The 71,051-nt window shown below is 46.1% G+C and overlaps 1 protein-coding gene and 1 long non-coding RNA gene across 6 annotated transcripts; one reads left to right on the top strand and one right to left on the bottom strand.

The window, feature by feature from the left end:
• Positions 1 to 15,497: 15,497 nt before the first annotated feature.
• PARM1 (prostate androgen-regulated mucin-like protein 1) lies at positions 15,498 to 56,868 on the bottom strand. Of its 3 annotated transcripts, none has more exons than XM_083709830.1 (5): positions 56,355 to 56,868; positions 52,974 to 53,398; positions 22,773 to 23,474; positions 19,656 to 19,734; positions 15,498 to 17,356 (listed from the first exon to the last, which is right to left on the bottom strand). In XM_083709830.1, the coding sequence occupies exons 2-5, from the start codon at positions 53,029 to 53,031 to the stop codon at positions 17,272 to 17,274; spliced, it is 924 nt and encodes a 307-aa protein (XP_083565956.1). In that variant the 5' UTR covers positions 53,032 to 53,398; positions 56,355 to 56,868; the 3' UTR covers positions 15,498 to 17,271. The 3 variants fall into 3 exon arrangements, with proteins under 3 accessions (XP_083565956.1, XP_083565954.1, XP_083565955.1); XM_083709828.1 differs by having other exon boundaries at positions 52,974 to 53,420; positions 56,355 to 56,494; XM_083709829.1 differs by lacking the exon at positions 56,355 to 56,868 and having other exon boundaries at positions 52,974 to 53,518.
• Positions 56,869 to 62,155: 5,287 nt separating this feature from the next.
• On the top strand, positions 62,156 to 64,271 carry LOC310830263. Of its 3 annotated transcripts, none has more exons than XR_014557510.1 (3): positions 62,156 to 62,238; positions 62,963 to 63,024; positions 63,751 to 64,271. It is a non-coding gene; the product is annotated as an uncharacterized lncRNA (long non-coding RNA). The 3 variants fall into 3 exon arrangements; XR_014557511.1 differs by lacking the exon at positions 62,156 to 62,238 and adding an exon at positions 62,246 to 62,633; XR_014557512.1 differs by lacking the exons at positions 62,156 to 62,238; positions 63,751 to 64,271 and adding an exon at positions 62,246 to 62,633 and having other exon boundaries at positions 62,963 to 63,143.
• The last annotated feature ends 6,780 nt before the right edge of the window (positions 64,272 to 71,051 follow it).

Below are 71,051 nucleotides of genomic sequence, written 5' to 3'. Positions count from 1 at the left end.
ATCCTGCATCCTGTGGTAAAATACTATGCATCTCCCCCAAAACCAATTTCAATCTGAATTGAGAAAAAGAATGGCCTAGCCAGCGATCTCTATCAGACAACATCTACACTTAACCAGATCCTTTGAAGGAAGCCATGCCAGTTAGTAGTTTAAAAACAGTATCTGTTCTTAATATAAACAGGATCACGGTGTCGTGGTAGGACAAATTGCCCCTAGTGGATTTTGTCCCTCTAAAGGTAAAGGGACCCCTGACCATTAGGTCCAGTTGTGGCCGACTCTGGGGTTGCAGTGCTCATCTCGCTCTATAGGCCAAGGGAGCTGGCGTACAGCTTCCGGCTCATGTGGCCAGCATGACTAAGCCGCTTCTGGCAAACCAGAGCAGTGCAGGGAAACGCCATTTACCTTCCCGCCAGAGCGGTACCTATTTATCTACTTGCACTCTGAAGTGCTTTCGAACTGTTAGGTTGGCAGGAGCAGGGACCGAGCAACAAGAGCTCACCCTGTCGCAGGGATTTGAACCGCCGACCTTCTGATCAGCAAGTCCTAGGCTCTGTGGTTTAACCCACAGCGCCACCCGCGTCTGTTAAAACCTACTCGATGAGCTGAGTAAATGCTGCAGTTTTGCAGTTGTCCTGGGCTTCCATGGGCTCCACCTGCCGCAGAGACATTCTTTGTACCAGAAATGTAACTGCCTCTGGGGCAGTTAGAATCTCTTTCGGGGGCCTCCCAGTATTTTAATAGTTTGCTCTCCGGAGTTCAATGGGAGGGCTGTAACCTGACATGGAAACAGCTGAAAAGCCATGTGCGCTATGTGCTATTTTCTAATGGCAGTTGTTGAGTTGTTCTGGCCCGTCCATGGAATCCTATTCCAAGGATGCTGCAATCTCTCGCAGATCATATTAGATCCAGTTCACCTGCTGCCATAAGGAGTGTGTGTGTATATTATGAACAATTTCAAGTTTCTTCCATGTGGAAGCACAGTGTTGAAAATTGCTTGCAGCTGAGCAGTACCAGGCCTTGAGAGTGGTTTCTTCCATAGGTAAACTTCACAGAACATTTGTTATTAGAATCACAGAATTGTAGCGTTGGAAGGGACCCTGAAGATCATCTCACCTACCTCCCTGTAATGCAGGAATATGCAGCTGACCGATACAGGAGTTGAATCGGCAACCTTGGCGTTCTCCGCATCATGCTCTAACCAACTGAGCTATCCAAGGTATTACTGATTAACAGAATGAGTTCCGTATAGTTTATGTAAGGATGTAGACTAGCAGTGGGACGCGGGTGGCACTGTGGTCTAAACCACTGAGCTTAGGACTTGCTGATCAGAAGGTCGGTGGTTCGAATCCCCGCGACGGGGTGAGCTCCCATTGCTCGGTCCCTGCTCCTGCCAACCTAGCAGTTCGAAAGCACGTCAAAGTGCAAGTAGATAAATAGGTACCGCTCTGGTGGGAAGGTAAACGGTGTTTCCGTGCGCTGCTCTGGTTCGCCGGAAGTGGCTTAGTCATGGTGGCCACATGACCCGGAAGCTGTACGCTGGCTCCCTCGGCCAATAAAGCGAGATGAGCGCCGCATCCCCAGAGTCGGTCCCGACTGGACCTATTGGTCAGGGGTCCCTTTACCTTTAGACTAGCAATAAGAAATAGTCCACATTCAGGTGGTAATTCAGTACGCACTGAAGAGAACAGTAACGTTGCCTTTTCTCAACAGCTTTATGCAAGTAAGGTGTATATTGGAGAGGGGCAGTAACCTCTGGTGGGGGACTCCTCCTCCTCCTTCTGGGCTAGTTTGTCCACTTTTGGTCTCTATCCTGCACCCTCACCTGTGGCTCCTAGAAGCTATTAGCATGTGATGGCGGCCACACCCTGGGAACGTCTTCAACTGGCCGCCTAAACCAGGTGAGGGCAGCTGATGGGTCTCAAACCCTTGGTGAGTTCAGGCAAAGACAGGCTCCGGTGGATTGAGCGGACGAGACCAATAGCAGGCCCAAAGGTCAAGAAGGTGGTTTCTGCACATGCTGTAGAGGGAAGTGAGGGGCAGATGGGGCTCGTTAACCAAGCAGCAGGAAGATTCTATTGCCTTGTGCAGTGGTACCTTGGTTCTCAAACTTAATCCATTCTGGAAGTCCGTTCCAAAACCAAAGCGTTCCAAAATCAAGGCGTGCTTTCCCATAGAAAGTAATGCAAAACGGATTAATCCATTTCAGACTTTTAAAAACAACCCCTAAAACAGCAATTTAACATGAATTTTACTATCTAACAAGACCATTGATTCATAAAATGAAAGCAATAACCAATGTACTGTATTACAAAATAATTAAAAGAGGATTGTAGATGATAAAAATTAAAATTAACATTTTTTCTTACCTGCACTGATGATAGTCATTGTTTGGATGGGGGTCTTTTTTCCTTTTTTCGCAGTCACACAATCAATCAATCAATCAATCAATCAGTAGCTGAACTGGGATCCACACAGTCACAAAAACAAATTGACTGAAAAAGCCGCAAAACAAAAAACTCAAAATAAATAGCAAAAACAAAAGCACCAAATATAAGCTCCAAATATCACCTCAGAACACTGCAATCGGAAAAGGAAGGCTTGAATTACAATGGGGGGATGCAAATTAGCAGCGCAACAGGAAACACAAGGAGACTCAAAATGGAGCACGTTCGGCTTCTGAAAAACGTTCAAAAACTGGAACACCTACTTCTGGTTTTGCAGCATTGGGGTTCCAAGTTGTTCGTGAACTAAGCTGTTTGCTTTCCTTTGGATCCCATCAGTAAGGCTGAGAGGGGGATCTTGTTGTTTGGGCAGCCCAGGACCTCCACACCCACTGCCCAAGCTTGCACCCTGGGGAGGTCACTTTGGTGCTGCTAACACAGCAGTTTGACTTCACCCCTGAAGGCGCACTCCATTGTCTCTTGAGACAAACGGATGCCGACAACAAATACGCTAGCAATTAAATGTGCCTTTGTGCATCTGTGTAGTCAGTCATAGCAAATTTATTTATATACTGCGTATTCCACAAATAAATCTGTGCTCAAAGGGGGTCACTTAGATTTTGTTCTGAGAAAGAGGTGCTCTTCAATTCCTCGTCCCACCTTTGGGTGAAGCTGCTTCTGTCTGATACTTAAAGGTAAAGGTAAAGGGACCCCTGACCTTTAGGTCCAGTCGTGGACGACTCTGGGGTTGCGGCGCTCATCTCGCTTTACTGGCTGAGGGAGCTGGCGCACAGCTTCCGGGTCATGTGGCCAGCATGACTAAGCCGCTTCTGGCGAACCAGAGCAGTGCACAGAAACGCCGTTTACCTTCCTGCCGGAGCAGTACCTATTTATCTACTTGCACTTTGACGTGCTTTCGAACTGCTAGGTGGGCAGGAGCAGGGACCGAGCAACGGGAGCTCACCCTGTTGCGGGGATTCGAACCGCCGACCTTCTGATTGGCAAGTCCTAGGCTCTGTGGTTTAACCCACAGCGCCACCCGCGTCCCTGATACTTATCAACATATTAAAATGTAAACCACACACTTCAAAATTCTTGCCCAGCCCTTTTACAGCAAAGTTGGAGAAACCAACTGTTGTTGGACTCCCAACGCCCCTCAGCCCTCACTGGTTTGGTGGTGTGTCTACTGCTCTATAACAAGTCCACTCATTCCAGGTTCCAATGGGATGGGCTGTTTTATTTTTCAGGGTATTCCAAAGCACTGTGGTAGTCTTTACATTGCAAATACGTCCGTCAAAAGATAAACCACTACCAGAATGTTGGTCCTCTATATCTGGCTCCCAGTACATTTCCAAGCACAATTCAAAGTGTTGGTGCTGACCTTTAAAGCCCTAAATGGCCTTGGTCCAATATATTTGAAGGAGTGTCTCCACCCCCATCGTTCTACCCGGAAACTGAGGTCCAGCACCGAGGGCCTTCTGGCAGTCCCCTCACTGCGAGAAGCCAAGTTACAGGGAACCAGGCAGAGGGGCTTCTCGGTAGTGGCGCCCTCCCTGTGGAACGTCCTCCCACCAGATGTCAAAGAGAACAACAACTACCAGACTTTTAGAAGACATCTGAAGGCAGCCCTGTTTAGGGAATCTTTTAATGTTTAATAGGTTATTGTATTTTAGTGTTTTGTTGGAAGCCGCCCAGAGTGGCTGGGGAAGCCCAGCCACATGGGCAGGGTATAAATAAATAATAATAATAATAATTATTATTATTATTATTATTATTATTATTATTATTACTACTACTGTTATTATTATTATTGGCAAATATATCACCTAAAGTATGTTAAAGGCAGGCAAATGCTGCTTTTCACTGAACATCAATAATTAAAACAAGCTTTTAAAAAGTAGGAAAAGCCCAGCCTGTTTCACCGTTGCTGTTTTCAGAGCTTGTTGTTGGAGTCGCTATCTTGACCCATTCTTGTTTTTAGATTGATGGCAGTTGAAATGTAAATTCCTGAAATGCTCTGCACAGTTTGGCGGCTATACAAACTTAAAATATCCTTACAGGGCAACCTTATGCATGTCTACTCGGAAGTAAATCTTGTCAAGTTCAATGGGCCTTACTCACTGGAAGTGAGTGTAGATTTGCAGCCTAGAATGTGTCTGGATAACTTGAACACCACCCATGCACAAAAGCAAAGTATCCATTGGCTTAGGGCAGTTCAAAAGATACAATAAAATACATTTTTAGAAGGGGGGAAAAACCCTAAGTGGGCAAAACCCTAAAACAGCCCAATGAGTCCTAAGTATGCTGCATGACCTGTGTGTGTGTGTGTTTGTGTGTTTTGGATTAAAGACTGGAGGTGGAGCTGGAATTCTGAACAGAAGGACTCCATATTGCAAGTCTCACTTGTAGGGCTCAATAACAGCCTCTATAGATTTGATGAAAAAAGCAGGACAAAAAATTTTAAATTAAATTTCACTAAAGTATTTTTGTCAGAAGAATGAAAATCATGCTGCTTTGCAAATATGGAGCACCAAGGGAAACAGCCCTTCTTCCTAAACCTGCAGCACCTGCCCCATGTTGAATCCAGACCCCTTTTTGCATTGCTGACGTAAGCAACAAATAGACATGGGTCAACTCATAGAATTCCTCTAAGCAACACAGTATAGCCCAGATGCTTCATAAGGTGAAACAGTTTTGCTGATCCCAGGTACTCTGTCCTCCTCATCTGGATCTGGGCCTGAAAGACCAAGTAAAAATATGGGTGTATAGAGGGTAAGTAATACACAGATTGCTTTGGGCAGGTGGAGGTGGTCAACATTACTTTTTCCAATAGCAACAGTGATTAAGTGATTAAGCTTCCTTAGCAATGGTACTGCCTGTCCAGTGCTGAAGCCTTAGATTTGTCTCCACAGTTTGTTTTATAACTTTCCTTAGAAATATTTGATTGAGTTACTTTTTTTTAATAAAAAAAAAAGCTTAGAGTTTGGAGATGTTCTGGTTTGGGGCCTGGTATATGTATACCTCCATTGGTGACCCCACGAAAAAGACATTTATCTAGTCCCTTTTGAAGAGCTTCTTGCCCATTTGACTAGGAACTGGCAGCTTCTCACCAATAATATTGTAGGTCATGTTTATCAGGTAGTCTGTAAACTCCTTTTTTGTGGTGGAATGGGAGGGCTGACACTGTTTGCAATCTGGGGAAGTGGCCAGGTAAAGGGACCCCTGACCGTTAGGTCTAGTTGTGGCCGACTCTGGGGTTGCGGTGCTCATCTCACTTTATTGGCCGAGGGAGCCGGTGTACAGTTTCCGGGTCATGTGGCCAGCATGACTAAGCCACTTCTGGTGAACCAGAGCAGCGCACGGAAACACCGTTTACCTTCCCGCTGGAGTGGTACCTATTTATCTACTTGCACTTTGACGTGCTTTCGAACTTCTAGGTTGGCAGGAGCAGGGACCGAGGAACGGGAGCTCACCCTGTCATGGGGATTTGAACCGCCAACCTTCTGATCAGCAAGCCCTAGGCTCTGTGGTTTAGATCCCCAGGATTGCTTGTTTGCTGCCAGACAGAACCTATCCTGTGCATTTTGGGAACTTGGTGAGAAGGACTTGCCTGGTTGGCTCAGGAGAAATGGAGGACAAGAGATTAGGGGTTTTTTCACTACAGCTTGTACCCTTGCAGCATGACCCTTGTCTGAGATTGTTCCTGCTTCAAGTCAAATTCCTTTCTCCCTTCACATAGAGTCAATTAGCACATTCCACATCTGGGTTTGGGAAAGTAAGTCTCTTCTGAGGGGCAAAAAAACGAAGTAGAGAATCATCTCCACAATAGGGAAAGGTACTTGGACATTTTACCAGGCCATCAAGGTAATCACCATGAGTTCCAGTGATTTTCTTAACTTTTTGCTGTCCAAAACTACTACTACTACTACTACTGATATATTTATACCCTGCCCATCTGGCTGGGTTTCCCCAGCCACCCTGGGGGGCTCCCAACAGACTATTAAAAACACATTAAAACATCAAACATTAAAAACTTCCCTAAACAGGGCTGTCTTCAGATATCTTCTGAAAGTCAGATAGTTGTTTATTTCCTTGACATCTGGTAGGAGGGCATTCCACAGGGCGAGCACCACCACCGAGAAGACCCTCTGCCTGTTTCCCTGTAACCTCACTTCTCACAGTGAGGGAACTACCAGAAGGCCCTTGGCACTGGACCTCAGTGTCTGGGCTGAACGATGGAGGTGGAGACGCTCCTTCAGGTGTACTGGACCGAGCCTGTTTAGGGCTTTAAAGGTCAGCACTAACATTATGAATTGTGCTGGGAAACATGCCTGTAACAATCAGTCAATGGGTTGAAGGTGATGCGAAGAGCATCTTCCAGCTCAAGCCCACCTAACCACTGACATACAGAAAGGAGAACTGAATATACCACCCCTCTCTTCCAACACTAGTAATTTAATTCATGAAAGTGTGTTGTGCTGCGGTTGTGCAAATCCTGAGTACGGCAACTAAAAACTGAACACCAGTCCGCTCCCAAGTGTCACAGGGCTCATTTCTCCTTTGGTTCAAGCTGTATCTAGAGGCACCAACTCTCTTGGCTGTGCTACACACAAGTCACAATAGTCTCTCCACTCTCATTTTTAAGAGCAAGGGACCAGCTGGACTTGCCCTTAAAAGGTACTATGTTGGTGTGATATTTTTAGATGCTGAATTAGCTTTCAGATAGGAGCTGCAGACTAGGAGAGGGAGTGACGTGACCCAGCTAAGATTCTAAATCTATTGCCTCTGTCCCCATGGTTACAGTTTCCTCTCCTTGCCTGGGATAAAGCATAACAAGACACCACAAACATAATCTTGGCGAGAATGTGGACTGCCTTGCTTAACACAGAAGGAAGATGAGCAACAAAGAGAATAAAATGGGAAATGATGTAATGTGAGATAAATAATTGCTAGGAAGTGCGCGTGTATGCATGTGTATGTGCATTTTAAGATGGAAGCAAACTATTTGCTACGCAAAAATTAAAAAATCCAATCCACAAGGGGGTAGTTCACAGCCTGTCATAATTAACTGTACTGTAATACATATTGGTGGCGCTGTGGGTTAAACCAACAGAGCCTAGGACTTGCCGATCAGAAGGTTGGTGGTTCAAATCCCCGCGAATATCTTTCCCCAGTTTTCTTGCCCATTTCCCCAATTTTCAAGGAATCTTTTTGCAGCTTTTCACAGTCCACTTGGGCTTTCGCCATCCTAAATAATTTGATGCCAACGTTCAAACTTGGTGTACTTTGCTGCTGATTTCTGATCATTTATGAAAAAGTTGAATGGCTAGGAGAGCCTTTTACCAGCTCTGTCTAGTTTGCCAGCTATGGCCGTACCTGGAGGGGAATAGCCTGTCCCACTGTAGTGCCTGCATTGGCAATATTGGGGCTGGATTGCTGCAACATGCTTGATGTGGGGCTGCACTTGGTTCTAGTTTGGAAGCTCCAGCTGGTGCAGAATGCAGCAGCCAGTCTGCTGGTGGGGGCATATGGATGAGAACATATGACTCTATTGTAAAGACATATGCCCTGAGTGCCCATCTATTATGGAGCAAGGTCTAAGGTCCTCGTATTCATTTCCTCATATGAAATTGCCTGGGTTCTGGGATCCTTGGAGGAAGTCCTTCTCACAGTTCTACCACCCTCAGAGGCACACTTGGTAGGGATGCAGGAGAGGGCCTTCTTGTGGGATGTGACATCACTGAAGCAGTCAAATACAACATTTCTTGTTTGCCCAGAGTGGATGCACAGGGGAATGTTGCTCCAGCCAGGAGGACTTCCTGTCACACCTGGTCTGGAGCATCGTTCCCCTGTGTGTGACCAAGTAGATGGGCATGACCCTAGCAGACCCTACAAAAGGGCTGGTCACACAGCCATCTTCCCTTTTTGCCTTTTTGCATTTCCCCTTTGCTGTCTGCTGGGTCTCAGCCAGCAGCACATGGTCTCATTCCTCACACTCTTCTCTGTACATTTCCGAGCACAATTCAAAGTGTTGGTGCTGACCTTTAAAGCCCTAAACGGCCTCGGCCCAGTATATCTGAAGGAGCGTCTCCACCCCCATCGTTCTGCCCGGACACTGAGGTCCAGTGCCGACGGCCTTCTGACAGTTCCCTCATTGCGAGAAGCAAAGCTACAAGGAACCTAGCAGAGGGCCTTCTCGGTAGTGGCGCCCGCCCTGTGGAATGCCCTTCCATCAGATGTCAAAGAGATAAACATGACATTCAGAAGACATCTGAAGGCAGCCCTGTTCAGGGAAGTTTTTAATGTGTAACATTTTATTGTATTTTTGGTCTTTGCTGGAAGCCACCCAGAGTGCAGGGTACAAATTAATAATAATAATAATAATAATAGTAATAGTAATAATAATAATAATCTGTAACTTTAACTACAAGATAAAACCTGCCTTCAGGACCATACTGTGAACTGAATGTAAGTAAACCTTATCATTGTTGTCTCATTATTGTTTTTAAGAGGGAACTAAAAGGGATTTACCAGGAACAATCCAATCTGGAGAAGCCAGACTGGGTTGCTTAACTCAAATGATTCTCACAAATCCATCAACCAGCTTCCTGCAATGTGCAAGGGAATGTGCTCTGCTACTAGCTCACTAGCGTGAGGAAGGATAATATTTAATCAAAATATCCTCTCCTACTATCCTCAACGTTCCCACACTCCTCAGTGGTGGCTTCTCCTAGTCTTTGAAACTCCCTCCCTAGAGAAGGCAGCCTGTCTCCCTCCTTGTTGTCCTTCTTGTATCAACAGGCTTTTGGGAACTGACTGCTTCTAATGAAAGGGCTGGTGCTGTGCTGCATTTATCATAATTGTTGTATGTTTTAATAGATCTCTCTCCTGGCAATACAGTGGTACCTCGGGTTAAGTACTTAATTCGTTCCGGAGGTCCGTTCTTAACCTGAAACTGTTCTTAACCTGAAGCACCACTTTAGCTAATGGGGTCTCCTGCTGCTGCCACACGATTTCTGTCCTCATCCTGAAGCAAAGTTCTTAACCTGAGGTACTATTTCTGGGTTGGCGGAGTCTGTAACCTGAAGCAACTGTAACCTGAAGCGAATGTCACCCGAGGTACCACTGTAGCTTTGTCCTTCCAGTTGACACACTTGTTGTCAATGGTAGGGGTAGTCAACCTTTTTATACCTACCGCCCACTAATGCATCTTTCTCGATGGTGAAATTTCCTTACCACCCACCAGTGCTCGATGGAAGGACTCAGCTTGTGCCGTAGAACCCCCTTCCACCCACCTAGAATCCTGAAACGCCCAGTAGTAGGGTGTAGGGGCCAGGTTGACAACCTCTGGTATAGTCAATCAAATATACAGTATGCATATACAGTGGTAAGGACCCCTGACCATTAGGTCCAGTTGTGACCGACTCTGGGGTTGCGGCGCTCATCTCGCTTTACTGGCCGAGGGAGCCGGTGTACAGCTTCCAGGTCATGTGGCCAGCAGGACTAAGCTGCTTCTGGTGAACCAGAGCAGCGCACGGAAATGCTGTTTACCTTCCTGCCGGAGCAGTACCTATTTATCTACTTGCACTTTGATGTTCTTTTGAACTGCTAGGTTAGCAGGAGCAGGGACCGAGCAACGGGAGCTCACCGCATTGCGGGGATTCGAACCGCCGACCTTCTGATCAGCAAGTCCTAGGCTCTGTGGTTTAACCCACAGAGCCACCCGCGTCCCTAATATACAGTGGTACCTCGGGTTAAGTACTTAATTCATTCCGGAGGTCTGTACTTAACCTGAAACTGTTCTTAACCTGAAGCACCACTTTAGCTAATGGAGCCTCCTGCTGCTGCCGTGCCACCGGAGCACGATTTCTGTTCTCATCCTGAAGCAAAGTTCTTAACCTGAAGCACTATTTCTGGGTTAGCGGAGTCTGTAACCTGAAGCGTATGTAACCCGAGGTACCACTGTATACCATATACCCGGTAGTTTGCATATTTTTTTAGATGTGGTTGTGAATGTAGGAAAAGCTGTTTGTGGCTGCCGCAGCAGGAAAGAGGCTGATTGCATCTGGTTTTAAGGTGTATGTTGCCTGGCCTAGTTGCCTTTGGAGATAAGATCATTGGACCTGGATAGTTCTCCACGACTTGGCTCTTGACGGTTTCTGACATGGAGATGTCTATGCAGTTAAGTGCCTGGCTGTCCTACTTCCTGTCAGCCTTCATGAAACAGAGCTGCCACTCAGCATCCATTAACAGACAAGTAACCAATTACTTATGTTACATCTAGACACTAACACTTCACGGCTATAATAAGAGCCTGAGGTGAGTCAATCAGATGTTGTCATCAGTGATGACACCTCAGCATACCTGTTCCCTTTCAAACGTAAAGGTAAAGGAGCCCTGACAGTTAAGTCCAGTCGCAAAAGACTCTGGGGTTGCGGCGCTCATCTCGCTTTACTGGCCGAGGGAGCCAACGTTTGTCTGCAGACAGTTTTTCCGGGTCATGTGGCCAGCATGACTAAGCCGCTTCTGGCGGAACCAGAGCAGCGCACGGAAACGCCGTTTACCTTCCCGCCAGAGCGGTTACCTATTTATCTATTTGCACTTTGACGTGCTTTCGAACTGCTAGGTGGGCAGGTGCTGGGACCGAACGAGAGCTCACTCTGTCATGGAGATTTGAACTGCCGACCTTCTGATCAGCAAGCCCTAGGCTCAGTGGTTTACACCACAGCGCCACCCTACCTGTCCCCTTATCTGAGGGATATATGCAGGACTGCAAAGTGGCAAACTTGGAGGCAGTCTTCCATATAACGTCGTCTGATTTGACATCCTGCCCACAACAGATCCTCATTGGAACAGATGCAAGACTCGCCAGAATTCAGCGGCTTCTGTTACGACTCCAAAAGTTTTAATGGATACAGTAGGCCTGCTTATGTTTTTCAGAACAGCCTTGCCAACTTTGCAATTAAAACGCTGGCACGGGGTCAGGGACTGGGATTCCCACAGCAACAGGGCTATTAGCAATGAGTGTACTTCTTCGCCCTACATTTTTGTGGCCCTGAAGCTTGAATAGTCACGGGGCCCCCTTCGCAACCAGAAATGAGGTCTGTGCAACCACAGTTATCTTCTTGAATGGGATTGTTCCAGGACAGATCATCACACCTTTACAAGAGCTGACTCTCAAAAACTTTGGGATTGAAATATATAAATAAAATAATAAAAAATTATTATTTATACCCCGCCCATCTGGCTGGGTTTCCCCAGCCAAATTAATCAATTTGAGTTGTGGAACTCAAATTGGGTCTACTAGACCCAATTCTTTTAATCTATGTCTTTTGGGCCAAAGGAATCTGTTGGGGGTGACTTTGGAGGATGTACACCAAGGTGGAAAGGGGAGTCGAGGCAGAGCTCAACCACCCGGCTTCGAAAATGGGTGCTAAGCAGCTCAAGCATGTGCTGAAAATGCTGCTGCGTGTCTGTGTGCATGTCTGAACTCCAACCAAACATGACCCTTGGTGTTAAAGAGGTTGCCTGACCTTGGGATGCAGGCCTAGGGCTTGCCGATCAGAAGGTCAGCGGTTCGAATCCCCACAACGGGGTGAGCTCCCGTTGCTCGGTCCCAGCTCCTGCCTAATGGACCTAATGGTCGTTTACCTTTACCTCCCTGACCTAGATGATTCATCTAATTATTGGCTGGCCATGAATCTTTTTCTTGGGCATGCTGCTTGAGTTGATGATGGCAGCTCAGCTCTGTGCTATTGGCCCTTAGTAAAGGTAAAGGGACCCCTGACCATTAGGACTAGTCGTGGACGACTCTGGGGTTGCGGTGCTCATCTCGCTTTATTGGCCGAGGGAGTCGGTGTACAGCTTCCGGGTCATGTGGCCAGCATGACTAAGCCGCTTCTGGCGAACCAGAGCAGGGCTTGGAAACGCCGTTTACCTTCCCGCCGGAGCGGTACCTATTTATCTACTTGCACTTTGACATGCTTTTGAACTGCTAGATTGGCAGGAGCAGGGACCGAGCAACGGGAGCTCACTCCGTCATGGGGATTCGAACCGCCGACCTTCTGATCGGCAAGCCCTAGGCTCTGTGATTTAACTCACAGCGCCACCCGCGTCCCTATTGGCCCTTAGTAGATGATGCTAATTATCTGGGCCCATTTCAATCTAGATTCTGGCACACACATGTCATCTAGTTGTAACCCTCACAACTATAGCATGATTATTACCCCAGATACAGGAGAGGTTTGCTCAAGGCTGCCTATTGGTTTCACGGCACAGGCACCCGTTCATAACTCAAGTCTCCTCACCACAATGTTCTGCCACCTCTATGCTGCTACCTGCCTAGGTGTAACCTCCTTTATAGTATAAAAACATGACACACATTATGGGAGTTCCTACCTAGAATTAGGAAAGGGCAAGTGTCCTGCAGCTACATCCAATGAACTACTTTGGGATTACTGTTGGGTGTTAAAATATTTTTCACACGCTTGTTTTTTTGATTTGTTAAAGTTAACACAGTGAATGCTGTTCATATCTGAACTGATTGGGTGAGAGGTGATTCATACTAGACTTAGATTATAAAAAACCCCCTGAGGTAATCCAAATTCACCCCCAACAGATTCCTTTGGCCCAAAAGACATGGCTTAAAAGAATTGGGTCCAGTAGACCCAATTTGAGTTGTACAACTCAAATTGATTATTTTACTGTATATATTTCAACAATCCCAAAGTTTTTGAGAGTCAGCAGCACAGATGTTGTAAAGGTGTGGTGATCTGTCATGGAACAATCCCATTCAAGAAGATTTGTGGTTGCATCGTTCTGCCCAGACACTGAGGTTGCATCGTTCTGCCCGGACACTGAGGTCCAGCTCCGAGGGCCTTCTGGCGGTTCCCTCACTGCGAGAGGCCAAGTTACAGGGAACCAGGCAGAGGGCCTTCTTGGTAGTGGCACCCGCCCTGTGGAACGCCCTCCCATCAGATGTCAAAGCGATAAACATCTACCTGACATTCAGAAGACATCTGAAGGCAGCCCTGTTCAGGGAAGTTCTTAATATGTGACATTTTAGTGTATCCTTCATCTTTGTTGGAAGCCGCCCAGAGTGGCTGGGGAAACCCAGCCAGATGGGTGGGGTACAAATAATAAATTATTATTATTATTATTATTATTATTATTATTATTATTATTATTGCACAAACCTCACTGCTGGTTGCGAAGGGGCCCCAAAAAAGTAGGGGGAAGAAGTACACTCATTGCTAATAGCCCTGTTGCTGCGGGAATCCCAGACCCTGACCCCGTGCCAACATTTTAATGCATGCTATCGATTGTGAATGGCAGAAGCACACTTAATGGCTGGGTTATCCTCTAGCAAGCATGGAAGCAAAAGACAGTATAGAACGCTTAATAAATGCCCAGTGCTAGTTCCCAGATTTCCCTCTTCCCGCTTTTAGCCATGTGCTCTCTAGCTCCCTCCCTCAAACCATTCCCATAGTTCCTGCGGGCAGTATTTCTTTTTGAGGTTTCCCATCACCTCCTAATTATTGCATTCAGGCTTGCTTTCTTGGATGTGCTTAAGACTGTGCCCTTCATACTCTGTGGATGATGACAGCAGTGTCTGAAATTTGCCAGGTGAAATTTTGCACCAGGCTACTAGCCACTTAGGGACGCAGGTGGTGCTGTGAGTTAAACCACAGAGCCTAGGACTTGCCGATCAGAAGGTCGGCGGTTCGAATCCCTGCAATGGGGTGAGCTCTCGTTGCTCGGTCCCAGCTCCTGCCAACCTAGCAGTTCAAAAGCACGTCAAAGTGCAAGTAGATAAATAGGTACTGCTCCGGCAGGAAGGTAAACGGCATTTCCGTGCGCTGCTCTGGTTCACCAGAAGCGGCTTAGTCATGCTGGCCACATGACCCGGAAGCTGTACGCCGGCTCCCTCAGCCAATAAAGCGAGATGAGCGCCGGAACCCCACAGTCGGCCACGACTGGACCTAACGGTCAGGGTCCTTTTTTATTGGCCACTTGCGACCAAATGAAGATGCCAGGATGTCTTCATCATCTGGGGATCACTGGATCTTGGCTGTTTTCACACACTAATAACACTTTAGAATTCTATCAGTGATATTTTATCTGCACAATCAGAATGAATTTCAGGAACCAAAAAGCCGTATTGAAAATTACGACTTTGGAGCCATCTGGTCCTCAAATGGCAAACTAGATGTTTTGGCGACTGTAACCCTGGTTTAAGGAGTTATATACAGTGGTGCCTCGCAAGACGAAAAGAATCCGTTCCGCGATTCTCTTCGTCTAGCGGTTTTTTCGTCTTGCGAAGCAAGCCCATTGACAGCTTAGCGGATTAGCGTCATTAGCGGTCTAGCGGCTTTTAGCGATCAGCTGTTAAGCGGCTTATCAGCGGAACAGCTGATAAGCGGCTTAGCGGCTTAGGAAAGGGGGAGGAAAAGCAAAAAAACCCCGCGGGAACTCGCAAGATTTTTTCGTCTTGCGAAGCAACCCCATAGAGAAATTCGTTTAGCGAAGCGCCTCCAAAACGGAAAACCCTTTCGTCTAGCGGGTTTTCCGTCTTGCGAGGCGTTCGTCTTGCGGGGCACCACTGTATCTGAGTTTCTAATACTGACATGGTATTACTGTGAAGGTTTTGCTACAGAAGAGAGCTAAAGTGGGGGGGAAGACCTACTCCTAGCCCCAAAAGGCCTTGCACTTAGACGTGGCCAACAGCTTTGCAAAGCAAAAATGGGGAAGCAATTTTTTAAAGGTTAGTAAGAAAGCAAGACTGTGCACACAATCCAGTTATTCTGCATTCAATGTGCTCCCAAACTGGTTTGGGAAGTGGCACACGACATTGGCCACAATCCATCTTTATCCCGTCCTTTCTTTTGAAAGACTGTGTTTTGATGCATTTCCCCCCAAATCCAGCTTCGAGCCAGACTGAGAAAAGCAATGGCCCAGCTGTGCTTTAAGCTGGCAGTGTGTATGCACCCCCATACTCTGTGCTAACTTCTGTTTAACAGGTTTACTTCTATAGAAAAAAAGCGTGAAAGAGAGATCTTTATTATTGTCAAAGTTTATTTGTAGTGCAAACAAGTAGCTGTTTAGCCTCTGGGAGGGGGGAATCAATTCCCCCCCTTACACTGTGCACTAAAGAGTTTAGCACAAGAGTCTTCCTCCATCCAGGTTTTAATGCAAAAAAGTTGCAGAGACAAGAGTGCTACGAAACAGAAAAACGAAAAAACAGAGAAACACAGGTGTTTTGCTGAAGGTTCATATGGTGTCTCTGCCATCCAGCACAGGTGCAACTTTTTAAATGTGCGAGAATCATTCCTTCCTTCCTCACTTGCCCTGCTTCTAGCCACAAACATGCTGCCCTATCTTTTTGGGGGGGTTGATATAAAAATAAAAGGAGGGGAATCCCCCCCAACTCTGCATAATATGTTGTTCAAACCTCATTGTGACAGCAACTTGCTTGCAAAATCAATTCAACGTACCAATGTGACTTTGTGCCCTTAAAAATGGAAGGGAAGGAGATAAAAAAACCAACAACTGGTAGACTTTGCATACTGAGAAGGCAGAAAGCAACACTGTAGTACTGAAAATGTCTTTTCTGAAATGGAATCCTTCTTTCTGTAATGGAAAAGACATCAAAGGATTGTGTCTAGGGTTCAGCTTAACATTAGCCGCCATCGGCTGGAACTCAATAATGCAGAATGAGGTGTTTTATTTCTATTTGGCTTGAGAAGTTTTGATTCATAATGCAAATTATCCACTGGCCTTCGCTACCTTTGCATTACAAACCTGCTTTTTCCTAAGCTATAGGCACAGAGAGGCTCAAAAGGCGAGGACCCCCTTATCTAACACACTTCTGAAAACATGTCTGAACTGACAAGGAACAAACTTGGGGTGTGGAAAAATAGCCCTTGAGAGTTTGCTTTTCCAAATGGTCCCCACCAAACAAACTTTATTGGAGACAATTCCATGGAGAGCCTCTGTATTTGGGAAGTAACAATAACTTTACCATGAGCTGGTGGGCTCATGACTTAACACTGGGCTTCAATAAATTTCCAAAAACAATTGCCCAAACTGTAATAGATTTTTGTGAAAGGAGGCCCCAATGAACTGGACACTATAGAAGGCTGGGCAGGAGAGCAGGACACCAGACTGCCATTTGTGGCTCTAGCCGCCCCTATTACTGTTAGCGTTACATTCTGCCTTTCTCTAGCGAAACATTTAACAAGAACTTCAGTGCTGAATCAGGTCGCTCCAACCTTCAGCTGAATTCTAATCAGAACGCTTTCTTAAGGAGACAAACTGGAAAAGGCAATCAAAGCAAGAATCAAGATCTGCCATTTAATTCTGGGAGACCCCTGAGCAACCTCTACCACGAATTTTTGCTATCTGACAACTCTAAAAGGTTACATTCTTCATTGCAGGTCTCCTGTTACAACCGAGTTGCTGGGAGCCCAAACGGCCACAGCAGAACTGGTGGCGAAACTTTCCACGGACTTCGTTCCTTTTTTGCAGGAATCCTAATCACTTTGCAGAACGTTAGGGTTTGGAGGCAACGGCACCTGCGAGCAAGTATTCTCGTAGCTACGGATTCCAACTCTTGCCCAATTTGTTGCTGAATGCTCCACTCTGGTTGGCTCGTTTTCCGTTTGGGGCCTGCGTTGCAAAAAGGTATGGTGACAACGCATCAGCAAAACAGCAGGAGGAGCAACAACACGGACATTGTATGCAGAAGGATTATCGGACCATGGCGCTTTTAGTGAAATAAGTGCTTCATAAATACACAAGCAGTTTTTGGCTTTGATGGATTCTCCTCCATTTAAGAGTCGTCATAGAGAGGGTTGTTGTAGTTTCCCCAGGATCCATAGTCGTGGTCATCCAAGAGTCTCCCATACGAAGAATGCCTGAGGGCAAAACAGAAACAGCACCGTATTCTGGTCAGCCTATGCTTATCACAGAAATGTAAGGTTCTGGAGTAAAAAGTATAACAATAACAATCCCTCTTTCACCTGCCTCCTCCCTCTGTACTTTTGGGGACTGTACTTCCATTACTTAAAACATCCAGGCTGATCAGACATTAAAAAGTGCTTGTGAAAGGACTGCTATCTTAGAAGATCAAATTGTGATTACATTGGTACCTCGGTTTACGAACTTAATCTGTTCCAGAAGTCCGTTCTTAAACCGAAACTGTTATTAAAGAGAGGTGCGCTTTCCTTAATGAGGCCTCCCGCTGCCAATGCCTTTCCACCGTTTGGATTCCGTTCTTAGGTAAAGGTAAAGGGACCCCTGACCATTAGGTCCAGTCGTGGCCAACTCTGGGGTTGCGGCGCTCATCTCGAGATGACTAATCCGCTTCTGGCGAACCAGAGCAGCGCACGGAAATGCCGTTTACCTTCCCGCCGGAGCACTACCTATTTATCTACTTGCACTTTGACGTGCTTTCGAACTGACTGAGGTAAAGTTCTCAAACCGGGAGACTACTTCCGGTTTTGCAGAGTCCGTAAACCGAATAGTTCGTAAACAGGACTGTTTTTAGAAACTGAGGTACCACTGTAATTTAAAAAGTAGATCTAAGGATTTTAGCAGACCACAACCTTAACATGAGTCAACAGTGTGATGCAGCAGCTGTTCTAGGGTACATCAACAGGAGTCTAGTGTCCACATCAAGGGAAGTAATAGTCCCACTCTATTCTGCTTTGGTCAGACCCCATTTGGAGCACCGTGTCCCGTTCTACGCAGCAGAAGAATATTGACAAATTGGAGTGTTTGCAGAGGAAGGTGACCAAGATGACCAAGGGTCTGGACACCAAGCCAAGGAATGGTTGAGGGAGTTAATATGTTCAGCCTGGATAAGAGGAGACCAAATGGAGGTATGATAAAAAGGTAAAGGACCCCTGACAGTTAAGTCCAGTCACGAACGACTCTGGGGTTGCAGCGCTCATCTCGCTTTACTGGGCGAGGGAGCTGATGTTTGTCCGCAGTTTTTCTGGGTCATGTGGCCAGCATGACTAAGCCACTTCTGGTGAACCAGAGCAGTGCATGGAAACACTGTTTACCTTCCCCCCAGAGCAGTACCTATTTATCTACTCGTGCTTTCGAACTGCTAGGTTGGCAGGAGCAGGGACCGAGCAACGGGAGCTCACCCCATTGCGGGGATTCGAACCGCAACCTTCTGATCGGCAAACCCAAGGCTCTGTGGTTTAACCCACAGCGCCACCCGCGTCCCTTCTTAAGGTATGATAGCCATCTTCAAATATCTAAAGGCCTATAACACATAGAGGATGGAGCAAGCTTGTTTTCTCCTGCTCCAGAGGGTGGGTCTCAAACCAATGGCTTCAGGTTATAAGAAAGGAGCTATTGACTAAAGATCAGAGAAGGACTTTCTGACAGTTAGAGCTGTTCGACAGTGGAGCTGATGGACTCTCCTTCCTTGGAGCTGTTAAAGCAGAGGTTGAGTGGCCATCTCTCATGGACGCTTTAGTTGAGATTCCTGCGTTGTAGGAGGTTGAAGACCCTCAAGGTCCCTTCCAATTCTAGCATTCTAAGTTTCTCACCTGTGGTGGCCTGTTGTCAGTTTGCTGTTGCGTTTGGTTATTGGTTGACACTCCTATCGTTGTTGGGTTTTGGCACCACTTCTGTATGCCTCCCTGGGAATAATTTGGGATTGGGTACTCCTCATCAGTGGGACACGGGTGGCGCTGTGGGTTAAACCACAGAGCCCAGGACTTGCCAATCAGAAGGTCGGCGGTTCGAATCCCCGCAACGGGGTGAGCTCCCATTGCTCGGTCCCTGCTCCTGCCCACCTAGCAGTTTGAAAGCACGTCAAAGTGCAAGTAGATAAATAGATACCGCTCCGGCGGGAAGATAAACAACATTTCCATGCACTGCTCTGGTTCGCCAGAAGTGGCTTAGTCCTGCTGGCCACATGACCCGGAAGCTGTACGCCGGCTCCCTCGGCCAATAAAGTGAGATGAGCACCGCAACCCCACAGTTGGCCACAACTGGACCTAATGGTCAGGGGTCCCTTTACCTTTACCTTACTCCTCACCAGGTGTCTATATGCTATCTGGATAAGAAGTGAATTTTATAGGGGCTCTTTCCACTTTCAGCTGTGGAGGAGTGACTGTAAGAACCATAGTTAAGAAGCCAGCCTCTCCCCAAGGAACTATTGCCTCTCCTCTAAGTAAAGGCACCAATTCTTACCTGATCTTCAGGAATGCGGCTATGCCAAACACCAACAGAACCAATGCAATCACTGTGATGGTAATAGCTGCAATGCTACCTGCACAACAAAGGAGATGTCTCAGAGATCACAGTTTCACCTTCAACCATCCAGATTATTTTTCATCCTACAATTCAGTCTGCAGGCACACTGCCCTCTAATGTAGAAAACGTGGCAAACCAAGGAAGCTTTCAGCACGGAGTGCTCAAAGCATATTAAGAGTCGACTCCAAATCCTGCGATTTGAAAATCTGCACGCACGCAGACAGACAGTGTGGCGTAATTATAATAGCCACTAGGACCTAAATAGCGCCTTTCTTCTCTGAGATCAGTCCTATCATCCTCCGATTTAAGCAGCAGAGGTGAGGGGGAGAGAATGGTTGCTTGCTTAAGGCCATCAAGTGACGTTATGGCTATGAGATTTAATCTCTGGGGCTTTGAACTTCTGCGTTCAAAGCCTGTGCGCTCTTATTAAGTGGCTAACTGCTATTCCAGCTTTTTTTATACTAGCTTGTAAAAGCAAGGAGAGGGATTGGGGGGACGATATTAATCTTTGTAGTGGGGGAAAAACAGCCAATGACTGCCAGAGTACTAGAGGCCCTCCATCTGCTCTCTCTATCTCCTTGTCTCATTCACAAAAGACAGCCTAGCAGGTTCCATGTCTTTCAAAGTCAAGACTGGCGAACCTGTGGCTTTCCAGTTGCTGGTGCTCCAGTTCCCATCAGCCCCAGTCAATGGTCAGAGAGGATGGGAGTTGCAGTCCAACAATATCTGAACCGAGGGTCCTGGCTCGGTAGCCAGGTTCTGTGCCCAGATTTGTAGGCACAGATCATCCTCTAGAATAAAATAGCTTACTAGGGAAATGCTGAAGTCGCTCTTTGGGGTCCCTCAGGGTCAATTTTTATGGTAGCCCAAATCTCAGTTGTACAGGTATATGTATATATCTACCCCTGAGCTATTGCTGCAATCTGCTCTGATTGTATATTTTATCTTTATGAACTCTGTTTTTATTGTGTTAGGCGAGCTGTCTTTGACCGTAAGAAATTATCTATCTATCTGTGAACTGAGGATCACAGGTCCCATTCCGGTCCAATAAACATGGAAGCCCACCATCTTAGCTTTGTGTCCTGTGACCTGCTAGATTTTTTCCACCTGACTGAGTGACAAAAACTGAAGCTGCTGAACAGATGCTTGGGCTGGGGTATTGTTCGGGTTTCTTTTTCTTGCTCTTATTGATATTAATTTGGTGGATCTTTATTTTTCGATCTTATGGTTTATGTGGAAACTGTTCAGTTTGGTTGTGTACTTTTCTATGTGCTTTATTTATTGCTTGTGCCTATTTTGTTATACTTGTAATTATGTAAATCTTTTCACGTAGTAAGTTGCCTCGAGCGTGGTTTTAATTATGGAAAGGTGGCATACAAATGAAATCATAATGATATTAAGGATTTATTTACAGCTTTCAAGAATGATCTCTGCAACTTCCACTATTATGATTTAAACTCTACAGACGAATTTAGACATCATTCTAAACCATGGCTAAGTTTAATTTTGCTCTGGCCTGTTGTGTGAATTGACAAGACATGGTTTGCAATTGGCTGGCAAACCGGAATTGGGAACTACAGGGAGAAACCACCTCTCTCTTTAGAATCTGTTAATAATTTATATTTTATTCTTGGCTTCTTCCCCTGCCAGATAAATTTAGAGATATATTTTTGCAGTGACTGAGGGCCAGACAGAAGCATTATAACTCTGGTTTATTCTAATTATGATCTGGCATGATGCATCCATGGAGTGATGGGAGAAACACAATAGTTGTGGCCATCGCTCTACAAGTTGCTGTATCACAGACAGAACGTAAGAGACAGGAATGCACCTTCAAAGTTGAGGGCTGAGAGGACGACTAAAGAAAGCAGAAAAACAGCTCTAAACCACGGCTTGCCTATTATATATCGTAGTATGGCTTCTATGCTATGGTGAATAACAAACCATGGGCTGGTACAAGGTCTGCACTGGGTCCATTTTTCAGAAGATAAGCGAGAACATTAAAATGTACAGTGGTGCCCCGCAAGACGAATGCCTCGCAAGACGGAAAACCCGCTAGACGAAAGGGTTTTCCGTTTTGGAGGTGCTTCGCAAAACGAATTTCCTATGGGCTTGCTTCGCAAGATGAAAATGTCTTGCGAGTTCCTGCGGATTTTTTTCCTTTCCCCCCCTTTTTCCCAAGCCGCTAAGCCGCTTATCAGCTGATCCGCTAAGCCGCTTATCAGCTGATCCGCTAAGCCCGCTAATCCGCTAATAGCGCTAATCCGCTAATGGGCTTGCTTCGCAAGACGAAAAAACCGCAAGACGAAGAGACTCGCGGAACGGATTCTTTTCGTCTTGCGAGGCACCACTGCATCAGGGTGGACAGAAATATTTTAGTAGGTGTGTACTGTTGTGTATTATTATTAATTAAATTTGCTGGTTGCTTTTGCTTGCCAAAGGCAACTCAAAGTGACTTACAAACAAAACAAGCAAAAATATATTATATATTAACACACCCAATTAAAACAATACATTAAAAACGCCCCATCCACTCTTTAGAGGGCACAGGCCTGGTTAAAGAGGAAAATGGATGCATCCTTTTCTATTTTGACATTTATTTATTTTTGGGGGGGAAATACCGTATTTTTCGCTCTATAAGACGCACCAGACCACAAGACGCACCTAGTTTTTGGAGGAGGAAAACAAGAAAAAAAATATTCTGAATCTCAGAAGCCAGAACAGCAAGAGGGATGGCTACGCAGTGAAAGCAGCAATCCCTCTTGCTGTTCTGGCTTCTGGGATAGCTGCGCAGCCTGCTTTCGCTCCATAAGACGCACACACATTTCCCCTTACTTTTTAGGAGGGAAAGAGTGAGTCTTATAGAGCAAAAAACACGGTATTTATTTTTTAGGGGGGAAATAATCTGTCTTGAGTCTTTCCAATTATTTAATAAAGAATAATAATTTAAAATAATAATTTAGGGAGCCTTTTGAACTCCCTAAAACAGACAACCATAAGCTGCAAGGTTGACAAAACCATTACCGTGCAAAGCGCGGAAACAGACCAACTCACCCGAACTCAAAGCCCGTTGAACTTCTTGTATGGTTACCCCCACAGAGAACGTGGTACTGCCAGTAGGGGAGGTCGCTGGAGTAGCCTTACTTGACACAGCCGCTTGTGAAGAAATAGTAACCCCTTGCGTGGAGCCCGGGGAGGATGCTGTCACAGATGTCTCTCCAGATGTTGCCTCTGCGGTAGGGAGTTTGCTGGAGGACACAGCTGCTGGAGATGTTCCTGCACTCGGCCCTTGGGTGGTGCTTAGATAGGTGGCGTTAGTAGGGCTGGTGGACGATCCATTTAGAGTAGGCGAAGAGCTGACTGGTGTGGTTTCCGAGTGAGGAGTGGCGCCTGTGACCAGGCCGGCAACTGATGTCGCAGGGGCTGATGTGTTTTCCGTGGTTTGTAATCCAGTGTTTGGCTGCAGTGATGAATGGGCTGCTGCTGAGCTATCCGGGGCCGTTGCTGTTGAAAGGGGCGTTACAGCTGAAACAGGGATTGCAGTCAAAGCTTCCACTGTGGTGTTAGGAGCAGTGGTGCTATCGTGCGTCAAAAGTCTCCATGGGAGCGAAATTGTCGTGGAAGCTCCCTTCTGGGTGCTCAAAGGAGTGCCAACACTGGTTGTAGGAGCGGAATCATTCAATTCTGTTGTTCCTGAGGGAACCGTGCTTGAGGGAGGAGGTGGACCAGGTGAAGAGGCACAGGAGACATTTAAGCCTGCACAGGTGAAGCACACACACAAATATGAAGTGAAGCACACAGGTGAAGCACACACACCTTCTAGATTTATAACCAGTTGTCCATATTATTAGCGTGACTGGGAAACAGAACCTAGAGGGGATGGGTGGGCGATGCAGGTGGATTGGAAAGGCTGTGAAGGAAGGAAGGAGGCTGGATTCTCAATGACCAAAGCAGGGATATTGCAGGTTGAGTTTCCCAACCCAACAGTGCCTCTGAATCACCCCTATACTTTCTCCCATCTAAATGAATGGTTTACCTGAGGCCCTTCACCAGGTGTTGCCAGGTATCAGAAGGCTACATAACTGACTACTGGAGAGAAGATCTTTTCTGTGGTGGCACCTCAGTTGTGAAGTTGCTTCTCCAGGCAAATTCACTTGGCACTATCAATGCATTTTGAATGTCAGGCAAAATTTGCCCGGTTAATAAAAACAGTGTTCTTTTATTGCTGTTTGAAAGGTCCATATAGTTAAAGCTATGGTTTTCCCAGTAGTGATGTATGGAAGTGAGAGCTGGACCATAAAAAAGGCTGATCACCGAAGAATTGATGCTTTTGAATTATGGTGCTGGAGGAGACTCTTGAGAGTCCCATGGACTGCAAGAAGATCAATCCTATCCATTCTTAAGGAACTCAGCCCTGAGTGCTCACTGGAAGGACAGATCCTGAAGTTGAGGCTCCAATACTTTGGCCACCTCATGAGAAGAGAAGACTCCCTGGAAAAGACCCTGATGTTGGGAAAGATGGAGGGCACAAGGAGAAGGGGATGACAGAGGACGAGATGGTTGGACAGTGTTCTCGAAGCTACAAACATGAGTCTGACCAAACTGCAGGAGGCAGTGGAAGACAGGAGTGCCTGGTGTGCTCTGGTCCATGGGGTCACGAAGAGTCGGACACGACTAAACGACTAAACAACAACAACAAAGAGGATCCCACCGCCGTATACCAACTGTGGCAGATCCCACCTACATACGCACTCAGTAGTAACTACCACAGGTTATCTTTTGGATTTTGTGTGAGGAAATACTTACTCAGGCAAAAGTTGAATGAATAAGAAATATTTATTATATAGAACAAAGTGAATAAAACAAAGGATGTTATCAGGAGATAATGTCCTTTCAGGAAACAGTTAACCAAGTACTAAATTATACTAATTATACTAAATCTAACAGATGTTACAGGCTTCTAATCTAGCACAGCTTCCTTTAAACTTCAGTTGCTTAAGTTGCGTTACAGTGGTACCTCGGGTTACAGATGCTTCAGGTTACAGACTCCACTAACCCAGAAATAGTACCTCGGGTTAAGAGCTTTGCTTCAGGATGAGAACAGAAATCACGCAGCGGCAGTGGGAGGCCCCATTAGCTAAAGTGGTACCTTAGGTTAAGAACAGTTTCAGGTTAAGAACGGCCCTCCGGAACAAATTAAGTTCTTAACCCGAGGTACCACTGTATTGCGCTTCAGGTAGACTTTACAGGTTTCTAGACTTGAAGGTAAAAGCTCAGCTTATTTCCAGTTATTCCACTTCAGTTCCATAACTCGATTGTTGCAACACATCTCACTACTTTGGTTCTTAAACAAGGTGGCCCTTTCTGTCAGTGACCCAACCTTTTATCAACCACACTCCTGAGGTTCTTCCAGCAGTATAACGGACATAGAGGGTCACCACACCCCTCTTAACTGGTTTGGGCTCTTCTCCATCTAGGAAGAACACTCCCTTCGTGACTGGGATGAGACCCAAGTAGGCTGTATCCTCACAACGTCTAGTTCTCCTGGCTCCAACTCAGCCCTCTGTGGATCAAGCATTCAGTTGTCAGGGGCTAGACGGAGCCGCCATAATTCCTAGCTTCTCCCCACACTCCACCCCGACTCGCATTAGCAGAGTCAATTGTGAAAAAATAAGAGACACAGGCAAATCTAATCATCAGCCCATCCATGCTGCAAAATCCAACTGGTGGAAAATTTAAGACTCCCGGCTTAAAGCACTCACTGAACCCTGCTTAGTATCTGCTTGCCCAAACGTCGCATTTGTCCCATCGAGCTGAACCTTAGCTCATTCATTCTGGAGCGAGCAGAGTCTGCGTCGCTAAATCAAGCCCAATTAACTTCCTGTTTTCAAAGGGTGAAGACAGGCGTAACATTGCAACGGGGACCGCGTGTTTTCCGCCCAAAGGGCAAGAACAGAGCTCAGTATGACTTTGCAATTTGTCCCCCACGCAGCTGCACGCCAGCAAGGTGAATGCCGGCTCCTCCCTCGATCTTGGCTTCTCCCCTCAGGCCTCAAGGAAGGCTATCTTTAAATAAAACTAAAGCGAAAGCAGCCCACCCATCCTGGCTTTATTTGCTCGCCCTTAATTAGATGAAAAAGTGAAAACTTTCCGAACTGGCCAAACTACTCCAGCGATTGACAGGGAAGCTGTGCCAGCCAACTGGTGTCAGCCACAGCTGTGGTTTCCTCCAGTTGAGTGGAGCAGATTCTAAAAAGCCACAGGACGCTTTTATAGCTCATCTTGAAAAATTTATAACGAATACAATTCCAGCTCCCTTTTGCCTATTGCTCTGCGAATGGGAAATCTGTTTGCACCCGGGTTTTCATTTCCCCAGCAAGCGGGGCAGCACAAGACGTTTTGGCACCTGAGGCAAACCGCAAAATGGTACTTCTTTCTCCCACCCCCCCAGTGTACCCCTAGCCAGGAAAGAAAAAGTGAAGATCTACATCAGGACGTGGGTGGCACTATGGGTTAAACCAGAGAGCCTGGGACTTGCCGATCAGAAGGTCAGCGGTTCGAATCCCTGCGACGGGGTGAGCTCCCGTTGCTCGGTCCCTGCTTCTGCCAACCTAGCAGGTCGAAAGCACGTCAAAGTGCAAGTAGATAAATAGGTACCACTCCAGCGGGAAGGTAAATGGAGTTTCCATGCACTGCTCTGGTTCGCCAGAAGCGGCTTAGTCATGCTGGCCACATGACTTGGAATCTGTACGCCGGCTCCCTCAGCCTGTAAAGCGAGATGAGCACCGCAACCCCAGAGTCGGTCACTACTGGACCTAATGGTCAGGGGTCCCTTTATCTTTACCTTTACATCAGGAACAAGGGGCGAAAAGGATGTACATCAGCAGTGCTCAGTGTTAGAAACTCAGATATAGAGGCTAGGTGCCAAACGGAACCTTAAACCAGGGTTGCAGTCTCCAAAACAGAACCTCTAGTTGCAGTTTGGGGGGCAAGACGGCTCTAGAATCTTATTTTTCAAATGAAGGACTGATTGTATTGATTATTAGTTAAGCATACGGCTAATTTAGAAGACAACCTTGAACTAGGTTGAGAACTGTGAGAACTTAAGGAAGAAGTCACTTGATTCAGGGACATATATTATCCCTACCTCTTTTTCTTAACGGTCCATTCATAACGTAAGAATATTATTCACAACTGTGGGGAGGGCATTGGGGGTTTTTAAGTAAGTAAAAATAAGCTACAACAACTGTTCGCCGCTCCTGCTCAGGCTGCACAGAGGCAGCATTTTGCTTCATGAAATTCACTCCGATTGTGCAGATAAAACACAACTGCTAGAATTTTACAGGGTGGGGTATTAGTGTGTGGAAGCAGTGCCGATCCGATGATCCATCTTCACTTGGTCGCAAGTGGCTGATAGCCCGGTCCAAAATGTGCCAGGCGCCTGGCTAATTTCGAACAATGGCAGTGCCACCTATTTGCCAAGAGATGGCTGTACAGGTGGCATTGTGGGGTCAGCTGAGAAGGTGACAGATCCAGCAGAAAGAGGCGATGCGTTCCTTGGAGGCCGGCTGCCCCGTGGATCCTGAGGCCTGAGAGTCACCTCACTTTGCCAAAGAAGGATAGAACATTCTTTATGTACGCTACAACAGCAGCAAGAATACTCATCGCAAAGTATTGTGAAGACACAAGATCTACCCACCTTGGAAGAATGGCAGATGAAGGTTATAGACTACATGGGACTGGCAGAAATGACTGGCAGAATCCGAGACCAGGGAAGAGAGACGGCGGAAGAAGATTGGAAGAAATTTAAGGACTATCTTAGGAAACATTGCAAAATTAATGAATGTTAGAATGATGTTGGTTTAGAAATTAAGTGGTTTTCAGCTGTAATGATTAAGTAAAAAGAAAAGAAAGGTTAAAAATTAAATGAAAATTAAGGGAGAGGTTTTGTTGAATTAATAACTAGAAATTGGAATACAGAAAGGGGAGGTATGAGGAGGTCGGGGAAGTAAGTTATAAGAAAATAAGGGAATGAAACTTTACTTGTTTTTAAATGGTTTTTAGTTTTGTATTTTGTTTTTTATATTTGTTATTTTTTGTGTTGGTGTTTTGTTTTTATCACTGTTTTTTTTGTATAATTTTTGAAACTTCAAAACTTCAATAAATATCTTTTTTTAAAATAAAGAGAGTCACCTCACTTTGCCTCATGGGTGCGCCAGCTCTGCCAGAAAGCCTCTCTCCTCACCCACTGTTACACCGATTTCAATCATGGAAAATGAAACCCAACATAACAGTATGGTTAAAGGCAAAGGAACCCCTGACCGTTAGGTCCAGTCGTGACCGACTCTGGGGTTGCGGTGCTCATCTTGCTTTATTGGCCAAGAGAGCCGGCGTACAGCTTCCGGGTCATGTGGGCAGCATGACTAAGCCGCTTCTGGCGAAACAGAGCAGCGCACGGAAACGCCGTTTACCTTCCCGCCGGAGTGGTACCTATTTATCTACTTGCACTTATGTGCTTTCAAACTGCTAGGTTGACAGGAGCAGGGACCGAGCAACGGGAGCTCACCCCGTCGTGGGGATTTGAACCGCCAACCTTCTGATCAGCAAGTCCTAGGGTCAGTGGTTTAACCCACAGCGCCACTGCGTCCCAACAGTACAGTTAGGCAATAATAATAATAATAATAATAAATTTATTATTTATACCCTGCCCAGGGCTTCCCCAGCCACGCTGGGCGGCTTCCAACAAAATATTAAAATACCATAATACATCAAACATTAAAAGCTTCCCTAAACAGGGCTGCCTTCAGATGTCTTCTAAAAGTCTGGTAGTTGTTGTTCTCTTTGACATCTGGTGGGAGGGTGTTCCACAGGGCGGGTGCCACTACCGAGAAGGCTCTCTGCCTGGTTCCCTGTAGCTTTGCTTCTTGCAGTGAGGGAACTGCCAGAAGGCCATCAGAGCTGGACCTCAGTGTCCGGGCAGAACAATGGGCGTGGAGACGCTCCTTCAGGTATACTGGACCGAGGCAGTTTAGGGCTTTAAAGGTCAGCACCAACACTTTGAATTGTGCTTGGAAACGTACTGGGAGCCAATGTAGGTCTTTCAAGACCAGAGTTATGTGGTCTCGGCGGCCGCTCCCAGTCACCAGTCTAGCTGCCGCATTCTGGATTAGTTGTAGTTTCCGGGTCTCCTTCAAAGGTAGCCCCACGTAGAGCGCATTGCAGTAGTCCAAGCAGGAGAGCACCCCACTCATAAAATCAAACAACGTAATTATTATTTATTTGGACCTGGGTGGTAGTCAAGCATGTCATATGCGTCTGTCTTTGGACAGAACTAGATCCTGAAATTATGCCAATTGTTTCTCTGTCCACTTGCTTGACAGGAATTGTACTGTCAGGAACTGTCGCTGAAAAATGCAGAACTGCCCTGTGGGGTTAATAATACACGCACTCAAGAACAATTTATTTTGTCCCTGTGGAAGCGTATCTATTAAAAGTCATTATCGCTTTTGTGCTAGGAGGACTACATGTTCATGAATGAAATTCCTGAACCTTCTGTACTTCTCTTTGGTGGCAATGAAAAATAGCGAGTATCAAAACTTTCCAGTCCTTCTGAGACGGTTAATACGTCTGTTTCCTCCCTCACACTTAACCATTTGGGGACCAGAAGATACTGATCTGAGCATTTCAGATAATCCGCAAATTTCTCCCACCCCCAAGAGTTGTGTTATTTTTAAGCTTCAAATGAACTGGTCATGGCAGGTGTTTTCCATTTAAGAGTGAATATAGATGCAATATTTACCAAGGGAGCACAGCAGGTTCATCATCCATGGTGTTAATTCTGGCTTTGCAACTTGTAGAAAGTCAAACACAGGCTCAGCTGCCAATCACGGCTTCCCCCACCAGTCATGTATTAGATAGCCAGTCCTGCTTTTTCCCCAAAGTGCCATATTTACCAATAACTGTATAAATACATCCACACCCAATGTTACTTTAAAAGATCCACAGATACGGTGGCAAAATTACTGTGAGAATTGAGGTGGCTTCCTTTTGAGTCAGTCATACTGCAAGCGTGCAAAAGGTAAAGGTAAAGGGAGCCCTGACCATTAGGTCCAGTCGTGACCGACTTTGGGGTTGCGGCACTCATCTGCTTGATTGGCAAGGGAGCTGGCGTACAGCTTCCAGGTCATGTGGCCAGCATGACTAAGCCGCTTCTGGCTAACCAGAGAAGCACACGGACACGCCGTTTAGCTTCCCGCAGGAGCGGTACCTATTTATCTACTTGCACTTTGACGTGCTTTCGAACTGCTAGGTGGGCAGGAGCAGGGACCGAGCAACGGGAGCTCACCCCGTCGTGGGGATTCGAACTGCCGACCTTCTGATCGGCAAGCCCTAGGCTCTGTGGTTTAACCCACAGTGCCACCCGCATCCCAGGTCTGGAAGGTAAGGAAGGGCAAAAGGGAAGAGGGAGACTTTGAATGACAGAGGGAGGCATTCCCTTCCCATCCCTTCTGACGCGCCACCCGCGTCCCTTTAAGCGTGCAAAAACCACCCCTCAAAAACATGACCCCCAAGGCAGAGGAGCATATGATTGCACTGATAGTGATGAGGGTATTTCGACAAGGGACCCACTGGTCTTAAAATGTCATGTCGGTCTCTTTCCTTAATAGGTTATTTTCTAAAAGGAGATGCAATGTATGGTGGAGAGCTCAGAATGGGGAATCTCTTTCTGGAACAGATCAGGAATACACACCAAGGATACAGTCAATGATGAATTCTTTATCGTGTGGATTTAGTAAGACTTCCTTTGCTTTTGTTTGAGTGAGGCGTCATTATTTTGATACCAGTAAAAAGGCAAAGGTAAAGGGACCCCTGACAGTTAAGTCCAGCCATGAAAGACTCTGGGGTTGCGGTGCTCATCTCGCTTTACAGGCCGAGGGAGCAGGCGTTTGTCCGCAGACAGTTTTCCCGAGTCACGTGGCCGGCAAGACTAAGCCACTTCTGGCGAAACCAGAGCAGCGCACGGAAACGCCATTTACCTTCCCACCAGAGTGGTACCTATTTATCTACCTGCACTGCCATGCTTTCGAACTGCTAGGTTGGCAGGAGCAGGGACTGAACGGGAGCTCACCCCGTCGCGGGGATTCGAACTTTTGATTGGAAGCCCTGGGCTCAGTGGTTTAGACTACAACACCCCTCGCGTCCCTTTAATACCAGTACAGTATATTAAAAATGTCTGGGGATGTGGCTGGAGTACAGTGGTAAGACATCTCCGGGTAGCGCTGAGACCAAATGCAGCGCTTGCTTGCCAGTCCAAGTAGGGAAACCTGGAATAGCAGAGTCCAACTCTATCGAAAGTAGCTTCCTATGTTCCTACAGCATAAAACCTAGACAGCATCTTAAAAAGCAGAGACATCACCTTGCCGACAAAGGTCCGTATAGTTAAAGCTATGATTTTCCCAGTAGTGATGTATGGAAGTGAGAGCTGGACCATAAAGAAGGCTGATCGCCGAAGAATGGATGCTTTTGAATTCTGGTGCTGGAGGAGACTCTGGAGAGTCCCATGGACTGCAAGAAGATCAAACCTATCCATTCTTAAGGAAATCAGCCCTGGGTGCTCACTGGAAGGACAGATCCTGAAGCTGAGACTCCAATACTCTGGCCACCTCATGAGAAGAGAAAAGACCCTGATGTTGGGAAAGATGGAGGGCACAAGGAGAAGGGGATGACAGAGGACGAGATGGTTGGACAGTGTTCTCGAAGCTACCAGCATGAGTTTGACCAAACTGTGGGAGGCAGTGGAAGACAGGAGTGCCTGGCGTGCTCTGGTCCATGGGGTCACGAAGAGTCGGACACGACTAAACAACAACAACAATGTTCCTACAGTCTGATTAATGCATTGCCTTGGTTTAATTATTTTCAAATGCAAACACAATAATTAAAAAAAAGGGCCTGGCTAACTCCAGCCAGTGATCAGCATCCAACAACGAAATAAGTAGCTGATGGAAAATAACCCAGCCCGACTTTTTAAAAAGCATGTGTAATGGTCTATATATAAACAGACAGCATATGCAATTAACCTGCCTTCTATGTTGCCTCCAGCAGATAAACAGCTTGGCTTAAAAAATTCTACAACAGGATACATTTGCCCTGAGAACTGGGAAGGTTTAAAACCTTTTGGTTTTAGCATTTACTATAATCTTCAGGTCAAGTTACTGAAACTGCATTTGGGAGTTGGGTGTGGGATAACTTTTGACACACTATAGTGGCTTGTCAGCTTCCTTACTCCCAACCCGCAGAAGGCTGAATAGTTGTTTTAATTGAAACATCAGCTGCTTTTTAATGTTTGTTACTGCTGATCAAAATTTAACTAGGTTTTGGGGCTATTTGTTATTACATTTCTTATCAGTGGTTTAGGTTTTTGGGCTGCCTGGTGGACAGGAATATGGGCAAGAAGTAGAACGGAGTAATTTTCTTTTCTTTTCAAACTGCCCTTCAAGAAATAATAAGTTTCGGATCTCTCTGGCTGGTGAAAAGCCTGTTTGCTCCATCTGTCTTCCAGCATTAGCTGGTTGGCGCTTGATAAGGGTTTTGGGTTGCCAAAGATTCCCTGGAAAAACAGCAACAGAGGAGGAGTTATGAGGGCCACTCCAAACTGTGACAATGAACAGATAAAAGACGTTGACTTCTCCACCCTACCCGTGCTTATTTGGTCCCCTTCAGAGAAATACAGAAGCAGCCCTAGTAGCTTTAGCAATGCAAGAGTCTTGTAGCAAATTGCTTTGTATAATCATATTCATTATCTGGTCGCCAGATTCTGTGTTCAAATCTATAGGCGCAGACCATCGCCCAACTCAGAATAGTCCAGCATGAAAATCCCCAAACTCGGTTCCATGGGTGACTCGTGAGTCAACTCCCTGGGATAGTTTATTGTTGTACATTGTTCTTAAATTTATTGTTGCACATTGTTTTAATTGTCTGTTTTAACCATATTTGCCCATCAGTTTCTAATGTTGTGAGTGTCCTCTATTTCAGAGACTTTCACTCTGCAGCCTCTTATACTTGTTTTAACTGGAAGTCTTTTAGTTCTTATGCTCTTACAGTTGTTTTAACTGTGCACTTTTGTTTTTAGTTCTTATCTGTTTTAATTATCAGTTTTTATCCATCCATTATCTGTGTTTAATCTTGTATTTTATTCCGATGTTTTATCCTATGCTTGTTTCTTTGTCCTTATTTGCTCTAACAATTATTGGTTTAAAAAAAATTCCTAACTGCTATTTTATTTATATTTTTTGTTTGTTTGTTTTGTTTGTTTGTTTTTAATCCTGGTCTGTGACCGTAATAAAGTTCATTCATATTCATTTTATATTGGTCATTCCGTTTGCTGTAATTCCACCAGGGGTGCTAAAGATGGGAGGGTGTTTTGCACACAAAATGTCCTCTCCCCAGTCCCCAGTAGCTGCATGCAGGGCTGGAAAAGTTCCCAGTCTGACTGGCAATTGGATGAGCCAATGGTCTCACTTGGTACAAGGCCCTATAGTGGTGGGATTATACTATTCCTCATGTCTGCAATGGAATTTTTCCTCCAGTGAAAAATCTCCCCTATCCTCGCCTTTCCCGCTTTGCAGAGCTAGCAGTTGAGTTTATGGCAGGCATAGGCAAACTCGGCCCTCCAGATGTTTTTGGGACTACAACTCCCATCATCCCTAGCTAACAGGACCAGTGGTCAGGGATGATGGGAATTGTAGTCTCAACACATCTGGAGGGCCGAGTTTGCCTAGGCCTGGTTTAGGGGTTTGGTGGGGTGGATCACAGAAGGAAAAGGGTCAAAACCATATCCCAGAGCTTCGTCTCTCTATAGGGTTGTGAATGAGTAAAAAAACCCAAACAGCCAGATATCCTTATCAAGCTTATAATGTTTCTGTCTGGAACTCAGCCTGAGTGGGACTGAATTCAGAAACAGAACGCTGGTAGAGCCATTATATTCTGAATGATTTCCTGCACCAATTAAGGTTTGATGTAGGGACAAAACGGGGGTGGGGAGAGAGAGAGGGGGGGGGGAGGGAAGCATATTGTTATGTTTCAAGCCACGGAAATACAGTAGCCGCTGTAATTTTCTGTGAAGTCTGTAACTTGAGACGTTGCCTTGCTGCGGCGACGAGCCGCGATAGCAGACCCACAGGGATGTCTGAACTGGTTTTCAAACCTAGGCATTGCCAAAATACAATCAAGATTTGCTTGATGACAAGCCTGTAACATTCCGTAATTGACAGAACACATGCAAAGAGCAAGGTTGTCAAAGAAAACAGAGACAAGGCAGATATGTCTGCTTCGAGGGTGGAAAGACCTTGCAAGAAGCTGCCACGAACTGGCCGTTACCAAAATGCGCTGTAACTTATTGTTATCGGGACACTTACCGTATTTTTTGCTCTATAAGACTCACTTTTTCCCTCCCAAAAATTAAGGGGAAATGTGTGTGTGTCTTATGGGGCGAATGCAGGCTGCGCAACTATCGCTGAAGCCAGAACAGCAAGAGGGATTGCTGCTTTCACTGTGCAGCGATTCCTCTTGCTGTTCTGGCTTCTGAGATTCAGAATATATTTTTCTTGTTTTCCTCCTCCAAAAACTAGGTGCGTCTTGTGGTCTGGTGCGTCTTATAGAGAGAAAAATACAGTAATTTCACATCTTAATTTCAGTACAGTAAAATGTCAAGATGACTTTCCTTTCCTCTTACTTACTTTCCGTACCCCACCCCCCAAAATCACTTTCTTTTAACTCTCTGCTTAATAAGGTCTTTGCTGGGAAATTTAACCTGTGCTGATGTCGCAAGGTTGAGTGTTGTGTTTGCTGAAGGCAGGGTGAAACTATATGTGACACAGCTATTTCCCTGATCTAAAATTTGCCCTCCCAAACCTGCTATTTGAGCCTGACGTTGCACCTTCCTATTTTCACCCTGTGAAGATAATAAGGGGTTTTCTGTTATGTTTTGCAAGGGGTGGGGGGATTGAATCAGGGAAATACCATGGGAGCAAAGGATCAGACCCCCCCTCTCCCCCCAGTGCCAATTACTTAATCAAAGCTTACAGTCTCCTACAGCTGCTTTGAAGTTAACACAAATAAACAAGCTGAATGCATGTGGAAAATTCTGATCTTGCCTTGTCTGGCCCTTCAATTCCAGAGATATGGCATTTAGTCACACAGTAGGTGCTATTATTTAAAAATTCTTCTGTTTTCCCTTTTATTTTATCTGCTCTGTGGATCCCATCCCCTAGCTTAGGGATATCTCAAATTGAGGGTTTTACGTAAATGTGACCTCTGGTTCAAGCACTTGAGCACATTGAGAAATGACGGAAAATGTTTCCAATGGAATGACACCTTGCGCAAATGGAAGAGGCCGCTGGAACAAATTTTAGCATACATGTGTGCTTACATAACAGTTACAGTGGTATCTTGGGTTACATACGCTTCAGGTTACATACGCTTCAGTTTACAGACTCCGCTAACCCAGAAATATTACCTCAGGTTAAGAACTTTGCTTCAGGATGAGAACAGAAATCATGCTCTGGCGGCGCAGCGGCAGCGGGAGGCCCCATTAACTAAAGTGGTGCTTCAGGTTAAGAACAGTTTCAGGTTAAAAATGGACCTCCAGAACAAATTAAGTACTTAATCCGAGGTACCACTGTATATAGAATCTTGGTCCTCCGGATGAAACTTGTAGTACAGCTGTACCTTGGTTCTTGAACAGAATGCGTTCCAGAAGACCATTTGACTCCCGGAACTGTTAAAAAACCAAGATGTGGTTTCCAATTGGCTGCAGGAGTGTCCTGCAGCCAATCGGAAGCCGCACCGGATGTTCAGCTTCCTAAAATCGTCCGAAAACCGGAACACTCACTTCTGGTTTTTTATCATTCAAGAGCCGAAATGTATTCGTTCCAAGGCGTTTGGCATCCAAGGTACGACTGTATTTCCAAAGTGATTTCAATATTAATTTCCAACCTTCTACCAGCAGGTGCCACCAATCGATGGTTTGGGAAAGTGGGTCAGGGTGAAGAGTGTTGGACAAAACACCTGTGGTCAACTTACCTGCTGGCAGAGGGATCTAGCAGGTGCATGAGGGAGGTAAGAAGGAGTGGTGCTTATCCCTTTGCCTTGCCCTTTCTTTACCAGGTCTTGGTGTGCGAGCCGGTCTGGCAGGTAAAGGTAAAGGGACCCCTGACGATTAGGTCCAGTCGTGACCGACTCTGGGGTTGCGGCGCTCATCTCGCTTTATTGGCCGAGGGAGCCGGCGTACAGCTTCCAGGTCATGTGGCCAGCATGACTAAGCTGCTTCTGGCGAACCAGAGCAGCGCACAGAAATGCCGTTTACCTTCCCACCGGAGTGGTACCTATTTATCTACTTGCACTTTGACGTGCATTCAAACTGCTAGGTTAGCAGGAGCAGGGACCGAGCAACGGGAGCTCACCCCGTCGCAGGGATTCGAACCACCAACCTTCTGATCGGCAAGTCCTAGGCTTGGTTTAACCCACAGCGCCACCCGCATCCCAGGTCTGGCAGGGAAGGAAGGGCAAAAGGGAAGAGGGAGACTTTGCAAGACAGAGGGAGGCAGGAGTAACGGGTCAGCACAGAGGGAGGGAACCCCATTCCTTCCCCACACCCTGATGACCTGTGAGCCCCAAAGCATTCTCCTATTTTTAAATCAAACTTAAGCTTTTGTTTTAACCGCTGAGCAAATTCTCTCACAGTAAGTCATTAAAAATGGGCAAAGGTGGATTGAACTGCCCTTGTGATAAACTCTATCCATATGATGGGCATATACTAAAATCAGACAGCAGCAGTAACCAGGTGTTTTTATTATTTTGTTGAGAGAACATACTATCTGACGCCTTTCTGCAGCTAATAATCGCTTTTGCAATGCAGTTTTAAAACATGGGTTGCTTTTTATTTTTCACTTGTCGTTTCCTTTGCTAGAACTGTCCATCTGCAAATAAGCACTTGTTTCTAGGCCTACTGTCTAGCTCAGTGATGGCCAAACTTGGCCCTCCAGCTGTTTTTGGACTACAACTCCCATCAACTCTAGCTAACAGGACCAGTGGTCAGGGATGATGGGAACTGTAGTCCCAAAACAGCTGGAGGGCCAATTCTATGATTTTAAGCACTTACTACATTCAGGTTTTCCCTTGCTGTGTCTGAGGCAGGCATAAATGTCATAAAGCACATTTCGTGACATAATTTATATCCAGCCAAAGTTAAGTGCTGAGGGGTAGTTGAGGGGAACGACAAAGTGAGTTTGTTTTCTGATGCTTTTATATCAATTGAGATTAAGGAGTCTGAACTCTCTGCTGCGTTATGCTGCAGAATTGGCACCAGCATAGATTTATTAAGACTTTCCTTTGGAGAAAGGCATTATGGGAGATGGAAGACTTGAGAGGCTAGATGCTAAACTGCAATCCATCTGATGCAACAGCCCTATAGCATGTGGGGAAACAACAGCCAGTCTCTAAATTCACACGTCATGGGTTAGGCCAGGGGTCAGCAAACTTACCGCGCCTCGGGCCGGTGTCTCCAGCGCTGATTGCGCGGTGGGCCGGAGGGCAGGGGAGCGTGTGCCCACACGCTATTTCTGGCGCACTTCTAGGTCAGAGGAGCACCGGAAATAGCTTGTGTGCATGCACACGGGCCTCCTCTGACCCGGATGTGCACCAGAAATAACGCTTGTGCATGTGCAAATGACCCTTGTGCATGCGCAAAGAACGCTTGCGCATGCGCACAAGCTATTTCTGGTGCTCCTCTGACCCAGAAGTGGGCAGCGGCGTAGCACAGGTAAGAGCGGGCGGCGGGGATTGCCACAGGACGGATAAACAAGTCCCTCGGGCCTTATCCAGCCCACGGACCTTAGTTTGGGGACCCCTGGGTTAGGCAGCAAGGCACTCAAAGCCACTTGCCACTGTAAACAACAGCAATCAGTTCTGATCTTGAACGGATGACAACCACCGGTACACACTGCCCGAGAGGACTAAATTCTCGCTGAGATGCTAAACCTATGCCTAGGTCCTAGGATGTACCAGAACAGACCGGAATTTGCATGACTAAATGCCCTGCCACACATTTCCGCCCTCCAAAACCCTGCACCTGGAAAACCAGCTGCCAGGGAGGAGAATTCCAGCAGAATATTCTCCTTGATACACCAGTTTTCTATCTGCAGGTGACTTTCCCCACCTATACCCTGAAGTGGTTCAATCCAGAGGCACACCAGCTCATAGGAAACAGGTCAGCGTCTCAAACCCCTCTGTGCCTTTTTGGCTGCCACGCAAAGTTTTCTGAAAATCCTAGGATCTGGCATGAGGATATTTTTTGCAGGGACAGCAATACTGAGCTATAATCTTTTCCCCCAGCATGCTCTGTTATACTGGGAGTTGAAGAAGGGAAGGTTTATTCTAAGTTTCCCGTAAGAAAGACTTATCTGTTTACGATTGAAAGCAGCCTGCAATCTCTCCAAGTAATTAGATTGCATATTCTTGGAGTCACGCATCCCTGTCTTGCATAAATCACTCTCTATAGCTCTATAGTTCTGGGCAGCTGCTACTTAGGAGATGACATCCTATCACCACATTAATAAGCTTCACTGCCAGGCCTATTTTATTGAGCTTACTGGTCTCTGCTTTCTGTCACCAAAGCACTGTGCAAGCCAGCCGATAACTCCTCTGGCAGGCTTGGCCTCGACTGCGACAGCACATAGCCTGTTTTCGTACGGTGTTTCCACTATGAATATGCATTTAAAAGCGGACCGTGTAGCAAAAGCTATGGGGAAAGGCATGGGAAAATGCACTCTATAAGTGTGGGATAACAACTCCTTGGCGCAAGATTGGGCAAGAGATGTTGGACACAATATAATGTTTGAAGACTGGGAAAGGTTGTGGGGGAAAGGGGTTAAGTTCACTGCATGCACGGTGTTAAAGGAAAATGTTATGAAAATGATGTATAGATGGTACTTAACCCCTGTAAAATTAGCAAAGATTTACCATAAGAGTGATAACCTAATGTTGGAAATGTAAAGAAAAAGAAGGTACTTTTTATCATATGTGGTGGACCTGCCCCAAGGTGAAAGACTTCTGGGAAAAGATATATAATGAATTGAAAAAAATGTTGAAATATACATTTATTAAGAAACCAGAAGCCTTTCTACTTGGCTTCTGGTTTGGAGTTGCCCCCAAAAGATGTTAGATTGTTTTTGTATGCCACAACTGCAGCTAGACTTTTGCTGGCCAAAAATTGGAAATTACAAGAAGTACCAACCGTGGAGAAATGGAGGATGAAGATGATGGAATTTTCGGAGCTAGCTGACCTAACCGGAAAAGTCCGTGACCCGAGGGAGGAGGAGTGGAAGAAATTCTAAGACTATTTAGCTAAATATCTTAAAATAATATAAACAGAATTACTTGTGAGTACCAAATAGGTCTAGGATTTGAAAATGTGATGCGTAAAATATTATGATAAGTTAAAAATGAAAAGAAAGTAAGATGTTAATTGACCAAGTAAATGTTATGTGAAAATAGTTTTGGAAAACTATTACAATGATTTATATGGAAACTCAGCCAGGGGGATTCGAGGAAGTCACTTAACAATGTTAACAAACGTGGAATTACTATAATCAGGATAAATGTTTGTTTGTTTTTTGATTTTCTTTTTCCTTTCTGTTTGTTATAAATTTGGAAAATTAATTGAAAAAATTGAAAAAACACACAAAAAAACAACTCCTTGGCACAGAATCGTCTCCCCACAAGCAAATCAGAATGAATGATCAATATATTGTTGATGCTGTCTAACCTCCTTGCAAACTTTGTGCCAACAAATCAGGGTTTATGCTCAATCGAACAGATTGACTGAAGCACCCGTTGTCCTTGGCGGCTGCCATTTAAATTTTTTGGGGACAGTGGCTGGACTGACTGGAAATGAAGTGAAGGCCAACCAACAGCCCACCTTCTTTTCATTTTCTGCTGAAATCCCTGTTGTGTTGAGGGTGGTCTGTGTGTGGGTGTTTTTTGGGGGGAATGGTGTATATTGCTTTCCTTATTATTTATTATTATTTTGGTACCACCATATGGTGGTGGGGTAATGCCTGTTTGTTTTCCCCTGTGTTTTGGTAGTTCAGGACATTGTGTGTGTCTCCAGTTTGAGCACTGCCTTTCCTTCTTAGGAGAAAAGCAATGACAAACCTAGACAGCATCTTAAGAAGCAGAGACATACCCTTGCCAACAAAGGTCCGTATGGTTAAAGCTATGGTTTTCCCAGTGGTGATGTATGGAAGTGAGAGCTGGACCATAAAGAAGGCTGATCGCCGAAGAATGGATGCTTTTGAATTCTGGTCTGGAGGAGACTCTGGAGAGTCCCGTGGACTGCAAGAAGATCAAACCGATCCATTCTGAAGGAAATCAGCCCTGAGTGCTCACTGGAAGGACAGATCCTGAAGCTGAGGCTCCAAGACTTTGGCCATCTCATGAGAAGAGAAGACTCCCTGGAAAAGACCCTGATGTTGGGAAAGATGGAGGGCACAAGGAAAAGGGGAAGACAGAGGACGAGATGGTTGGACGGTGTTCTCGAAGCTACGAACATGAGTTTGACCAAACTGCAGGAGGCAGTGGAAGACAGAAGTGCCTGGCGTGCTCTGGTCCATGGGGTCATGAAGAGTCGGACACGACTGAACAACAACATCCTTCTTCTGTGAAATGGGTACATTTTTTGGTGACCGTGACGGTTTCTTATATTTCCGGAATGTTCCGCCCTAGAGCCTGAAAAGATCGTGGAGCCCTGTCTCAGTCTGAGGGAAGTACTGGCCTGAGAGACAGTACCGTCCTTCCATACAGTTCCCATTTTGTCCAAAGCGGTTTTAAAGGGATGGCTTCTCAACGGTTGACAAACAAAGGAGATGGAATTGCGTCTCTACTGACCCCAAGAACTCAAGATATCAGCTCTATAGCGGGGGAACTCCAAAAAGAACTGTAAAAGCAAACATTTTGGGTTCTCAAGTGGGCTCAAAAGCCATGCTGCTAAATGTTGAACTTATTATTGAATGATTATTCTTTTCATGTCACCACAGTGCCCTCAGGTCCCAGAAGCCAGGCTTCCGATTCCTGAAATTGTTTAGTTTGCTGTCACCCGCCTGTACATTAAAGCAGCAACAGGGCACTAGTTCAGAATTTAAACCCATAATGAGGCAACTGGCTCGTTTTGTAGCTTTTCATCTCAGCATGAGCTTTGATCTCATTAAGACAACAGTTCATAGCATCAAATCCTTCTAAATTATTCTTCGCCACCCTGCTTTTCAAAATGGAGGGTTTGTTTCTTAAGCTTTTTTCGAGTCATCTAAGGTTTTTAAAAGAATAGCAATGGATTTCTTACAGGGGTCAAAGCAAAGTGCCACATTTTTTCTGGTGGGAACCAGAATAGATCCAGAATTATTAAGTACTGTGGTACCTCGGTTTACGAACTTAATCCGTTCCAGAAGTCCATTCTTAAACCGGGGCATGCTTTCCCTTATGAGGCCTCCCGCCGCCGGTGCCCTTCCACCATTCGGCATCCGTTCTTAGACCAAGGTAAAGTTCGCAAACCGGGACGTTTTGCGGAGCTCGTAAACCGAATCGTTCGTAAACAGGACTGTTCTTAAACTGAAGTACCACTGTATTGCTGAGTGCTGAGAGTTCGTTTCTAGACACACGGCGCTGGTATCTCATTTATGTACAGGGCATGTGAACACATGCACGGTTTCTGCAGGAAACAGCTGTCCCTATGTAAAACTGGGGGGGATGGCGACAGACTGCTTGTCACTATGGTGGCTAAGAGTGTGCATATATAGCAGGGAATCTATTTTATCTGCGTATGGAGGAATGCGTCTCTGTGTGCAGCAGGGACAGGTGAGGAGGCCAACACCACAAATATAGTGTTTTGCTTTGGCCCATAGGAGTTAGGTTACCTGTTTAATATATTTACGCCTTTCCCCTAGCATCAAGACATACTCACGGAAGTCTACAGAAGCCGTGCCAAAGCCCAGCGACAACAGGAGTGTGTCAACAGATAACCAAACACAATGGTATGTTTCCGAACACAATTCCAAGTGTTGGTGCTGACCTTTAAAGCCGTAAATGGCCTCGGTCCAGTATACCTGAAGGAGCGTCTCCACCCCCATCGTTCTGCCCGGATGCTGAGGTCCAGCTCCGAGGACCTTCTGGCGGTTCCCTCATTGTGAGAAAGCCATTTGCGCCCTGGGAGGAGAGGGGGTTGCGGGCAAAACCCTCCTCCCACACACACGGGGGCGGGACCTTGCCCCCGCGTGAACAGGGAATCCCCGGGCGTGCCGTCCACCCCGTTCGCCAATTGGCGGGCTGGGGAGGCGGGGCCTAGCCCATTTAAGGCCAGGCACGCCCGGGGACCGCCCTCTTTCCCCTTCCCAGCTGAGCGGTTTTCCCATCCCACCCACCCTTTAGGCTTAGCTAGCTATGACCTTGCTAGGGACTTCGGTTGGTTGCCGCAAGGGGCCTGGTAGGAATTTTTCCAATTTGGCACACTTCGTGCCTTTTGGTTTTTTCACCTACCTCGTAGCAAACGTCACAACTTCCACGGTATTGGCGGTTAGGCATTGGCAGGGGTTGTTATGCAAATGAATGGGGGGAAGGAAGTGCCATCACCTTCCCCCAATGAAAAGGGTAGTCCGGTAGAGCAGTGTTTCCCAACCGGTGTTCCGTGGCACACTAGTGTGCCGCGAGACGTTGCCTGGTGTGCCGCGGGAAAAATTTAAAAATTCGAAAGATATCCGGAGAGGCGGCCTTCGGGCGAGTTTTAATTTTAATTTTCCTTCTCCCACTTAATGCCCCACGCTCGCCCGAGCGGCTTGCAGTCCTCGGTAACCACGGCGACCCGAGGGAGGGGAGGGAACAGGGAAGTCGAGGGCGGCGGCGAGCCGCGATGACGTCAGTGGGCCTCGCCGCCTCGCCCTGGCACGGTGTGAGAGCCCCGGCTAGTGCCGCGAGCTTCGGAATAAGTGGGATCCGCGTGCGCGAGACCGAGATCGCGGGTAAGGAGCTCAGCCCTGGGCAGGAGGAAGCGGGGCCGCGCGTGCGGGCCACATCCCCACAGAGAGCGAGCCTCCCCCGGCCCACCACTCCGGGCAGGTCCACTCGCATGAGGGGGCGGCGATGGCGACGGCCGGCAGCTTGCCTGCAATGCCATCCCTCGAGCAGGCGAGGAGCCCGGAGGCTACCAGATGCGAGTCCTCTTTCCCACCCTGCTCGGGAGTCCAGAGCACTTGGTCGCATTCAGGATCTAGAGTGGGGAAGCGGGGCTTGTGTCTGGACTGGACACATTGGGCTGCCTGTGCCGCTCGACCTGCGGGGAGAAATCAGGGTGGGAGTCACGACCGTGAGGCAGGGCTGCCAAGTGTGGCAGAAGAGGACACGGCCGTCGCACCTGTCCTTAGGTAGGAGCTTCTTCCGTGTCGACCTGCTGCCCTAAAGTCTTGGCTTTTTTCTTGGCTTTTTGGCGGTTGGCACAGAAGGAAGGCAAGGGGGAGGGGAAAAAATTGAAACTTACACTTTCATGCGTCCCTCCCGGCGTGACGCTGCGCGCTGACGTCACGGGGCTGTAATGGTGGTGTGCCTCGAGATTTTTTTCATGAAACAAGTGTGCCTTTGCCCAAAAAAGGTTGGGAAACACTGCGGTAGAGGACTCCGGGGGGCGTTGCCTTGTCCGAAACCTAGGGAGGTAAGGGCCTCCGGCACGCCCCCGAGCGGTGACACCCGTGGGATCCTAGTTGGCGTACTTCAACAGGACTCCCACGGCTTGTGGATAACCCTTCCCGGTCCCCATGCCGGGTAGTCGATAGGAGCCAATGCCAAAGGCCAATACCTTCCAATTCCTGTAATCAATAAAGTTGTGGCCTTATATGCCCATTAACCTTAAATAATGTATCCAGTGTCTTCATTTCTCATGGGGGAGGGGACTTGCCACGCAAGTGAGGTTACAGAGAACAGGCAGAGGGCCTTCTTGGTGGTGGCCCACGCCCTGTGGAATGCCCTCCCTTCAGATGTGAAGGAAATAAGCAGCTATCTTATCTTTAAAAGACATCTGAAGGCAGCCCCGTTTAGGGAAGTTTTTAATATTTAACGCTGTATTGTTTTTAACACCCGATTGGAAGCCGCCCAGAGTGGCTGGGGAAACTCAGCCAGATGGGCAGGGTATAAATAATAAATTATATTATTATTATTATTATTATTATTATTATTATTATTATTATTATTATTATTATAGCAGTAAAACTGACTACAAGCACCCATTGCAAATTCTACCACAGATGAGAAACTTAGCATCATGGGATCATAGAATTATAGAATTGGGTCGCCTAGTCCCATGGTTCCCAATATGTGGCACCCGCCCCCCACAGGGGAGCGATCTGATTTTTAGGGGGGCAATTAAAGAATAAGTTATTAACAGTGAATGGCCTTTTAGGCTTCCTCCACGTGAATAAGAGTTCACTTATATGTCACGGGGGGTGGGGGATGGCATCAAGGTTTTAGAGATGCTTAGGTGGGGCATGGGACACAGGTGGCGCTGTGGGTCAAACCACAGAGCCTAGGATTTGCCGATCAGAAGGTCGGCGGTTCGAATCCCCGCTACGGGGTGAACTCCCGTTGCTTGGTCCCTGCTCCTGCCAACCTAGCAGTTCGAAAGCACATCAAAGTGCAAGTAGATAAATAGGTATCACTCCAGTGGGAAGGTAAACGGCGTTTCCGTGTGCTCCTCTGGTTTGCCAGAAGCGGCTTAGTCATGCTGGCCACATGACCCGGAAGCTGTACGCCGGCTCCCTTGGCCAATAAAACGAGATGAGCACTGCAACCCCAGAGTCGGCCACGACTGGACCTAATGGTCAGGGGACCCTTTACCTTTATGTGAGGCATAGCCAAAAAAATCGTTAGGAACCGCTGGCCTAGTGCCATCCCCTGCAATGCAGGAAACTTGTAACACTGAAACAACTGTAAAATTAAAACATATTCTGCCAAGGGCTGAAAAGATGTCAAGAGGTGATGGCAGGTGTCTCCCCCCCCAAAAAAAAATAATTGCTACCCACCTCACCTCTATATAGAGGGATATAATCTTGGGTAGATTTGGGATACCAATCACTACACACACACACACACACACACACACGTATATATAATGTTTATATGTTTGTTTGTTTATATGTATGTTTAATGTATATATAATATACATTACAACATAGTGGGGGTGGGGGTGGTGGAACAGGCTATCATTGAGGAAATGTGGTGATTTATTTTTTTTAACTGAACCTGGAGGTCATCGATCAGAAATGGATCCCCAGATTTGTTCCCCAGCTCTACAGGAGTCAGAAGGATCACACCTGTGCAGATGGAAAGAAGATTCTGTACCAACCAAGGAGGAGTGGCAGATTAAACTACAGTGGTACCTCGGGTTAAGTACTTAATTTGTTTCAGGGGTCCGTTCTTAACCTGAAACTGTTCTTAACCTGAAGCACCACTTTAGCTAAAGGGGCCTCCTGATGCCGCCGCGCCACCAGAGCACGATTTCTGTTCTCATCCTGAAGCAAAGTTCTCAACCCGAGGCACTATTTCTGGGTTAGCGGAGTCTGTAACCTGAAGCGTGTGTAACCTGAAGAGTATGTAACCCGAGGTACCACTGTAATGGGAGCAATAAGGAACTAAGAGGAGAGAAACTTTATGAGAGACACGGGAAAATTTGTAGATTATCTGAAATGCCATTGTACGCACCAAAGTTCATTAGCAGGATTAACTTAAACCAAACAGTTAAAAGGAAACCCAAGGAGTAGTTAATAATTGGAGTAATGAAGAAACTGCAAAAGGGGAGGGGGAGGGAGTCAAAACATTTTTGTTTATTGTAATATTGGATTTGTATTGTTGTCAAAATGTTTTTTAAGAAAAACAGAGAAATAAAATAAATATAATTTTTAAAACCGCATGCACACACCCATTCCTTAGGAGCAGTCATGTGCAATGCCAGCCGAGTTATTCTGCACACCACTCCTGTCTTCTAAACTCTCTCCCCCCCCCAACCCGGGAGGCTCAGGCCCAGCCAGATACCCTATCATTCTCTTGGGCTTTTATAAAGGCTTGTGTTGTTTTCTGATTGTGCTTTTATTTATTATGTTTATCTGAAGGTTTGTAAATCTGCCCTGAAAGATGGTACCTTGGGTTACATACGCTTCAGGTTACAGACTCCGCTAACCCAGAAATAGTACCTCGGGTTAAGAACTTTGCTTCAGGATGAGAACAGAAATTGCACGGTGGCGCAGCAGCAGCAGGAGGCCCCATTTGCTAAAGTAGTGCTTCAGTTTAAGAACAGTTTCAGGTTAAGAACGGACCTCTGGAATGAATTAAGTACAGTGGTACCTCGGGTTAAGTACTTAATTCGTTCCGGAGGTCCGTTCTTAACCTGAAACTGTTCTTAACCTGAAGCACCACTTTAGCTAATGGGGCCTCCCGCTGCTGCCACACAATTTCTGTTCTCATCCTGAAGCAAAGTTCTTAACCCGAGGTACTATTTCTGGGTTAGCGAGGTCTGTAACCTGAAGCGTATGTAACCCGAGGTACCACTCTACTTAACCCGAGGTACCACTGGATAAGAAGCGGTTTTTGTTTTGTTTTTAAAAAGAAAAAACAAAATGAAGAGGTACCATTGTTATATTTCATTTCTCCCACTTCAGGCAAGTCACAACGGACTAGATGCAGTCAGAGCCAGGATTCCTAATTCAAGAAGGAAAGAGGTATCTATTTGCCCTCCACAAAATTGAGGTAAAATAAAAATCTTAAGATCCAAGTGTCATTGTGAAAAGAAAAAATTTGCAAAGCCTTGGGTCAGCAGGTTTCCCTGCTGATCTCATAAATGCTCACTAAAAGGTAGGACTTACAGCCAATAATCTGCTTTCACTGTCCAGGTAAGTAGGGGCAAGGAGGAAAGTTTGCATTCCTTTTCACGCAAGCAAGGTTCACAAAAGGCTAAGGTGTCCTGCAATTTCCTTGGTGAATTTTGGACCTATAAAGTTACAGGATAACTAAGCAAGAATTGCATGGTGCCAAAAGTCATTCAGCATGCAGAGGATGCCATAAAGTCAGGTGGTAAGTAATAAACAGCTGCTGCTTCTTACAAGTAACTGAGTTGAAGCTAAACCCCAGAATGGGATCCAGGCTACCACTTTTAAACTATTCAAAAGTCCAGGGGAGAAAGATTTAAAATGTTATTTTGGATTGCAAGGAGATGGCTCTTTGCAAAATAACTTGATTATTTAGAAAACTGGAAACAATAATAGAATTGAAGTAGGGAGGGACCCGGAAGAACATCTAGTCCAGTCCCTACAGGACCGCCTCTCCTGGTACGCCCCGTGGAGGACCTTAAGGTCCACAAAAAACAACACTTTGGAGGTCCCGAGCCTCAAGGAGGTTAGATTGGTTTCAACTAGGGTCAGGGCCTTTTCAGTACTGGCCCCGACTTGGTGGAACACTCTGTCACAAGACACCAGGGCCCTGCGGGACTTGACATCTTTCCGCAGGGCTTGCAAGACAGAGCTGTTCCGCCTGGCCTTTGGTTTGGACTCCGTCTGACCCTTTTGTTTCCCTCCCCTTATGGTCTTGATTTATCAGGTACATTAAAATGAGGCTGCATTTTAAATTGCATTTTAACCTGTATTTTAAATTGGTCCCCCTCCTCTATTTTTCCCCTATTACCGGTATGTTTTTACTGTGATTTTATTAGTGTTAGCCGCCCTGAGCCCGGCTCTGGCCGGGGAGGGCAGGGTATAAATAAAAAAATATTATTATTATTATTATTAATCCAGGAATATGCAGGGTTCGAACCTGCAACCTTGGCATTATCAGCACCACACTCTAACCAACTGAGCTATCCAGGCTGACATAGCTGAATTCACTTAGGTCGAATAACACTGAAGGTGCAACCGTTTTACTGCACACTTTGTCAGGTGCATGAAAAGTTATCAAATGGATGGAGGGCTGCGTGTCGAGATTCCTGCCTTCTAGGGGGTTGGACTAGATGACCCTCGGGGCAGGGGGGGTCCCTTCCAACCCTACAATTCTGTCCTTCATCAGCAGGTGTCTATACATACATCATGGTAACAAGAAAAAAAGGAACCGGATCTCTGACAAAGCCTAAATGCAATACAGTGGACGCTCGGGTTGCGAACGTTCGCAATCCGCAATGCTGCGTCTGTGCACACGCAGGTTGCGATTTGGCGCTTCTGCGCATGCGCAAAGCACGATTTAGTGCTTCTGTGCATGCGCCGAAACCCGGAAGTAACCTGTTCTGGTACTTCCTGGTTCAGTGTGTTGTGTAACCCGAAAATGGGCACCCCACAGCATCTGTAACCCGAATTATAACTGTATAAGGACAGAGTGATCCACTCACAGCAGTTGATTATCTGAGAGGAAGATTTGACAAAGTGCCATATGGGCTTGTACTGTCAGGAACTGTGCTCTGAAGCAAAGCACGTGGTTCGAGTGAGCTTGCAAAATACTTTGTGACAGTGGAAGCTGCTGGATACCTTTCATTAAGCTGGGCCTGTCCCAAGACTGGCTTAAAAGTCCCGGGTCCCCAGGTTGTTTTGTACAACAATAAATACTGCAGGAACAAAGGAAAGGGCAAATTATCGCAAATTATGTCAACAAGCAGAAAAGGCTTTCTGTTTCCAGGCAACCACAAAACCATGCAACAACAAGCATCAGAATGGGGAGACGCCGCCTGCCACCGCTGTCGAAAAGATCCAGAAAGCGGGCACTGGGAAAACGAAAAGCACAGCTTTGATGGTGCTGCCTTGGAGACAGCTTGCAGCCCCAAACAAGTTCAGCGACTTGCTTTGAGCAAGCTGCTTGCGACTGACTGTGTTTAGCTAAATTGTAGAGTGTGAGGAAGACTGTACAGTGCAAGTACGGCCCTCTTGACAGCAGGAACATGGTTAACCTGGGGGAACGTAGCAGGAAAACCAATGAAGTGGAATATTGTGGGGATAAAAGGTAAAGGACCATTAGGTCCAGTCGTGGCCAACTCTGGCGTTGTGGCGCTCATCTCGCTTTATTGGCCGAGGGAGCCGGCGTACAGCTTCCGGGTCATGTGGCCAGCATGACTAAGCCGCTTCTGGCAAACCAGAGCAGCGCACGGAAACACTGTTTACCTTCCTGCTGGAGTGGTACCTATTTATCTACTTGCACTTTGACGTGCTTTCGAACTGCTAGTTTGGCAGGAGCAGGGACCGAGCAACGGAAGCTCACCCCATCGCGGGGATTTGAACAGCCGACCCTCTGATCAGCAAGTCCTAGGCTCTGTGGTTTAACCCACAGCGCCACCCACGTCCTATTGTGGGGAAGGTCCAGTATAAATCCACTTGCTGGCATCACAGGAGACAATGGAGTGTGCCTCCGAGGGTGAAGCCAAACTGCTGCATTAGCGGCACTGAAATGACCTCCCCGGGGCGCTGGTCTGGTCAGTGTGTCTGGAGGTCCTGGGCTGCCGAGATGACAAGACCCAGCCACCCCTTATCCTTTCTGATGTGGTTCAAAGGAAAGCAGAGCAAGACATTTGGCACCAGCTTGGCTGCGGGAGTTGCCAAAATCCCTTCTTTTACACATCTGTTAAAGATCCCAGCCTTGCCTCTCTCTGACGCTGTGGCAGTTCTGTCAACCAGTCAGCAAGGCGTCATCCCTCTCCCAAGCTCCCTTCAAGAACAAAATCTTGTACAGAGTTACTCTGTAAAGGTAATTCTCCGAATCGTATGTTGAACATTTTGACCTTCTGCTGTAACACTGGCTGCTTTCAATTATTTACTGGGTGTTGTAGGTCGGCCAATACATCTATCTGCTCTTTCTTAAGGGGAAAAAACATCTCATGGTTGCGTACTTTGCACTGTGACAGTCACCTTCGGTGAGCAATGGAATTTTACTATTTTTGGACCCTGGAGGCAAATTGCTTTGGTGACGGCAACTGACCTGATAAACTGCGCGAAACTTCCAATACAAAGTGAACCATTCTTTTAGTACTGCTTGGGAGAAACTCCATTTCTGGGGCTGGCTGGCCTGAACCATTCCAGTACAGTGGTACCTTGGTTGTTGAATGGCTTGGCTCCTGAACAAATCAGCTCACGAATGCCGCAAACCCGGAAGTGAGTGTTCCAGTTTGCGAACGTTTTTCGGAAGCCAATGTCCAACTGACTGCAGGAAGCTTCTGCAGACAATCAGAAGTCACACCTTGGTTTTCGAATGGTTCTGGGAGTTGAACGGGCTCCCGGAATGGATTAGGATTGATAACCAAGGTACCACTGTAAAGGTAAAGGGTAAAGGGTCCCCTGACCATTAGGTCCAGTCGTAACCGACTCTGGGGTTGCAGCGCTCATGGCCGAGGGAGCTTCTGGGTCATGTGGCCAGCATAACTTAGCCGCTTCTGGCGAACCAGAGCAGCGCACGGAAACGGCGTTTACCTTCCCGCCAGAGCGATACCTATTTATCTACTTGCACTTTGACGTGCTTTTGAACTGCTAGGTTGGCAGGAGCAGGGACCGAGCAACGGGAGCTCACCCTGTCGCGGGGATTTGAACCGCCACCTTCTGATCAGCAAGCCCGAGGCTCTGTGGTTTAACTCACAGCGCCACCCGGCCAATTTTGACCTCTCTTGAGTTTTCCTGTGACTTGAAGAACCCCAGCCTGTGGCAGCCAAGCTGCTTCCCTTTAAAGTTGCATGCTTCAAAGAAGCACAGAAAAGCCCAATAATATGGTACTGAGAGCTTGAAGTCAGCTTTGTTGACTCAAAAGCTAGTTCCACTGAGTTCAGTGTAATGTATCCTCAGGTAAGTGCGTATAGGACTGCAGTCTTCACCCCATCTTTTAAAGCAAATCTCCAACCCTTATGGAGCAGTGTGCTTGGAAGTATGCAGGCAACACCTGCTGAAATCTCAGAAGTCCAAGGAGTTTCTGATTTTTTTTTCCTGGTATTCGTGGGAGGCACTCCAATGTTTGGGGGTTTAGTTTTCCATCCTTCATCAAGCTTTGCATGAGCCAAAAAAAATATGAAAAAGAAGAAGAAATGGTGAGGGGAAGCAGAAACAGATTTAGGCAAATCTATTCAATAGGCATAATCTATAGGTTATGGGACACAGGTGGCAGTGGGGTGCGGGTGGCGCTGTGGTCTAAACCACTGAGCCTAGGTCTTGCCGATTGGAAGGTTGGCGGTTCAAATCCCCGCAACGGGGTGAGCGCCCGTTGCTCAGTCCCAGCTCTTGCCAACCTAGCAGTTCGAAAGCACATCAAAGTGCAAGTAGATAAATAGGTACCGCTCCGGCGGGAAGGTAAATGGTGTTTCCATGAGCTGCTCTGGTTTCGCCAGAAGCAGCTTAGTCATGCTGGCCGCATGACCTGGAAAACTGTCTGCAGACAAGCGCCGGCTCCCTTGGCCAGTAAAGCGAGATGAGCGCCGCAACCCCAGAGTCGTTCGCAACTGGACTTAACTGTCAGGGGTCCTTTACTTTTACTTATAGGTTACAATTCAGCTTTCCCAGCATGGAATCTCTATGAAACAAAAAAAAGTGGTGGCGGAGCCAGGATGCCAAAGGGAATGGTGAACCCACCAAAAGGATTATCAAAGAAACTTGAAGAGAAATGGGACAACTTGGGTACAAACTTATTTTTTTACCTCATGGAATACAGTCTACACAGCTCTGTTTGTGCTGCTGTACTATGCCTGCCCTACGTGATGAAGAGTTGAATGTTGTTTGCCTACTATTTCTGGGTGATGTTGTGACTACTACTGTTAACCAGTTACGGAAATCTTGCAGTGCAATGCTAATATTTTATGTTAGGATTTACTCATGTTTTCCCAGAAGTACACTAAAAAGGGAGTTACAGACTCATAGAATGGTAGTCGTCTAGTCCACCCCCCTGCAATGATCTCCAAACTCTAAAATGTCATGATTCTAAAAGGGATTTATTTACAGTTATATGGTTTGCATAAGTATCTGGTATGTTGCTATGTTTAAAATAGCCTAATGAATATTTTGAAAACTGATCTGGGTTTAAGAAGGATAGGATATATGTAGCAACACAAGGAAAGAAGCTAACTGTGGCAGTGATCCATGTGTAAATGGAATAAACAGCAGCTAAGTGAGTTTGCCACCCAATTAATACTTGACGCGCAGCCAATGCTGGCTTTTCAACTAACACGCCAAAACAATAGGTGCATTTGCAAATATATGTTGGACGCAGTCACTTTAGATGTAGGCTTTTACAAAAGTTATGAAATAGCCCTCTGCTATTAATGACTGTCCCTCCAGCTGAACTTTTCACAGGTATTCTGTGACAGGTCACAGAAGGGAAAATTAGGGACTTGTTTTAACCCTTTGCTTCTTAGTTGCTATTCCATGACAAGGGAGCAGCCAGCTTAGCCATACCTACCTAATAGAGACGAAATAAACCCCCGTGTCCATTGCAATTTGCTGAGTAAAACTCTGGGCACGGTACAGTACGCTTTGCTATTCCTGCTCTCACTGCCGGCCTCACCAACAAGACAGCCACCTTTGCAACGCTTAAGTTTCGATTTTACACACCACCTCTCCTCTTTCTCCGCCAAATATTTGACGATAAGTAAGTGCCCCACCCTCCTCCGCGAGTACACGCGCGCACCCTCCTTCGAGGAACCCGGAGAGATGATGGGCCCGGCCACATTCTCTCCAAACCATCCCTTCAAATGCAAACCATCGGCTTCTAACTATTGCCCTGTTCACTGGCACCCCCTGGGGCTCCTTACTCGCAAGTAAGCACCCCCTGGTTTCAGCGTCCTATACTTTCAAGCGCAAGTGCTTAGGGACTGCAGCCCGATCGAACCCAAAACGCTGCGCTTGGAAATCTGGTCCTCGCGCTCTTTGGGGGAAGGAAAGGCGCGCGTAAAGAAATCTACATTTCCCCCGGGGACCTACCAGACGGCTTCTTCCACCCAGTTTATTTCTGGTCTCTGCCGCCCCCCTCGTGCGCTTCCAAGCCGGTACCAACGTCTCCCAAGAGCGCAGCGCTCCCCCTGCCTACCCAAGAAAGCGAGTCGCGTCGCCTTCTGCGCGCCTCTCTCCCTCCTAAGGAAAAGCGGGGTTAAGGACGGCAAGCCTGGTTTTTTGAAAAAGAGAGGGAAGGCTCGGAGCGCGCTGCTGACTTTCCAGCCCCCGCCGCGCTTACCTGCCGCCGTGACAGCCAGGAAGAAGGCGGCGAGCGCCCGGCCACCCCGGTGCGCCATGACGCGCGCCCTGTTGCGCACGGGGGGACCGCGGCGCCGGGAGAGTGGGGAGCTTTGGCGCCCCGCTTGGAGACGGCCTTGGCGGGCAGAGGAGCTGCTGCGATCCGGAGCCGGCGGCACTTCCTCCGGCTGCTCCGAGGAGCGCGCGTTTTCTCTCTCTCTCTCTCTCTCTCCTTTCCTTCCTCTCTGGTCCGGAGCTGCTGGTGCTGCAGTGCAACGCCTCCTCTCCTCCTGCTCCTCCTCCCTTCCCCGGGACTCGTCCGCTGACTTCTCGCCTCCCCTTTCGCCGCCTGCTGCAGCCGGCCCTCGCTCGGCCTCAGGGCGGCCCCTGCTGGGCGTTGCGCGCAGGCTTAAGCAGCGCGCTCGCCTATCGGAAGCCCCTTGGGAACCTGGAGAGGGGAAAGGAGACGCCGGGCCGAGAGGAGCAGAAGAACCATCTTCCCAAGGGGAAGGGCCTCCCGCTTTGCCCCCCACTGTCCCGGGACCTGACCACTGGATGGATGGATTCAGTTTCTATGCCGCTTTTCATTCAAATAAATGCCAAAGCGGCTTACAAACAATAGAATCCTAGAAATGTAGAGTTGGAAGGGTCCCTGAGGATCATCTATTCCAACCCCTTGCAATGCAGGAATTTGCAGCTGTTGTTTCTGCTGATAATAATTTAGTAATTATTTAGAATAATGGTTGAGGGGGATTTCTCTTTACTTATTATTTGCTGGTATTTTGAGAATTAATTTTATTGTGTATTATTATATTCTAAGGAATTGTTGAATATTATTTATTGTATAGAAGTTGTTTATTTTAAGTCATATTTTTTATTATTGACTTGCTTGTATTGGGACGGACTGTTATAAGATGTGTTCGATTTATTTTGTTGATTCTTCATCTTGTAAAACGCCTTGTGCATAAAGGTAAAGGACCCCTGACAGTTAAGTCCAGTCGCGAACGACTCTGGGGTTGCGGCGTTCATCTAGCTTTACAGGCCGAGGGAGCCGGTGTTTGTCCACTCTGCAGACAGTTTTTCCGGGTCATGTGGCCAGCATGACTAAGCCACTTCTGGTGAACCAGAGCAGCACACGGAAGCACTGTTCACCTTCCTGCCGCAGCGGTACCTATTTATCTACTTGCACTTTGACGTGCTTTCGAACAGCTAGGTTGGCAGGAGCAGGGACCGAGCAACGGGAGCTCACCCCATCACGGAGATTCGAACCACTGACCTTCTGATCGGCAAGCCCCAGGCTCTGTGGTTTAGACCACAGCGCCATAGCAATATGCAAATTATACAAATCACAAACCCTTCAACATTTCTCCGATGAAAATAGGGACATCTTAAAGGTAAGGGGACCCCTGACCATTAGGTCCAGTCTTAACCGACTCTGGGGTTGCGGCGCTCATCTCGCTTTATTGGCCGAGGGAGCCGGCGTACAGCTTCCGGGTCATGTGGCCAGCATGACTGCTTCTGGCAAACCAGAGCAGCGCACGGAAATGCCGTTTAGCTTCCCGCCAGAGCTATACCTATTTATCTGCTTGCACTTTGACGTGCTTTCGAACTACTAGGTTGGCAGGAGCTGGGACAGAGCAGCGGGAGCTCACCCCGTCGCGGAGATTCGAACCACCGACCTTCTGATTGGCAAGTCCTAGGCTCTGTGGTTTAACGCACAGCGCCAACCTGTGTCCCTTTTAGGGACATCTTATTCCATAATAATAATAGTAATTTATGCCCTGCCCATCTGATTGGGTTTCCCCATCCACTCCATTATGTGGCTTCCAACATAATTAAACATTTAGAAACTTCCCGTACTGGGCTGCCTTCAGATGTCTTCCAAAGGTTGTATAGTTACTCATCTCCTTGGCTCGGGGGTTGTATAACTTCTTCCCAACTCTACAATTCAAGTTACAAGAAAGGAGATGCCGACCAAACATTTTTTTTGGGGGGGGTAAACTTTCTGATAGTGAGAGCTGTTTGACAGTGGAACAGTCTCCCTCTGGAAGTTGTGGACTCTCCTTCCTTAGAGGTTTTGAGCAGAGGTTGGATGGTCATCTGTCATGGATGCTTTAACCTGAGATTTCTGCATGGAAAGGGATTGAACTAGATGACTCTTGGGTCCCTTCCTAATGCTCTAAAATACATACATTAAATAGATAAAGGTAAAGGGACTCCTGACCATTAGGTCCAGTCGTGACTGACTCTGGGGTTGTGGTGCTCATCTTGCTTTATTGGCCGAGGGAGCCGGCGTAGAGTTTCCGGGTCGTGTAGCCAGCATGACTAACCGCTTCTGGCGAACCAGAGCAGCACACAGAAACGCCATTTACCTTCCCGCCGGAGCGGTACCTATTTATCTACTTGCACTTTGATGTGCTTTTGAACTGCTAGGTTGGCAGGAGCAGGGACCAAGCTTGATAAAGGTGCTAGAATTGTAGGTCCATGAATGATAAATTACAGTTCACAGCAGGGGTCTGCTCTTGCTCAGAAAAAGGTCCTTTTTAAAAACACAACAGTAGTGTAAGAACCCATCGTGCAGCTTGTTCAGCTCACTGTTGGGCTGGTTATAGTCTGCTGAGATTGCTCCAAACCAGGGGTCAGCAACCTTTTTCAGCCATGGGCTGGTCAACCGTCCTTCAGACCATGTGGAGGGCCAGACTATATTTTGAAGGGGAAAAAAGGAACGAATTCCTATGCCCCACAAATAACCCAGAGATGCATTTTAAATAAAAGCATACATTCTACTCATGTAAAAATACGCTGATTCCCAGACTGTCTGCAGGCTGCATTTAGAAGGTGATTGGGCCGCATCCTGCCCCTGGGCCTTAGGTTACCTACCCCTGGTTCACAGGATTATTGGGAGGGGAAATATGTTTTAAATGTATGGTACAGATTCAGCTCATTCACCAAAATACTATGGTCTGCTCCTGGTATTGCTATGAATCGCAGCCTTGCCTGCTCCCAAAACACTGGGCACTTTTAAAATACGCAATTATCTGAACAAAAGCAACAGTGATCACAAGCGAATGTGGAATGTGGTTTCGTTTTGCAGTTTACAAAATCGTGACCGCAGTCCTGATTTGTGGAAACAAACGCCTCGGGATTCTAGAGGGGTGGCCCTATATTTATCTGTTGAAGGAAAAACAACAAAACCTTCCCGGTCACCTTTAAGACAGGCCACTTTATTATGGCATAAACTTTTATGGACCAAAGTGGGTAGACTGGGAAGTGGGGAGGTTTGTCAGCAGAGAGACCTAAAGGTCATGGAATGAAAGGCTCATATCGCTAAGCAGAGTTGAAATGAAGACAACAAGATTAGAACAGGATATAGAAACCTTACTTTGAGGTTATCGGTTGGTCTGCTTGCTTGTTTGGTGTATAGACCCACCACACAAACAAGATTATATATTTAGTTTTGCTTTTGAAAGCTGCTGCGTCATCTGTTTCGGAAAGCAAAGAACCCAAAATATCAGCTGCTCCTGTATCTAAAGTTAAGGCAGATAGGTTAAACAACCTTCTGTCTAAGTCTAAGCTGTGCTTTCTCAGAAACAAGTTTTGCTCACTTCCATGGGGAAGGTTAGCTTAAATAAATGCAGACCCACCGAGTTTCCCCGTTTTCCAGGGTCGGTCCTGGATTTGCAGAAGCTGTCCCAGTTTCTGATTTGATTCCGGAATGTCCTGCTTTTCCTTAGGACGTCCCTATTTTCATCGGACAAATGTTTGAAGCTATGGAGTTATCTGACCCCTGAGCCATCTGAAGGCAACCCTGTATATAGGAAAGTTTTTTAATGTTTAATTATGGTTTTATATATGTTGCAAGCTGCCCCACTCAGTAGGAAAAGCAAAGCCTGCAGGCCTTGTTTGTCTCTTCCTCAAGGGAAGCCTGCAAAAAGATGGCTGCCCCCGTAGTCAGGTTTGCAGTGTCTGTAGCTAATAATAATAAAAAATAAGAATAGGAATACTGACAGTGGCAGCGGGGTGAGGCAAAAGGGAGGAGGAACTGAGCAAAAACTGGAGAATACTTTAAAATGTGAGGAGGGAAGTTGAATTCTGCTCCCCTCCCTAAGATGGTTCATATAATTACACGAGCTTCCCTTCCAAAAAACCCCCTATTATATTATTATATTATTATAATATAGTTCCCCATAAAGGGAAAGTAATACAAAAAGGATTAATCCGTTTCCAGACTTTTAAAAACAACCCCTAAAACAGCAATTTAACTTGAATTTTACTATCTAACGAGACCATGGATCCATACAAGGAAAGAAATAAACAATGTACTGCAGTCACACAGTCGATCAGTAGCTGAACTGGGTTCCGCACAGTCACAAAAACACACAAAAAAGACGCAAAAACACAATTAATAGCAAAAACAGACAGAAATCAGCGTAGCACTCAGAACGGAAGTGTGGCACTCAAAATGGAGCACTTCCGGCTTCCGGAAAAAAAATCACAAACTGGAACACTGACTTCTGGGTTTGCAGCGTTCGGGTTCCAAGTTGTTTGAGTACCAAGGCATTTGAGAGCCAAGGTACCATTGTTCTGACATGTGACAAAGACACATGAGAGCAGAAGCAGCAGAGCAGGCTGGGAAGTGCTGGGACTTGATATGGAAGGGGGGGGCATGTCTTCTTCACCTTCTTCTTCGCTACAATATATCAATTTATTTCCAATTGTCAATGTCAAAAATCTATAAAATTCATAGAAAATCAATGTGCCAATTTGCTCAATTTCTCTAGGACTCCATCACCCCTCCCCTGTCCTCCATAGTCCCTCAAGCAAGGTGTCAAGACCCTAATCCTGTCAAATCACTCTGCCAAGCCTTTCCTCCAGGAAATGCCAGTACATGGACCATTGTCTTCTCATCACTGGTACTCAGGATGTGCTTATCTGCGCATATCTCCAGCTCTGCATATTCCCCCCTCCCTCCTCTATATGTTAATCCTGTGTAACCCAACCTCTTCTTAATGTATTCATAATGTAATCTGTGTAACCCAACCTCTCTTTAATGTATTCATGATGTAACTGGGATGTATTTTGCACTGTATTCTGGGACATGGAGGGAAGTTTCAAAAGTTCATGTCACCCCTTTCTCGCTGTTCAATCTCGCCTTGAACCTGTTGCGCAATAAACTTGGATCTTCTGCAGCTTGCTCCTGTCTCCGGCTGAGCTCATTTTCCTCCGCAGGGACCCGCGGACTTAGTCCGACGAGCTGGGTGGCAGAGCAACCTCGCACCCAGATTTTAGCCGTAACAGACTGCACAGTCATTTGGGCCTACTCAAGTTATTCAGGCCTAACTGCTAATTGTTGAGTCACTCTGACATGTGACATGGCAGCCATTTTGTCTGTGTGTTCTCAGTAAGATTTCAGTCAGAGTCCGTCTGCCTCAAGTTGTGAGCGGACTCAGTATGTCATCTCAGTCAAACTGATTGGAACCATGCTGTTTATGAAGAAGTTTATTTTAGCTCAGCAAAGCTTTTATTCAATTAAAAACTCTGCATTATTAATTTACGCTGCACGCCATGTTCTAGATCCTGTGGTCACTCAGCAAAGCCAAATGGTGGGAGACGCGGAGCAGACAAAAGGGAATGCTTGTTTGCAGAATTTGTACTGTTCAAACGGAAAGGGCTCAAACCATCGCAAGAAGTGTTGAAATTTTGGGAGTTTGGCTAGTTACAATGGAATGGTCTCGGTGGCGGGGTGCACATTTTTATTCTTATTTATTTATGGTAATTTGTCAAAATAAAATAAAAATTAAAAATTAAGGAAGAAGAAGAAGACAAAAAGACATGTTTCTGCACACAGCTCATGGTTGGACTGGAATTAAGCACCACAAAATACAGCTTTAAAATGAGATGGCCCAATCCAGCAGGCCTCTGTGTCCATTTTGAGCTTGCAAGCTCCTCTGAGTGGGTGATTTGTTCTCCTATACCAGGGGTCTGCAACATTTAAGACAAAAAGAGCCACTTGGACCCGTTTCCGAAGGGAAAAAAAACTGGGAGCCGCAAAACCGGGAAGGTGATGTCGGGACGGTGTGTGACTAACGCAGGCACTGCCCCCATGTGACGTCACAGCCAGTACAGCGCCTGCCACAGTGGGGAGTGTCGGGGCGCACAATGCGCCTCCTCCGCTCACTAGTATCCGCCCCGGAGCCGCGGCAAAGGTGCAAAAGAGCCACATGCGGCTCCGGAGCCGCGGGTTGCAGAGCCCTGTCCTATACCCTTGGTGTACTTCCACATAGGAGCTTATTGTGGACTCAGCGCTGCTGAGCAAGAGCCACTGGGCTCATTTTGTGGCGCACTGTGAATCGTAGTGTTTTCACCACCAAACATTGCAGAGGGCCTTCTCCCCCACGTTTGGCACCACTTTGGAGTGAATCGGACGCCGTCGGATTTTTGGCGGAATCTTAACCCAGGGCGCCCAGGGCTCCTTTTGTACGGTGCTGGGAAACGTAGTGTTTTCGCCGCCAAACGTTGCAGTAGAACCAGCTTCCCGTTCTTGGTTCCCAGGAAATTGGGGGAAAGCAGACTTCATGTTCCTCATCCCTTTTCTAAAAAGCATGTGTCTTCCCCTCTAAACAATCCTGGGAATTGTAGTTTGTGAAGGGTTCTGGGAATTGTAGGTCTATGAGAGGGAAGCACTTTAAATCATAGGATCACAGAATTGTAGAGTTGGGAGGGACCTCCGAGGGTCATCTAGACCAAACCCCTGCAATGTAGGAATTTCAGCTAAAGCATCCATGGCTGATGGCCATCCCACCTCTGCTGAAAAACCTCCAAGGAAGGAGAGTCTACCGCCTTCTGAGGGATTTCTTCCCACTGTCAAACAGCTCTTGCTGTCAGAAAGCTTTTCCTGAAGTTGAGTCGGAATCTCCTTTTTGTACCTTGAAACCATGGCTTCAGGTCCTGAACGAGAAAACAAGCTTCCTCCTTCTTCCTTGTGACGGCCCTTGAGATACTTAGAGGGCTGCATGGTGTGGCTCTCATATCCATGTCCTGAGGGACAGAGAGCAAAACATTTCTCTCTCCCCTTTCTCCAGCCCAGGCAGAATTTGAAGGGGTCAGTGCATCTGGCTGGTAAGGAGAGGGTCGGAGTTTGGAGCCCAGCCACGGCTGGCTGTGGGCAGGATCCTGGCATTGTCTGGGGTTGGACTGGATGATCCTTGGCATCCCTTCCAACTCTACCAACAGGCAGCTAAAGGAAGGGGCGGGGGAGCAAGATGCAGAATCAGGGGAGGCACAACCACACACCCCAACAGCACCCTCTGGCCTGACCCACCGTGGCCTCATCCCAGCACACTTTGACCCCCCTGATTTTATTTTTCTTAATTCAGCTGCCTGACAACCCAGCAGCCTGGCCCCTGTTTGCCAGCTGATGTCACAAAGTGCTGCTTTGCAAGCAAGCCTTATAGTGTCCTGCAAGAGGGATGCCTGTCAGATGACGGTGAGAGACTTGAGAGAAATGGATTCTGAAGGTAGGAGGCTCAGAGAAGATGAGTGGCATTATCATCATCATCGTCATCATCATCATTAGCGTCACCCATCACTGGTACATGTGGCTTGGCTTCTTGGCTTGACTTGTTGACAGCTGTAGATAGCTTGCCAGGTCCCTGCCTCTCAGCAGTGGATGGTGTGTACACAGCCTTTGTTTTTAAGGGAAATGCTTCTGAGTTTGATCAAACGAAATGTTGGCGATGTTACGCTGGCGTTTGTCACCTGTTTCGACCATGAAGAGTCTTGGGCTTCTTCAGTAAGTTCTCTCTTCGTTTGATCAAACTTACCTTTGTTGATATCTACAGGAGCCTGGCTAAAGGAACTTTAAAGACTGAATCTTCCTTTTGGACACAATTTGAATCAGTTTTCTATTTGTGGCTTCTGTAGTAGATCTTGTACCTTGTTCCCTCAATTTTTGGATTATTAATATAAGATTTAGAATGTAGAATGGTTTGGTAGTGTTTTGTGTGCCGCTTATGTGCTGCTTACTTAATACTGGGCTACTACGAGAATTGGCAGCACCCCTTCTCTTAAGTGGTGGACATACTATCAAAGGCTCATTGGCATGGATAGCCAAGGCCATCGCTACCAACAACACTCTTTGGAAAACAGGACAGTGGATGGGAAAGGCCTCCTTAGAGGACCGTACAGTAAACTGGGTACAAGGTACAGTGGTGCCTCGCAAGACGAAATTAATTCATTCTGCGAGTTGTTTCGTCTTGCGATTTTTCATCTTGCGGAGCGCGGATTCCCTGGGTATTAATGGTTGTAAGAAAAAGGAAACAAACTCGCAAGACGTTTTCGTCTTGCAAAGCAAGCCCATAGGGAAAATCGTCTTGCGAAGCAACTCAAAAAACGAAAAACCCTTTCGTCTTGCTCGTTTTTCGTCTTACGAGGCATTCGTCTTGCGAGGTACCACTGTAGTACAGATAGTCAGAATTGGCCCTTGGCTGCACATCTGATTAAACCTGTGGGGCCTGATTCTGCCAAGTGAAAGGAAAGCGGAAGGCTGCTTCTGTGGGGAAAGGGGTGGGCAGGGAGACAAAGAGCCCCCCCTTCTTCTTCTGCAAGGGGAATAACTAACAAAAAAGGAGCAAAACACAGAGTGAAATTTTCACATCTCCACAGTTGTTGTTGTTGTTTGAGTTTATTTATTGAATTATTTAAGCATGCAAAATAGGGCACGGATGTAAGGGTTGATGGGTCCAAGTAGGCGTGATGGAAGCAACAGTATTTGTTCTTTAAATGTGTCTGCCATATTTATATGTGCGTGTTATGTACTGAGTTGAATAGGATCCAAACTGCAACAGTCTGATTGGTCCTAGAACAATAGGATCCAAAATGCAGCAGTCTGATTGGTCCTAGAACAATAGGATTCAGAATGCAGCAGTCTGATTGGTCCTAGAACAATGCAGCAGTATGATTGGTCGGCAGGAACCACCCAATCATGCTCCAGATAGAAGTGAATCCACAACCTGATTGGCCTACAGGAGAATTCCGGAATTAGCCAATCACGTGCAGCCCATTGTGTAAATAATGTATATAAAGCAGAAACTTTGAGGGGACTTTCATTCATTCCTCCTCACCACTATGAGCTGAATAAAGAGCATGAAATCACTTTGCGACTCTGAGTATATTTCAGTGCGAAAGCCAGAATCAAGCAGCAATCCAACAGAATCAGAAAGCTAGCCACTATGGTCTGCATTGCTGACACACATCTAAAGAAGCAGGTAAGTTTTGGCACTTTTAAGTCAGTGGTTTTTATTCACACAGTGTTCCCAGTTGCGCCTCAGCTGTGTCATATCTATGGGAAACTGCCAAGAATAGACCCACATCCCATTCTGGTCTCCTTCGGGAGAAAGGGTGCAATATAAATTCAACAAATAAAATAATTATAAGTGAGTGTCCTGCTTGGGAACGTTCTTTGGAAGCCCAGCGTCCGACATGGCTTCCTTCTGAGTGCAGGAAGCTCCTGCAGCCAATCGGAAGCCGTCGCTTGCCCCCCCCTTCTAGAACCCACCACTCTCAACCGCCTCCCCCCCCAACATTCACACTTGCTTTAATAGCCTGAAAGGACCCTGAATCTTTCTACAGCTAGTATCCACTATGGCTGAGTTTCGCAAAGGTGGGAGCCTGGAAGCTACAATGCCCAGGATCCTTTTGGGGACATCATGTGCTTTAAACGCTCTTTAGATGCACTTTAAATCATAGGATTAAAGAATTGTAGAGAAAAATGAATGCTGATGGTAGATGACCCAGAGGAGATGAGTGGCATATTGTTGTTGTTATTGGCATCACCCATCACTGATGCATGTGGCTTGGTTCCCTGGTTTGCCTTGTCCACAGATGTTGATAGCTTGGCAGGTCCTCAGCTGTGGACCCCAGATGATATTTTCTGCTGTGAATTACTGGTTGGTAACTTCCTCTGTTTTTATTTTCCTTTCTGTCTCACAGGTTCTCAGAAAGGAAGGCCGCAACCGCTGCTCTGGCGCCGTGGGGAACGACTGGAAGTCGTGGTATGTTAATTCCATGGGGCATCCATTTCCCACATATTTATTTATTTTAATTTCTATACCGCTTTATATTTGTAATAAAAAACTCAAAGCGGTTTACAGCATAATAAAACATTAAAACATAGCTGGGCGATGTTCCTCCGGCCTCAGGAGGAGCCTCTTCAGTAGGGCTGGCTGATGGATCTGGGCTCCGCCCCCCAGGCCAGGTGGAAAGGGCCTTGCAGGGAGCGGCCTTCGCCCTCCCACCTGCCCCCTATGTCCCTCCGCTGGCTGGCCGCCCCCTGATGTGGCTGGGGGGAGAGACAATATGGAGGGCGATCTGCCCCAGAAGAAAATCTGCCCCAGGAGAAAATAATTGGAAAAGCTTGCAAATACCAGATAGCCTCATGATTTAAATACATAATGTGATGAAATAATATGTTTAATGCTGAATTGTAAAGAAAGAAAGATGTTAAGTGATTAAGTTAATTTTTTAAGAATATAGGTTTTGGAAAACTGTTAAAATGATATACATGGAAATTCAACCAGGGGATACAAGGAAGTCACTTAACAATATTACTAAGTTTGGTTTAAATACATTTGAGATTTATGTTTGTTTGTTTAAATTTTTTGGGGGGAAATTAATAAAACATTTTTTTTGGGGGGGGGGAAATAAAATCTTTGGGGAGGGCCTGTCCCCTAGAGCGGATGCCTATGGCAGGAGAGTAAAATGTCCTTCTTCCTTTGCAGGGCCGTGGTTTGGGAGCGCCAGTCAAGGCTAAAGCCACACAGCAGCCCAGCGGTGCCACGTCCCATACCAGCATCTGCAGGTATGCTGTGCCCTTCTGTGGCAGGGGTGGGGCAGTCTGAGGATGGCACGGCCGGTGCGCTCACACTGGGCTATTGACTCATAAGAAAAGGTTTTTGATAGAGGGTGAATTGAATGGGTGGAGGGTTGGAGGAGAGGCAGAAAGTGGAGCTCATTCGTCCGTGGCTAGGGGGCACGATCTGGATGGTTCTCCAGGGGCGCAAGATCACCCAGCTACGGCTCTGCGTATAGGGTGCCCTGGACATTTGAGAGCCCAAAGTTGGCCCTTGGTTCGGCACAGTTCCAGGTTGAAACCTGTGGAGACCTCTAGGCAGTCAAAATATCCCTGGGCTCCTCACAAATCATATCCTGATACATTTTTTATTTTACCAACCAACAGTATTTTATAGGCAAAACAAACAGTACTTCTTCTGATCCATTGTTTCCTGGCCCATGAGCTGGTGCCTGCTCCGTCCATTGGGTAATCTGGCTCTGGTGGGGAGTGCTTCTGTGGAGATCAATCCCAGAATTCTCCCCACCCCCCAGGTCATTCCTTCATTCAGACAAAAGAAAAAGTGGCTCTCCTTGCCTTCTTAGCCTATTTTTTCTCTAATTTGTGTATCCCATACAAATGTCCTTCTTGAGATTCTAGCCAAGCTCAACTGGTGGTCTCAGTTACCATAAAGGTAAAGGTAAAGGTACCATAAAGGTAAAGGCAAAAATCTGAGTTTTGGCAATTCACTAAAAAATGGTGCCAAACGCTTGCAAATGCTCCCCTGAAAGGTTTGGCTGTCGAAACAGAAGGTTTTTATCACAGGACAAGAAATCAGGCCTCAGAAAGTTAACCGGCGGAAAAAGATTTTTTTTGAAAAATCCCTAAGCCCCGGAGTCACAATTTCAGCAAAAATCTGAGTTTTGGCAATTCACTCAAAAATGGTGCCAAACGCTTGCAAATGCTCCCCTGAAAACTTTGGTGATGGAAACAGACGGCTTTTTATCACAGGACAAGAAATCAGCCCTCAGAAAGTTAACCGGCGGAAAAAGATTTTTTTGAAAAATCCCTAAGCCCCGGGGTCACAATTTCAGCAAAAATCTGACTTTTGGCAATTCACTCAAAAATGGTGCCAAACGATTGGCAATGCTCCCCTGAAATGTTTGGCAGTCAAAACAGAAGGCCTTTTTATCACAGGACAAGAAATCAGCCCTCAGAAAGTTAACTGGAGGAAAAAGATTTTTTTGAAAAAATCCCTAAGCCCCAGGGTCATAATTTCAGCAAAAATCTGACTTTTGGCGATTCACTCAAAAATGGTGCCAAACGCTTGGCAATGCTCCCCTGAAATGTTTGGCAGTCGAAACAGAAGGCTTTTTATCACAGGACAAGAAATCAGCCCTCAGCAACTTAACCGGCAGAAAAAGGTTTTTTTGAAAAATCCCTAAGCCCCGGGGTCACAATTTCAGCAAAAATCTGACTTTCGAAAATTCACTCAAAAATGGTGCCAAACGTTTGCAAATGCTCCCCTGAAAGCTTTGGTGATGAAAACAGAAGGCTTTTTATCACACGACAAGAAATCAGCCCTCAGCAACTTAACCGGCAGAAAAAGGTTTTTTTGAAAAATCCCTAAGCCCCTGGGTAACAATTTCAGCAAAAATGTGACTTTCGAAAATTCACTCAAAAATGGTGCCAAACCTTTCCAAAGCTCCCCGGAAAGCTTTGGTGATGGAAACAGAAGGCTTTTTATCACAGGACAAGAAATCAGCCCTCAGAAAGTTAACCGGAGGAAAAAGAGTTTTTTGGAAAAAATCCCTAAGCCCCAGGGTCATAATTTCAGCAAAAATCTGACTTTTGGCAAGTCACTCAAAAATGGTGCCAAACGCTTGCAAATGCCCCCCTGAAATGCTTGGCGGTCGAAACAGAAGGCTTTTTATCACAGGACAAGAAATCAGCCCTCAGCAACTAAACCGGGAGAAAAAGGTTTTTTTGAAAAAATCCCTAAGCCCCGGGGTCACAATTTCAGCAAAAATCTGACTTTTGGCAATTCACTCAAAAATGGTGCCAAACGATTGGCAATGCTCCCCTGAAATGTTTGGCAGTCAAAACAGAAGGCTTTTTTATCACGGGACAAGAAATCAGCCCTCAGAAAGTTAACTGGAGGAAAAAGATTTTTTTGAAAAAATCCCTAAGCCCCAGGGTCATAATTTCAGCAAAAATCTGACTTTTGGCAATTCACTCAAAAATGGTGCCAAACGCTTGCAAATGCTCCCCTGAAATGCTTGGCCTTCGAAACAGAAGGCTTTTTATCACAGGACAAGAAATCAGCCATCAACAACCTAACCGGCAGAAAAAGGTTTTTTTAAAAAACCCCTAGGCCCCAGGGTCACAATTTCAGCAAAAATCTGACTTTTGGCGATTCACTCAAAAATGGTGCCAAACGCTTGCAAATGCTCCCCTGAAAGCTTTGGTGATGGAAACAGAAGGCTTTCTATCACAGGACAAGAAATCAGCCCTCAGCAACTTAACCGGCAGAAAAAGGTTTTTTTGAAAAACCCCTAAGCCCCGGGGTCACAATTTCAGCAAAAATCTGACTTTTGGCAATTCACTCAAAAATGGTGCCAAACGCTTGCAAACGCTCCCCTGAAATGTTTGGCAGTCGAAACAGAAGGCTTTTTATCACAGGACAAGAAATAAGCCCTCAGAAAGTTAACCGGCAGAAAAAGATTTTTTTGAAAAATCCCTAAGCGCCGGAGTCACAATTTCAGCAAAAATCTGACTTTTGGCAATTCATTCAAAAATGGTGCCAACCGTTTGCAAATGCTCCCTTGAAAGCTTTGGTGATGGAAACAGAAGGCTTTTTATCACAGGTCAAGAAATCAGCCCTCAGAAACTTAACCGGCAGAAAAAGATTTTTTTGAAAAATCCCTAAGCCCCGGGGTCACAATTTCAGCAAAAATCTGACCTGTGGCAATCCACTCAAAAATGGTGCCAACCGGATGCAAACGCTCCCCTGAAAGCTTTGGTGGTCAAAACAGAAGGCTTTTTATCAAAGGACAAGAAACTTAACCGGCAGAAAAAGATTTTTTTGAAAAATCCCTAAGCCCTGGGGTCACAATTTCAGCAAAAATCTGACTTTTGGCAATTCATTCAAAAATGGTGCCAATCGTTTGCAAATGCTCCCCTGAAAGCCTTGGTGATGGAAACAGAAGGCTTTTTATCACAGGACAAGAAATCAGCCCTCAGAAACTTAACCGGCAGAAAAAGATTTTTTTGAAAAATCCCTAAGCCCCGGAGTCACAATTTCAGCAAAAATCTGACTTTTGGCAATCCACTCAAAAATGATGCCAAACGCTTGCAAAAGCTCCCCTGAATGCTTTGGCGATGGAAACTGAAGGCTTTTTATCACAGGACAAGAAATCAGCCGTCAACAACTTAACCAGCAGAAAAAGATTTTTTTGAAAAATCCCTAAGCCCCGGGGTCACAATTTCAGCAAAAATCTGACTTTTGGCAATTCACTCAAAAATAGTGCCAAACGCTTGCAAATGCTCCCCTGAAATGTTTGGCGGTCGAAAGAGAAGGCTTTTTACCACAGGACAAGAAATCAGCCCTCAGAAAGTTAACCAGCGGAAAAAGATTTTTTTGAAAAATCCCTAAGCCCCGGGGTCACAATTTCAGCAAAAATCTGACTTTTGGCAATTCACTCAAAAATGGTGCCAACCGGTTGCAAACGCTTCCCTGAAAGCTTTGGTGATGGAAACAGAAGGCTTTTTATCACAGGAGAAGAAACTTAAAAGGCAGAAAAAGATTTTTTTGAAAAATCCCTAAGCTCCGGGGTCACAATTTCAGCAAAAATCTGACTGTTGGCAATCCACTCAAAAAATGGTGCCAAACGCTTGCAAAAGCTCCCCTGAAAACTTTGGTGATGGAAACAGAAGGCTTTTTATCACAGGACAAGAAATCAGCCCTCAGAAAGTTAACCAGCGGAAAAAGATTTTTTTGAAAAATCCCTAAGCCCCGGGGTCACAATTTCAGCAAAAATCTGACTTTTGGCAATCCACTCAAAAATGGTGCCAAACTCTTGCAGATGCTTCCCTGAAAGCTTTGGTGATGGAAACAGAAGGCTTTTTATCACAGGACAAGAAATCAGCCCTCAGAAAGTTAACCGGCAGAAAAAGATTTTTTTGAAAAATCCCTAAGCCCCGGGGTCACAATTTCAGCAAAAATCTGACTTTTGGCAATTCACTCAAAAATGGTGCCAAACGCTTGCAAATGCTCCCCTGAAATGCTTGGCCTTCGAAACAGAAGGCTTTTTATCACAGGACAAGAAATCAGCCATCAACAACCTAACCGGCAGAAAAAGGTTTTTTTAAAAAACCCCTAGGCCCCAGGGTCACAATTTCAGCAAAAATCTGACTTTTGGCGATTCACTCAAAAATGGTGCCAAACGCTTGCAAATGCTCCCCTGAAAGCTTTGGTGATGGAAACAGAAGGCTTTCTATCACAGGACAAGAAATCAGCCCTCAGCAACTTAACCGGCAGAAAAAGGTTTTTTTGAAAAACCCCTAAGCCCCGGGGTCACAATTTCAGCAAAAATCTGACTTTTGGCAATTCACTCAAAAATGGTGCCAAACGCTTGCAAATGCTCCCCTGAAATGTTTGGCAGTCGAAACAGAAGGCTTTTTATCACAGGACAAGAAATAAGCCCTCAGAAAGTTAACCGGCAGAAAAAGATTTTTTTGAAAAATCCCTAAGCGCCGGAGTCACAATTTCAGCAAAAATCTGACTTTTGGCAATTCATTCAAAAATGGTGCCAACCGTTTGCAAATGCTCCCTTGAAAGCTTTGGTGATGGAAACAGAAGGCTTTTTATCACAGGTCAAGAAATCAGCCCTCAGAAACTTAACCGGCAGAAAAAGATTTTTTTGAAAAATCCCTAAGCCCCGGGGTCACAATTTCAGCAAAAATCTGACTTGTGGCAATCCACTCAAAAATGGTGCCAACCGGATGCAAACGCTCCCCTGAAAGCTTTGGTGGTCAAAACAGAAGGCTTTTTATCAAAGGACAAGAAACTTAACCGGCAGAAAAAGATTTTTTTGAAAAATCCCTAAGCCCTGGGGTCACAATTTCAGCAAAAATCTGACTTTTGGCAATTCATTCAAAAATGGTGCCAATCGTTTGCAAATGCTCCCCTGAAAGCCTTGGTGATGGAAACAGAAGGCTTTTTATCACAGGACAAGAAATCAGCCCTCAGAAACTTAACCGGCAGAAAAAGATTTTTTTGAAAAATCCCTAAGCCCCGGGGTCACAATTTCAGCAAAAATCTGACTTTTGGCAATCCACTCAAAAATGATGCCAAACGCTTGCAAAAGCTCCCCTGAATGCTTTGGCGATGGAAACGGAAGGCTTTTTATCACAGGACAAGAAATCAGCCGTCAACAACTTAACCAGCAGAAAAAGATTTTTTTGAAAAATCCCTAAGCCCCGGGGTCACAATTTCAGCAAAAATCTGACTTTTGGCAATTCACTCAAAAATGGTGCCAAACGCTTGCAAATGCTCCCCTGAAATGTTTGGCAGTCGAAACAGAAGGCTTTTTATCACAGGACAAGAAATAAGCCCTCAGAAAGTTAACCGGCAGAAAAAGATTTTTTTGAAAAATCCCTAAGCGCCGGAGTCACAATTTCAGCAAAAATCTGACTTTTGGCAATTCATTCAAAAATGGTGCCAACCGTTTGCAAATGCTCCCTTGAAAGCTTTGGTGATGGAAACAGAAGGCTTTTTATCACAGGTCAAGAAATCAGCCCTCAGAAACTTAACCGGCAGAAAAAGATTTTTTTGAAAAATCCCTAAGCCCCGGGGTCACAATTTCAGCAAAAATCTGACTTGTGGCAATCCACTCAAAAATGGTGCCAACCGGATGCAAACGCTCCCCTGAAAGCTTTGGTGGTCAAAACAGAAGGCTTTTTATCAAAGGACAAGAAACTTAACCGGCAGAAAAAGATTTTTTTGAAAAATCCCTAAGCCCTGGGGTCACAATTTCAGCAAAAATCTGACTTTTGGCAATTCATTCAAAAATGGTGCCAATCGTTTGCAAATGCTCCCCTGAAAGCCTTGGTGATGGAAACAGAAGGCTTTTTATCACAGGACAAGAAATCAGCCCTCAGAAACTTAACCGGCAGAAAAAGATTTTTTTGAAAAATCCCTAAGCCCCGGGGTCACAATTTCAGCAAAAATCTGACTTTTGGCAATCCACTCAAAAATGATGCCAAACGCTTGCAAAAGCTCCCCTGAATGCTTTGGCGATGGAAACTGAAGGCTTTTTATCACAGGACAAGAAATCAGCCGTCAACAACTTAACCAGCAGAAAAAGATTTTTTTGAAAAATCCCTAAGCCCCGGGGTCACAATTTCAGCAAAAATCTGACTTTTGGCAATTCACTCAAAAATAGTGCCAAACGCTTGCAAATGCTCCCCTGAAATGTTTGGCGGTCGAAAGAGAAGGCTTTTTACCACAGGACAAGAAATCAGCCCTCAGAAAGTTAACCAGCGGAAAAAGATTTTTTTGAAAAATCCCTAAGCCCCGGGGTCACAATTTCAGCAAAAATCTGACTTTTGGCAATTCACTCAAAAATGGTGCCAACCGGTTGCAAACGCTTCCCTGAAAGCTTTGGTGATGGAAACAGAAGGCTTTTTATCACAGGAGAAGAAACTTAAAAGGCAGAAAAAGATTTTTTTGAAAAATCCCTAAGCTCCGGGGTCACAATTTCAGCAAAAATCTGACTGTTGGCAATCCACTCAAAAAATGGTGCCAAACGCTTGCAAAAGCTCCCCTGAAAACTTTGGTGATGGAAACAGAAGGCTTTTTATCACAGGACAAGAAATCAGCCCTCAGAAAGTTAACCGGCAGAAAAAGATTTTTTTGAAAAATCCCTAAGCCCCGGGGTCACAATTTCAGCAAAAATCTGACTTTTGGCAATTCACTCAAAAATGGTGCCAAACGCTTGCAAACGCTCCCCTGAAATGTTTGGCGGTCGAAACAGAAGGCTTTTTATCACAGGACAAGAAATCAGCCCTCAGAAAGTTAACCAGCGGAAAAAGATTTTTTTGAAAAATCCCTAAGCCCCGGGGTCACAATTTCAGCAAAAATCTGACTTTTGGCAATTCATTCAAAAATGGTGCCAACCGTTTGCAAATACTCCCCTGAAAGCTTTGGTGATGGAAACAGAAGGCCTTTTATCACAGAACAAGAAATCA

The sequence above is a fragment of the Podarcis gaigeae genome (genome assembly GCF_964106915.1).
Source record: "Podarcis gaigeae genome assembly, chromosome: 13".
NCBI lineage: Eukaryota > Metazoa > Chordata > Lepidosauria > Squamata > Lacertidae > Podarcis > Podarcis gaigeae.
The sequence above is the reverse complement of the archived record's forward strand: the minus strand, read 5'-3'. Positions and strand labels throughout refer to the sequence as shown.

Excerpts from the sequence above, each read along its gene's own strand:
- PARM1 (XM_083709830.1), bottom strand. The coding sequence starts at position 53,031 with ATGGCGCACCGGGGTGGCCGGGCGCTCGCCGCCTTCTTCCTGGCTGTC. Across the intron at positions 19,735-22,772 it reads TCAACGGGCTTTGAGTTCGG|GTAGCATTGCAGCTATTACC; the intron begins GTGAGTTGGTCT and ends TTTGTTGTGCAG. Across the intron at positions 17,357-19,655 it reads GCCGCATTCCTGAAGATCAG|GCATTCTTCGTATGGGAGAC; the intron begins GTAAGAATTGGT and ends TTTTGCCCTCAG.